This window comes from Phascolarctos cinereus, unplaced genomic scaffold, assembly GCF_003287225.1.
Source record: "Phascolarctos cinereus isolate Bilbo 61053 unplaced genomic scaffold, phaCin_HiC Scaffold_4;HRSCAF=312, whole genome shotgun sequence".
In the NCBI taxonomy this organism is placed as follows: Eukaryota; Metazoa; Chordata; class Mammalia; order Diprotodontia; family Phascolarctidae; genus Phascolarctos; species Phascolarctos cinereus.
This window is the reverse complement of record NW_027555847.1, coordinates 596,566,714-596,638,802: the sequence shown is the minus strand read 5'-3', so window position 1 is coordinate 596,638,802 and position 72,089 is coordinate 596,566,714. Positions and strand designations below refer to the sequence as shown.

At 37.5% G+C, this 72,089-nt stretch overlaps 1 protein-coding gene across 4 annotated transcripts; it reads left to right on the top strand.

The window, feature by feature from the left end:
• Positions 1–15,739: 15,739 nt before the first annotated feature.
• On the top strand, positions 15,740–52,188 carry AZIN1 (antizyme inhibitor 1). 4 transcript variants are annotated; one of them, XM_020969671.2, is made up of 13 exons: positions 15,742–16,474; positions 23,585–23,722; positions 32,006–32,151; positions 36,411–36,609; positions 38,209–38,382; positions 39,196–39,368; positions 41,405–41,539; positions 43,646–43,727; positions 44,546–44,620; positions 46,760–46,919; positions 47,558–47,673; positions 47,920–48,134; positions 49,884–52,188. In XM_020969671.2, the coding sequence occupies exons 4-13, from the start codon at positions 36,508–36,510 to the stop codon at positions 49,996–49,998; spliced, it is 1,347 nt and encodes a 448-aa protein (XP_020825330.1). In that variant the 5' UTR covers positions 15,742–16,474; positions 23,585–23,722; positions 32,006–32,151; positions 36,411–36,507; the 3' UTR covers positions 49,999–52,188. The 4 variants fall into 4 exon arrangements, with proteins under 4 accessions (XP_020825332.1, XP_020825330.1, XP_078009819.1 ...); XM_078153693.1 differs by having other exon boundaries at positions 32,006–32,163; XM_020969673.2 differs by lacking the exon at positions 32,006–32,151 and having other exon boundaries at positions 15,740–16,474; positions 47,561–47,673.
• The last annotated feature ends 19,901 nt before the right edge of the window (positions 52,189–72,089 follow it).

The following is a 72,089-nucleotide window of genomic DNA, read 5'->3' as shown; positions in this document are numbered from 1 at the left end:
TAGACCAACGCATAGAAGGAACTTAATACATGATTGTAGATTGTTTTATTATTTAATGAACCAGATCATCTAGGAACTCCCTCCCAACTCTATGATTCTTTGTGATGCCATATGCAACTATCTCACAGGAAACAGCTAACTGATGAGTATAGACTCAACTGTATTTGTAATTTTGCCAACTCAGGTTACTCATACCCAGATACACATACCTAATGCCAAAAAAGGCAATGTGTTTCAGTAGGAGAGTACTAAGATAACATAATATTATACAGTTCAGGTTTAGGTCACTTCTTTCAATTCTGAATCAAACACTTGTGGTTGGGAAATACTGCATGAAACCACTTTACCTTTCCATAACAATCTACTACCTGTCCTCTAATGAGATCTCTCCTCTTTCTTTTGACATTTATTGTTCATCTGCTGAGAGATAAACACTGTAGAAACATAAGACAAGATCTTTGCTCTCAAGGAATTAACTCCCTCAGCGCTGTGCAACTTAAAACATTTTTCACTAGTGTTGCTGAGTTCTGCCATGCAATCAATGTATTAATGTAAGTTTGTATCTGGAGACATTAAAGCCTCCTTGTTGCTAGCTTCCTAACAAGCCACTTAGTAAAAATAGAAGAAAGGTTAATAAGGTGTATCCTAACTGCTTTAATAGAAATACTATATAGATAGGGAAGCTAGGTGGCACAGTGGACAGAGCATCCCTGGAGTCAGGAGGACCTGAAATCCGACCTCAGACAGTAGCTGTGTGACCCTGGGCAAGTCATTCAACCCTGATTGCCTCCAAAAAGAAAAAAGAAAAACTACTATATTAGGAAGAAGATTAAACTGGTAGCTAAAATAGAGGGACTGCATTAATATGTTATACTCCTAAGGAAAGGGGTAGAAGGCTGGAAGACTTCCTTTAAGTCAGGAAGATCTGGGCTCAATGCTGCCTCTGATATGTATTGACTCTGTGACCCAGGGACAAGTTGCTTAATCGTTCAATGTCCCAGGGAAATAAATATGCAAATTATATATATATTAAATACAAATTACGGAGGAGTTGCTGATTTGTATCAGTGGAGAAAGTGTCCACACTGGGTGATCTTAAAAGGCTTGAAATTATTTGACTAAACTAGGAAATAGAAAATCCTCAACATAAAAATAGTTAACAGCAAGCTCTCACTCCTCACTTCTTTCTCATCCATAAAAATCTAAGCCAATCCCTCCCTTCATTCATTACCTTGATCTTATCCTGTCAGAAGTATGTTAGCAAAAGAAGAATGGCTATCTGGTTAAGTTTAGGGTGGGGGAATTGGAGAAGGATCTGAGGCTCCCTCTCTCCCAATTTTGTTGGTTTATTCATTAGCATTTTAATTCTGGATTCTGTGAGAAAAAAATTGCAAGAGGAGTGGGAGAGGAGACAAGGATCTAAACTGAAAAATAAGGAGAAAGAAATTGTGATGGTGATTTTGAGGGGTTTGAATTTGGGGGAAAAGCCAAAATGAATTGGGGGCAAGAGAGGTTTAGAAGAGAACTTGAAATAAACTGAAAGAGAACAATTTGAATTTAAAGAAGGAAATGAGCTCAATCTGAAGGAAGAAAAGGAATAAAGAATAGAGACCTTAGGGCAGTTAGGTAGTACCATGGATAGAGCACTGGTCCTGGAGTAAGGAGGACCTGAGTTCAAATTCAACCTCAGACACTTACAAGCTATATGATCCTGGGTAAATCACTTAACCCCAGTTGCCTCAAAAAAGAAAAGAATAGAGACCTTAAGGACTCAAAAGCAAGGAAAAGTAGAAAATAGTTGGCTAGGGATGGTAAATTAGAAAATGTGAGGGAATTAAGTAGAGGTTAATGAGAAAAGGGAATAGAAAGAAAGAATAGCTGTAAAGTTGTTGGTAAGACTAAGAAAAGGAAATTGGGTGTGGTTGTCAAGATGTCTGTAGGTGAAGAAAGGCAATAAAGGTCTTCAGAATGAGACAGATATAAATGACTATTAGTAATTTTTTAAAAATGATGTTGGTCACTAATCTGAAAATACGTGTAATAAGAATGTATATGTGTATATATATATAGCCTATATGAGATTGTGCGCTGTCTTGGGGAGGGTGGGGAGGAAGGGGGAGAAAAATTTTAAACTCAAAAGCATATGGAAGTGATTGTTGATAAATCAAAATAAATTAATTTTTAAAAATGATGTTGGGAGTCTCAGTCAGGATGGAGTTCAGAATAAATTTTGCAAGGATTTGAATTGTATGCAATATTCATATTTCTTCCACAGCCAAGTGATTGCTATTTATATTCTAAGTAGGATATTCTCCCTCCTAGAGAGAAAATGATAGGTCTTCAGGAATGTATGTCCACACCCAGATTATCAAAGTCAATGAGAGAAACAAAAACAAACAAGACAAGTAAAAACAATAACGACAATAAAAATATGTAGGGCTAAAAGGGGGGGTGGGGTAGGATTTAATTGAAGTAGCAAAGAGGAAATGTGATCCTTGTCAAGGGGTTAGAGATGGGAGAAATGTCACTCAGAAAAGGAAGGTAAGGGAAACAATGTGTATTTCTTGGAACTAACACACACACACACACACACACACACACACACACACGAGATGACTCCTAAAGAAGAGAGTTCTGTATGCTCTGAGGGGGCGGCAGCAGCTTGTCCTCCAAGGAATGATAAAGTAGGGCTTTATCAGGTAAGAGACCATGCAGTAAGGGTCAGAGAACAAAGAATAGTAGTGATTGATGATTCCCTGCATAGGGGTACAGAAGTAGCTATTTGTAGATTTGATAACAACAATAGAGAGGTCTATAGTCTTCCCAGGGCATGTATCCAAGGTATAACAGAGAGCCTCCCAACACTTGTCAAAACAGATGACTACTTCTTCTTCTGGCGAGTCACATGAGCGCAAATGATAGTTCTGGAAGGTACCTAGAAAATGTTACCAAAAACTATGATGAATCTTGGGCAAAAAACTGAAGGCCATAGGAGATGAGGTTGTGCTTTCTCCACTATGTCCTACTGAAAGCAAGGGATACAGAAAAGAATAATTGATTTGGAAAGTAAACAGCTAGCTGGACTTCAGGAAATGCGATTTGTATTTCTGCCCCAGGGTTTAGAATATAAGCAGTCTAGACTCCTGGTCAAAGAAGGAGAATACCCTACAAAACCTAGGAAGAATATATTCCCCTGCTATCTTGCAAATCTAATCATAAGAGATTTAAAAGTAAAAGGATTGGCAAGGGAAAAACATTCCTTATGCATATCTACCAAGATAAATACCATAATGAGTAGTTTCAGTGTAGGGAGAATAGCAAGGAGATACCCCGAAGTTCACAGGCATCAAACTCCAAGAAAGAAGCTAGTAGCAAAACTAATAACCTCAAATATCAACACATAAATGTCCAGAGTTTAGATAATAACCAAGAGGTATGTTTATCTTTATATATATGATTCAGATTTGGTAGGATAAAACTTAGGACTGGAATATGGCATTGAATTTTTAGAAAGAAACAGGTATTGAGAAGGAGATGAGTAACATCATAAATTAAGAAGGCGAACATATGTGAAGAAATCCAGAAAGTGGAAAGAGGGAGAGAGATTAATAAAGATTAATAAAAGGGGAAAGTAAAGCAGTTCTGGACAGAAAGGACACAGACAAGGAATTTGGGAGAGAGATCCCAAGCCTGGCACAGAGACATTATAAAAGTAGTGAGTAGGAGCTTCAATTATCCATATATTAGTAGGAACGCTCTCTTCAAAAAGCAGAATAGCTATTAACTTCTTGACTTGCCCTAATGAATTTCATCCTTTAGAAGGCAGAAGAACCAAGAAGTGGACATTTTACTCCGTATATGACTATCGATAAGAGGGAGATACTGGCTTCTGGGGTATAAAGGACTGGAACCTTAGGGTGGTGGGACTGCTCCCACCTAGAGTTTGTGATAGAGAATGAATGAATGAACATTTATTAAGCCCCTACTATGTGCCAAATACTATGTTACATACTGGGGATACAAATACAAAAAAGATGTAGTCCCTACCTTCAAGTGACTTACATTTTAATAGGGAAAGATAACACATTAAAAGGAGTAGTAGCCAGAGAATGAAGGAAGTCTTGGCCTGTGTAGTCAGATAAAAGGTGAGTGGAGGCTCAAGGCAACTAATTGGCAGGTTCTTTCTAGAAGTAATGGTACCATTGATTTGATTACTGTGCCCACAGAAAGAGGTAGAAAGTGAGGTGAGAAGGTGATCTATGACAGCATGCAGAAGGCAAAATGGCCTGGGTCAACTGATGTATAGGGGTGAAGGTAAAATCGTGGTCTGGGTCCAGATAGATACAGTGAATTAAAATAACTTATTTAGGGGGGAAAAAATCATGGTTAGAGTACACTCTAGATTTAGGGAAAGTTGATTTCAAAGTGTAGTTGTCTACAAAAAGAACAGATATGATCCCATAACCCAAAATTCTGTAAGAGAAATCAGCCCAGGAGGGATGGAAAACTCAATCGATTCGAATTTTTAAAATATATTTTCAGTAGGTAAAAGCAAGGGCAGGTAACAGAGGACAAGCACAAGAGTGGGCACAGTCAGAAATGCCAAAGCTCAGAATTAGTAAGAAAAATCTAAGAAATCAAGGATAATAAATAATGATGGGAAAGTGGCATAGGGGCTGATGCTGGGCAATTTGGGAGGAAAAAGAAGGATCAAAGAAGCTGTAGGATTGTTGCTTGGAGTAAATGAGATGATGACTGACAACAAAGAAAAGCCAAGGCTGCTTGATTCTTAGTTTAAGATCTAGGCAGGTAGCACAATGAATGCATAGAGCGCTGGACCTAGAATCAGGAAGACTGAGTTCAAATCCAGCCTCAGACACTTATCAGCTGCATCACCCTGGGCAAGTCTCTTAATCTCTGCCTCAATTTTCTTATCTATAAAATGGGGGCAATGGTACCTACCTCCCAGTGTTGTTGTGAGCATAAAATGATATAATATTTGCAAAGCATTTGTAAACCTTGAATCATTATATAAATAGTAGCTACTGATCTTTCACCTTCTGTTTTTGCTACCAAGATGAACGACAACTGTACTGGAAATGGCAGAACAAAAATGGCTAATAGAGAGTCAATACCCCAAATAAGTAAAGAGAAGAGAGCACTCAGCTATCTTTGATAAATTCAAATCACTTGACCCAGATTAAGTATATCCTCAAGTTCTGAAAGAACTGGCAGATATCATTGCTGTGCCACCATCAGTGATATCTGAAAGATTCTGGACAACGGGAGAGATTCTGCAGGGCTGGAGAAGACCAAGTTTTGTCCCAATTTTTAAAAAATCAGAAGAAAGTAGGGTATAGGCCAGTGAGCTTGACTTCAGTTACTAAGAAAATCCTAAAGTAATTCATTAAAGGGATGGTTGATGAACATCTAGAAAAGAAAGCAGTGATCACCAAGAGCCTACATGTCTTCATTAAGTCCTGGTTGTGCCAGACTAACCTTACTTCCATTTCTGAAAGTTACAAAATTGGTAGATGAGGGGAATGTTAAAAAAAAAATTTACCTAGGTCTTAGCTAAGTATTTAGTGAAAAAAAAATCCCATATTATATTAGTGGAGAAGGTAAAGGAATGTGAACTAGATTATAATATATTTTGTATTTTTATATATTTTATTTTCAGTTGTGAATTATCTTCTTCCTTCCCCCCCATCAGAAGGCGAGAAAAAACAAAGTCCATTACAAGTATGTATAGCCAAAGAAGGCAAATTCCTACATCAGTCATGTTAAAAAGAAAGAAAAAGAAGGAAGGAAGGAAGGAAAGGAAAGAAGGAAGAAAGGAAAGAAAGGAAAGTAGGAAGGAAAGAAGGAAGAGCATACTTCAGTCTGAATCTCTAAGCTCTCCATCTGGAGGTGAGTAGCATGTTTCTTCATGAGTTCTTTGGAATTGTGTTTGGTTGTGTGTTGATCAGAGTTCCTAAAGCTTTCAAAGTTGTTTATCTTTATAATATTGTTGTTACTGTATAATTGTCCCCCTTCACTTAACTTTGTTTCAGTTCCTATAAGTCTTCTCAGGTTTCATTCTGAAACCATTCCCTTTATCACTTCTAACAGCACAGTAGTATTCAATCACATTCATATACCATAACTTGTTCAGCAGTTCCCTGATTGATTGATATCTCCTTAGTTTCTAATTCTTTGTCACTATGAAAAGGAGCTGCTATGAATACTTTTGTACATGTGGGTCCTTCTCTTTTTTTGATCTCTTTAGGATACTAGCAGAGATTTAGTAGTGGTATCACAAGGTCAAAAGGTATATGAAGTTTAGTAGCTTCTTGGGGATGGTTCAAAATTGCTTTCCAGAATGACTAGACAAGTTCAAAGTTCTACCAACAGTGGATTAAAGTATCTATTTTTCCACAGTCCCTCTAACATTCATCATTTTACTTTTTTTGTCAGCTTTGCCAATCTAATGTGTGTGAGGAGATACCTCAGAGTTTTAATTTGTGTTTCTATCATTATTAGGGATTTAGAGTATTTTTTCATGATTATTGATAGCTTGGATTCTTCCACTGAAAACTGTCTATTCATATCTTTTGACCAGTTAGCAATTGGGGAATGGTTCTTATTTTTATAAATATGACACAGTTCCCTACATACTTTAGAAATGAGTCCTTTACCAGAGAATTTGCTGTATTTTTCCCAATATCCCGCTCCTCTTCTAATTTTAGCTGCATTAGTTTTGTTTGTGCAAAAACTCTTAAAATTTTATGTAATCAAAATTGCCCATTTTACATACTTTGAACCCTCTCTCTTTCTTGTTTATTCATGAACTCTTTCACTATTCATTGATATGACAGGTAATTTCTCTCATGCTCCTCTAATTTGCTTATGATGTCACCCTTTATATCTATATCACGTGATAACATGGGGTATATGGGGTGTTCAGGTGTTCAACTGTAGCATGCACAGCAGCCACACCCCAGTAAACCATCTCAGCAGATGAGCTAAACCAGGTTAGGGGTAACTTGCAGGCCTCAAGCCTGTTGGTAAGTTAGGGGAGTATCTCCCCAAAGCATGTGAAGACTTTCCCTGGCAGAATGGGCAGATGAGAATAATTTGTTGCAATGACCAGAAGGTGGCTGAAGCAGCCATCAAAGATGCCACAGTCATTCACTCATCCTGGGCCATTGCCAGTCATCTTGACTTTTGTCTTGCTACTGGACTTCGATGACTCAGGAAGAGAGAGTAAGGCTGAGAACTTAGTGCAGCTGTGTCTCACTTAAATCCAATTCACTCCCAAGTCAAGACATCACCCTATGAGGTCTTTGGTCCTCTTCAAACAGGATGAACAACACAATATGTGATAATGTAGTTTTATGGATTCAGAACCGGTTGATTAGCCAGACTCAAAGTAGCTGTTAATGGCTTGATGTCAACCTGGCAGATATCTAGCAGAGTGCCACAGGGATCCATGCTTTACCTCGTATTGCTGAATATTTTTCATCTGTGAATTGGATAAAGGGATAGATGGCATGTTCATTAGATTTTTAGATTATACACTGGATGACAAGAGTCAGAATCCAAAAAGATATTGACAGGCTATGATGTTGGACTGAATCCAATATGATGAAATTCTTTCATTTGAGTTCAAACAGTCAACTTCATAAGCAGAAATTGGAGGAGGTATGGTTTCTGTATTTAAAAAAAAGAGGTAGGGTTCTAGTGGCCAAGATGAGTCAGGAGTATGATGTGGCAACCAAAAAAAACACAACAAAACACTAATTTAATCTTACGCTACATTAAGAGAGATAAAACTTCCAGGAAGAAGGAAGTGTTCATCTGTCTATACTCTGTTCTCATAAAATCACAAGGGGAGTATTGTGTTCAGCTCTGGGAACTGTTCTTTAAGGTCATAGGAGGGCAGCCAGGATGGTGAATGGTTTTGAGCTCATGTCATATAAGGATGCTTGAAGGAGCTGGGGGTATTTATACTGGAGAAAGGAAAAAGGAGATAATATATCTGTCTTTAGTTTTTGAGGGCTTTCCTATGGAAAGAATGTTAGATTTGGATTGCTTGATCTGAGAGGGCAGAAATAGCAGCAATTGGGTAGAAGTTACAAAAAGTGAAATTTAGACTTAACGATAAAAAACAAACTTCCTAATCAGAACTAATGAGAATAGGAAACCTGGAGAGGTGGAGGGTTTTCCCTGACATGGAAGTATATAACAAGGCCTTATTAGGCGTCTGGTGTGCTATAAATCAGTGAGTCTGTCAGTCAATAAACATTTATTAAGTGCCTAGTAAGTGATATCATCTCCCATATGGTTGATCTCCTGGACCTCACCATTGTCTCCAGTAACTCATTTTCTAGCAAGATTGAATCAGCTCTGAAACTCACTCTTCCTCAGTACCCCCTGGCCCTGGGGCCTCTCCCTCACTCTCATTGGAGAGTAAGGAAAATGGACATTGGAGAGCTCCTCCCAGATCCTCCATTTAAGGATGGAAACCAGGGCTGCACCTCATCATCTCCCACCCAGCTGCAGGTCTTTGTTATGTTCTTTCACTCCCAACTGCTTTTCAGATTCTTTTTGTGTGTTGTCTTTCCTTATTGATTGTGAGCTCCTTTAGGGCAGGAACTGTCTTTTGCCTTTCTTTGTATCCCCAATAGGCAGCACGAATTAAAAAATGTTTACTGACTGACTGACTGCCAAGCACTATGATAAGTGCTGGGGATACAAAGAAAAGCAAAGGATTATCCTTGTTTCTCAAGGAAACAAGGGAGAGACAACATGCAAATAATTATGTACAAAGAAGACTGACACAGGATAAATAGGAAATATTCACAGAGGGGAGGAACTGGAGATGTATCTCTCTTTGTCTGGCTTTGACCAGAAAATGGAGAAAGAAGTTTCTAGAAGATATTTTCTAGAAGATATTTATATTAGTACTATTTCAGTAACCCCTAAACCCCAAATTTAAATCATGTACCTTTTAATAAATTTTGTTGTGGAATTTTGTCTTTTGTTTCCTAATTACTATAGAATGTAAATAGAAATTGCTTGGGTCATAAAGAGTTCTGATTAGTAGGAAGCACTCTGCTTATTTGGACTTCTGTAAGCTGGAATGCTTATACATTAATAAATTATCTGGCTCTTTGACTTTGGCTAAAATGTAAAACAAAGTTGTTGTTTTTTCCCCACACTCATTGCAGGTCTTCATGCAAAGGGATAGATAATCACTTGTTATGGTGAGGATTCCTTTTCAGGTGCTAGGTGGCTACTAAGTTCCCTTCCAAGTCAAGTCAACAAGAATTTATTTAGTTTATTATGTGTCAGCAACTGTGCTAAGCACTAGGAATACAAATATGAGCAAAAAAAAAAGACCCTGCCCTCAAAGAACATACATTCTAATGGGGGAACACAACATATAAAAGGGAGCTGAAAGGGAGGAGTGGATTGGGGAGGAGACAGGAGAGGAGTGAAGGAGAGACTATGGCGGACCTAGGCACTTCTAAGTGAAGTTGGAGGAGGAGGAGGAGGAGGCGCGGGGTTGAAAATCTGGGATGAGAAAGCTGCAGGAGTGGAGGCATCTTCCAGGATAAGAAGACTGTGGCTATGATTAATATTTAAAGGAGCTGGTAAATGGATTGAGGGCTGGAATTGGAAGGAAGCGAAGGGAAGGGAAGAGAAGGAAGAAAAGAAAGAGGAAGGAAAGAAGGAAAAGAAAGAGAAAGGAAGGGAGAAAGAAAAGAAAGAAGGAGGGGAGATTATAGAACAAATGTTAAGAGTATGGGTGTCTGAAAGAGAGTTTGTCTTACATGTTTAGAAGTTCATGAGTAGATGTAGAGTAGAAAGAGTGAGTCTGTGTACTGGAGAACAAGGGAGAAGGAGGGAGTTGAGACAGTGAATACTAAGACTAAGGGCAATAATCTGGGTCCTAGTGGCCCCCTTCACAGTATATAAGCTATCAGCGAGGAGAAGTGGTTGCTCAGCTTTGGTCTCATACCACATATTTGAATTGAACACTTTCTCCTCTGCCTATAAACATGATCATACTTCTTTTATTTAAAATAATGCAAAGTGAAAACTGAAAATGTGTTGTGATACTTTATCCATCAAAATTCATTTAAATATATATCATTATTGTGCAAGTATGATTGTTTATTAATGTTCAATCTTGTTTCTAATAAAACATTTAATTAAAAATGACCTGGTACAGTTTCCCCCTAGTCCTACAAATCTTTTGACCTCTGTCAAAAGCATTTAACAGGGATCACCAACTCTTTAATACTCATTCCTCCCTTGGTTTCCATGATGCTGTACTTTTCTGGTTCTTCTCTGATGTCTCTGACTACTTCTTTTCTGACTTAGCCCCTCTTTCTCTTCTTATATCAAGATATTGCCCAAAGCTCTCCTCAGTCCTCTTTTCTTTTCTGTCTTCTTAGATAGTGTCACCAATCCCCTCTCCTTCAAGTGCCAATTCTATTCTGATGAGTTGAATTTCTTTCTCAAAACCTCATGGGGTCTTTCCAGAACTCTAACAGACTTATGGGCATGCAATACCCCATTCATATGTCTGCCACAATCTTGTTGCCTGGGGGTGGGAAGGGGATTTAGGGTTGAGGAGTAGTGATGGGATGTGAGAGGGGATGTACCTGCTACAAGGGGCACAGTCAAGGCTGGAGAAATAAGATCAGGGCAATTACAGTATTAATGATGGGCTTCTCTTTGGCAAAACTTACTCTTCAATCTAGTCACTGAACTCCAAGACAGACTAGCTGAAGCCAGAAGAGATTCGAGGGCCCTGCTAACAACAAGATAGCGAAGAGTGAGTTCCATATACAGAGCTGAGATGAGAATGTTGAATCCACCTGGATCCCAAGTCCATCTCACATGTTATTGGTCATAGGTTGAGAGTTTCTACCTCAGATTCTCATGACTTCCTTTATAGGAAGCATGTATTGAGCATCACATGTCACTCCTTTGCTTGCTCTTAGGGAAGCAGAAATAAGGAACTAAACAAATTTAAACTGCATTTCTTAGAACTCCTAGATTAGATTAATCCTCTCGCTAGGAAATTCTAGAGTCTAAGAGAGCACAGGCTTGTAAGCACTTGGTAAATGCCTTATTATATGAATTGGTTTTTGTTACTGTGCATTGCCAATTGCCTTAATAATTCCTCTAGTAGAAACATATGCTGCCTGTAATACTTAAGTATATTTGTCTATTTCTGTGGAGTATTGTCTCCATTATTCCAAAGACAGTGACTGGGCTAAATGAAATACTACGAGTTCAGGGAGAAGATAGGGTTCACTAATGGGTGGGAGCTTGAGAAATTTGTTAGATGAAATAACAGATTCATGTACCCCTTAATAACAAAGTGATGCTGCCCTACAGAGAGAGGCCAAGTGAGGGACAAAAGGTCTCTGACTTTGAAAAGCATATAGAATGTGACATTACAGTATTCTACACATTTATCCTAAGAGGTCAGCATAAATCACTAGGGTAAGCATAGAACTTATCAGGACCCAGTTTCTTTCATAGGGCAGAATGAGGTGAGTGACTATTAATGCCACCAAATGGTTAAAATCATCTATATCTAGACGTTCATTTAGTACTTCAGACTTACATATTCACAATTTAACTATTCCTTCTCCTAAAATGTTTTCTTTCTCATGACTTCTCTATTTCTGCTAAAAGCATTACCATTGGCCTAGCCATTCCAGATCTTAAACTGTACTATAAAGTGGCAATCATCAAAACTGTCTGGTACTGGCTAAGAAATAGAGTGGTGGATCAGTGGGGTAGATTAGGTACACAAGACACAGTAGTAAATGACCAAAGTAATCTAGTATTTGATAAACCCAAAGACCCCAGCTTCTGAGATAAGAACTCACTATTTGGCAATAACTGCTGGGAAAATTGGAGAACAGGATGGCAGAAACTAGGTATTGACCAACATCTTATATTGCATACTAAGATAAGGTCAAAATGGGTATATGATTTAGATATAAAGGTGAATATCATAAGCAAATTAGGAAAGCAAGGAATAGTTTATCTGTCAGACCTATGAAAACAGGAAGTATTTCTGACCAAACAAGAGACAGAGAGTATTATAAGATATACAATGGATAATTTTTATTATATTAAAAGGTTTTACACAAACAATATCAATGCAACCAAGATTAGAAGAAAAGCAGAAAACTAGGAAACAATTTTTACAGCAAGTGTCTCTTAATAAGGCCTCATTTCTCTCTCTCTCTCTTGCTCTTTTTTTCCTGCTTTTTGGTGAGGCAATCGGGGTTAAGTGACTTGCCCAGGGTCACACAGCTATTAAGTGTCGAGTATCTGAGGCTGTATTTGAACTCAGGTCCTCCTGACTCAAGTTGGAGCTCTATCCACTACACCACCTAGCTTCCTCAAAATGAGCTTTCCTGACTACACGCCTCATTTCTCAAATATATAGAGAACTGAATCAAATTTATAAGAATACAAATCATCACCCAACTGATAAATGGTCAAAGGATATGAAGAAATCAAAGCTATCTTTAGTCATATGAAAAAAAATGTTCCTTATCACTATTGATTAGACAAATACAAATTAAAATAACCTATCAGACTGGTTAATATGGCAGAAAAGGAAAATGATAAATGTTGGAGGAAATGTGGGAAAATTAGTTGAAACACTAATCTATTGTTGATGGAGTTGTGAACTGATCTAACCACTTTGGAGAGCAATTTAAAACTATGCCCAAAGGGCAATCAAACTGTGCCTACCCTTGGATCCAGCAATACCACTACTAGGTCTGTATCCCAAAGAGATCACAAAAAAAGGGAAAAGGACCTATTTGTATAAAAATACTTATAGTGGCTCTTTTCGTGGTGGCAAAAAATTAGAAGTATCAACTGGGGAATGGCTGAACAAGTTGTGGTATACAAGTGTAACGGAATACCATTGTGCTATAAGAAATGATGAACAGGTGGATTTCAGAAATACCTGGAAGGACTTACATGAAGTGATGCAAAACGAAGTGAGCAGAACCAGGAGAACACTGTACACAATAACAACACTGTATAATGATTGCCTATGACTGACTTAGCTCTTCTCAGCAATACAATGATCCAAGACATTCCAAAAGACTCATGATGGAAAATGCTATCAATATCTAGAGAAAGAGCTGATGGAGTCTGAATGCAGATCAAAGCATACTCTTTTCACTTTATTTTTTTTTGTTTTTTTTCCTTTTGTTCTGTTTCTTCTTTCATAAGATAACTAATACGGAAATATGTTTTTCATGATTGCTCATATATAACTTATCAAATTGCTTACTGTTTTAGGTAGTTGGAAGGGGAATTTGAAGTCAAAATTTAAAAAAACTGAATACTAAAAATTGTCTTTACATGTAATTGGAAAAAAATACCATTCGAAGTTTAAAAATAAATAGATAAATAAAAGCATCACCATTCTCTTACTAAGGATTCAGAATCATCTTTGATCCTCCTGCTTTGTCAATGCCCATATGTAACCAAGTTCTAATGGGTCTACCCAGTGGTATCCTGGTAAATGTTTAACAACTGGCTCTCTGGAGAAAAAAGTATGCACAACACATTTTCAAGTTTAATCTGCATTATTAACATTTTCTCCAACATTTTCTTAAGTTTAGACAATCAACAAAACAATAAACCAAGTGGTGATTTGCAGCATTTGCTTATTTCCAAGGTGTAAATGTTTACACTGAAAACTTAACAATTGGTTTTCACCCCTGGTTCTACTTCAGAAACCTGTTTTGAATTGTCCCTTTTTATTCCCAGTTACCAATTTAGACCAGATTTTATTACTATGGTCATAATTTCCTGACTAATCTCCCTGAATCCTTGCAAACCATCTTACTATACATTGCTGCCAAATTAATCTTTCTAATGCACAGCATGGTGCAAATGGATAAAGAGCTGCCCTGGAGTAAGGATGAATTGGGTTCAAATCTTACCTCTTACACAGAGTGACTCTGCTCCTGGGCAAATCACTTAACTTCTTAGGACTCTGCAGAAGGACTGCTGCTGATCAGTCTCGGTCTTCTTTACTAGGGAACTCCCATCAGCAATGAAATCACAGGTCCAGACAAAAATAATGTTTATCTCTAAACATATTATTTATGTTCCTGCTTCACAACACTCAGTGGTTCCCAATCACTTATTGAATAGGTCAAAATTTCTCTCCTGCCAATCAAGTCCCTTCAAAGTATGGCCTCTAAATTACCTTTCCAGCTTTATTATTTACTATTCACCGTCTTGTACCTTATGCTTTAATCAGACTGGAATACATCCACCATTCACTAAACATTGTTTAAGCTGGAAATGACCTTAGAGATTGTTCCAATCGCCTCATTTTACAGAAGATTAACTTTTACTTTATCTTGCCCAGAACCAGGCAGGCAAAACATTTGCCAGCTACTTCCAAACCGTACATTGATCCCATACTCTTCCCTTCTAGCCTCCTTTTTGGTGTGGTCTTCTCCCATTAAAATTTAAGCTCTTTGAGGACAAGAATTGCTTTACTTGATTATATTAGCACCATGGCACATGGTGAGTCTTAATAAAAAAAAATTCATTAATTTAAACTGGGACGGAGAAAAAGAGACTGGTCACTTGGCTAGTTACACGGCAGGACAAAATCTTCTGATTTCGAGCCCACCTCACTTTCTCCTCTGAGAGTCCCCGCCCAAATTTTCCATTTTACTTCTACCATTCCTTCCCCCAATATGGTACAATAGCGGGTATTTGAATTTGAAACCAGAGGACTGGGGATTTCAAATGTCGATTGCTATCATAGTGAGACTGAGGTACAATCTGTCTAACCTTTAGTTTCTTCATCCACAAAATAAGGGAGTTGTACTAGTTAACATCTAAGGTCCCTTCCAGCTCTAAATCTATCCTCCTTCTTACTATTGACGTCTTTCCAGTCCCTCAAAGCCCAGTTCGGATGAAGATTCTTTATGATCAAGCTCCCCATCTTTGCCCCCCCAAGCTATAAGTAATTTTTCTCCTCTGAATGCTTTAGCCATTATACTACATTTTATCCTGTATAATAATCATTTGTGTATATGTCCTATCGTCCCTAACACTGTAAGTTTCTTGAGGTCAGGGACCTTACCTTATTTACTTATGTATTTGCTCCACAGCCAGCCGGCACAATGAATGGCAAAATTATACCAATGAGGAATGTCTGAATATATTAATGTTAGCTATTATTATTAAAAACACTGATGCTTTAATTCACATCGAATCACCCAGCAAACCCATGTAGCCTTTATATCCAGTAATAGAGCTTTATTGTTGCAGCAGAACTCTTTGGCGAGGATACCTTAGCCAACCGAAGATCCATATTAGTTAAGGAGTGGTGAGAAACAGGAAAGACTCATAATCAAGTTTAGGCGTAGCCTAGCAGTTTCCCCACAAAAGAAACAGTGTTGCACTGCAAAAGCTATTGGCTACAGTCCTTATTTTACACTGCGCCCTCAACACGACTTACACGTCAGAGCGCCGGGGTTCCCGCCCCCCGGCGAGGTCCAGGAAAAATTAGAGGGAGACCTCACAAACGCTACGTCGCCCGCCGGGAGGCCAGGCGCCCATCTCACAATGCGGCCGCGGCCCCTCCGACGGCGCCTGCGCGCGCAGAACCGGCCCTTTCTATCAGTTCCTCCTCCTCGGTCCCCTCCCCTCTTTCCTCCTCCACCACCGCCTGCCTCCCTCCCTCCCATGTCCTCACTGCAGTCCCTTCGCCAGCAGGGGAGCTGATCCCTGGTTTCCTGGTGGTGGGGAGGGGGAGGGAGGCTGGCAGGCGGCTAGCCCGCCCGAGGCTGCGAGACCATAGACACCTGCACCGCCTGGTCACGTCGCCCCCCTCCCCTTTCCCAGCCCTTTCCCTTACCCCACGCCGCCTCCTCTCGCTCCTACTCCAGCACCCCTCCCCTTTCCTTTCCTCAGAGGCTTCTCCCCGCCCCACTCGAAGAGTGGCCCGGCCGGCTGTGACGTCGAGAAGCCCCGCCTCCTCCCGCCCCCCTATATAAATACGGGCGCTTCGGGCGCTGCCTTCCCACACTCGTTTGCTCTTCGTCCAGGCTAGCTTTCCCCATCTTTTTGCGTCGTCGCCTTTTTCTTCTTCCTTCCCTCAGTCTCTCCTTTTCTCGCTCTGTTGCTCGTCTCTTTAAGGAACCTGCCTATCATCCTAAATCCCCACCCGCCCCCACCTCGTTTTGGGAGTTTTTTAAATTATTGTTTATTTTTTTCTCTTCGGCCGCCGTCGCCACTGCTGCATAGCTGGTGTCGGTGCCGCGCTTTTCCCCCCCACGTCCTTCCCGCAGCCTATGGCCCAGGCCGCCTCGGGTATTTCTGCTTTAGGTAACCACATCCCTCTTTAAAAATTCCGCCTAAAAAGAGAAGACGCTTTACCCGACTCTTTGGGCCGTTATCTCACGTGAGTACCGACCTCTGAGGGGGCGCGTGGCGGCGGCGCAGCGCGGCATGCGGGGCGGCGCGAGGTGGCCAGCGGGGGCGGCGGGCGGTGCCGGAGGAGAGTTGGGGGCGGGGGGAATGGGAGGCCGGCGGCGGGCAGCTCTGCCCCGGATGCCTAGGCGGCGGGGAGGGGGACCGCGCTCTCCTTACTCCCGGGGGCCTGCCCCGCTGTCCCGGGAGCACCCCGCCGGGCTCGTCGCCTCTAACATGGCGGCCGCGGGTGCGCGGTGGCGGGTGTCTGTGCCACCCGGCAGCTCCGCTCTGGCTGCGGCCAGTGTGGAGGGGACGCGGGCGAGGCCGGAGCTCGAGTTTCTTGCTTCGGACCTCCTTCAGGAACCGGCGTGGCGCCCTCTGCACCGCGCCGGGCCCGGCTCTGCTCCGCCAGCCTCTGCGAGTTGGGGGGGGAACTGTCTCGCCGCCGGGGGTCGTTGTCTCTCCTCCCTCACTCCCCCCAACCCCCAGTCCCTCTCCCGTGGTGCATTGCTATTTCCGGGGAGGGGGCCTCCTGGTTGCTACAACCGAAGGGGTCTGGGCTCATCTCTCCCCGGCGCTGAGCGAAGGAGGGAGGCATCCCTCACTCCCGGGAGGAAGGGCGGAGGTGGGGAAGAGCCGGCGTGGACCAAGGGGGAAAGCGGAGAAATGGACCGCGCCCTCCGGCCGGACCTCTGAGACTTAGGTTGAGGTTGGCTCTCGGAGCCCGATGGAGTGGAGCTGGCCTCCGCGACGGTTGGCGTGGCTGCCTCCGCCGGGGGTTTCGGTTATGAATGGAGCGGGGGCGGGTCCTCACTCCAGGCCTCTGGTGACAGCTTCCCAGAGTTCCCGGGGTGGATCCCAGCTGCGGAGTAGATGTGCCCTCTTAGTTGGGAGAAGGTTGACCGAATTTGGGCCAACGGTGGGTCCTGGCCCCGGAAAGCCCTAGTGTCAGATACCCCTTCTGGAAGCCTCGAGGGCTGCCGCCCCGCCCCCTGCGGCGCTCAGATTGGGCGGAGGCGCTGTCACTCAGCCGAGTCACCTCTTGGAAAGTAAGGATTAGTCACTTCTCTACTCTGCTCTTTTTCTTTTTTGGTGGAGGGAGGGCAGTAGAAATGAAGGGTGTAGATTTGGGTTGATTAATCCTCTCCACTCTGGAAAGTAGCGTATACTCTTTCTGCAAATAAAATTTTTCTTTTGCTTCAAAAATACCTAAGCAGATATAAAGCTTGTTGGTCAGGGAAGCTGGCTATGTCCGTTGCACACTGGTCATGACCCATTGACAGTTGGATTCAGCTGAATCTGCTGCAGGTGGACAATTGAAGGTATTTAAATCAGAATTGCCACTAGTGAGCTCTTCGAGTTAAATGAGAAAATTGAGAACTTTAAGAAAGGGTGGGGGAATGTAGTGGCAGTGAACACCAGGTTTGGTGGTGGTCTGCTTAGATAACTGGTTACAACTGCCCTGGGCACCAGCATCCACCTCACCCCAAGGCGGGTTGCCCGGAAAAGAGAATTCCTGTTCAGGAGAAATGCCTTATTTGAGAGAGACAGCACCCTCTTTGTTGGAGGAGTTAAGGACGCTTTCCATCTTAAATACACAGCTCTTAATGTTCCTTTTCTACAGACTGTTCCCATGTATGTCTTGTGTTTATTCATAGCACTTAAAATTGTGGGTGCTACTTAACATTTATCAGCTTACCTCCACTTCTGTCTCTCCAACCAAGAAAAAAAAAGTGTCCAAAATTTGTTTTTCCAGCTTTACACCCGACCTTTGGGGAAGAACCCAAGAGGAATTTCCTCTCGATACAGCATTGCTGCAGCATTTTTAGCGGTTTTCTCTCTCTTTTTTTTTTTTTGTTTGAATCGACTGTGGGTGGTAATGGGGGGGGAAGGAGGAGGGGTTTGTTCCGGTCTGGACCGCTCCAATCTAGTTCTCTTCTTCCTGTCACTATGTGAACAATGCTGCTGCCTTGGAGAGCTTGGTGCTGCCTGTGCTGTGGTGGCCTCTACACTATCCTTTTTCAATATAAATGGCATCTAACCCCAGGACCTTAAAGCCATTTCCTTGGCAAACTGAAATTCTCTCTTAAATAGGCATAAGTAAGAGGAGACCAAGCCTGTAGTTGATTTTGTGTCTTATTTAAAGGAAATAAAAATGCTGGTAAATGTTGCCTATAACATTCTTTTTCACTTAAGAAGAATAGTGACTTCTGTAAAATCTTAGTATGAAAAGCCTAGTTCTTTGGAAAACTTGTTTTTAGGCGATGGAGAGCAAGTAACTCCAGTTACTGGAAGCAAACAAAGCTCAAGATGTTGACAACAGCATTGTTGCTAGTGTGGAGAACTGTGCTTGTATATACATATTATACAGCCCTTTTCTCAGAGGTAGTAAAATCTGAGTGCTTATGTAGCAGAAGCTTTGTATTTAGGGATGCTGACGGGGCAAGTACGTGGGAGATGGAAACGAGGTGGATGCTTACACAAAGTAAAGGAGTAGGAGTGACTTGGGATTTTTATACTGATGAAGATAATTTGTTTCTAAAGATCAAACACCTCAGATTTTCTGCTAGGTTTAACACGAGATGATTGGTTTATTTTCATTCAAATGCAAAAAATGAATTAGCCTTATGCTGTTAGTTTTTCCTGAGCTAATGGATAAATAGGGACATGAGTAATTTAAAAGTCATATGTGGGTTTGGACATTGTTCCTGCTGAAATAGTGCTTTTGAAGTTTTTGGTATTTTGCTTTAAACAAAAAAGTATCATCAAAGTGTTAAAAATATAGTGAACAAAGTGTTCTCTTATGCCAACCCGGTTATGGTAGGGAAAAGAAATGTAAGCTCAAGTTACAAATATTTAATTATTGATTTGAATATTTGTACTTTGTGCATGCCCCATTAATTAGGATGTTCTCTATGAACTTCTCAAAGGATTAAAAATGGAAGCAGGTAGAAACAATACTATGAATTGAGTTTTAAGAGTTTACAGTTGTGTAACTGACTAGTGACATTCTGATTAGAATATTTTCCCAGTTTTGATATGATGTAATGCAAAATATATTTTATTCCTTAAATTGCTAAGACAACTTAAAAACTAAATATCCCAAGCACTTAAACTATTACATTACAATTAAGTGCTTAATGTTGAGGTTGAATGCCTTATAACACTTTTTTTTATTGTCTAAAGAAATTCTGAAGTAAACAAACAGAAAAGGCTACTTATTTTGTAAAGTAATGCTACTGCATAACAGTGAACAGGACTATACTCCCTTCTAGCAACACTCGAGCAGTGATTTCTGAGTTTTGTTTTTTAATAGATGTTTGTTAGGTCTTCTGAAGAAGTCTAGTAGGAAAGGCATATTGTAAGGAAGTGGGATAAAATTAAGCAGTGCCCTCTCAATGCTGTTAAGTTATTCTCAAAAACTATATTATAAAGATAGGTTAAAGAGAATACCAACAGCTAGATAAGCAAGCAAGTGATTTCCAAAAATTCTTATATTCTGTGGTGTGGTTACTTAGTATTATTGTTGTTAGTTAAGAAAAATAGACTGGGATATGGTTTCAAAATAAAGTGCCTTTGTGAGGCGCTCTCTTTCTACCGTCACTTTAATGCTTGAGAGTGTGACCAATGCTTTAATGAAATGATGAAATCAGCCTTTTCCAATTCACCTTAAATGTATCCCAGTTAAATTGGATGTCGTTTGTTGCCTCATTTCCTGTCTTGGCATATTACTCTAAGTGTAAAATAACTAAAACTCAGAGAGGTTAAGTGATTTTGCCCAGGTCTAAATAGGTGGAGTACCCAGATCTCTTAATCATCAGATCAGTGCTTCCCTCTCTTAAGATCCCATTCTAGGGAAGCCTCTCTTAGTACCCTTTTCTTTTTTCTTGTCCTTTGCGGCATTCTTTGTTTTTGGACAGTACTTAGGAGGTTGATGTGACGTGGAGAGATCTGTGAGAATATAAATTTGAACAGTGCTGATAATTTTTTCCTTTTTCTTTTCCCCTTTCCTGTATCTTAAGAGCAGTGGTATCATACTCGAATAGGAAGGAGAGACACTAATTTGTACATAAAGATCCTGGTGGACTGCATATTGACTTAATTTTAAAATATGATATCGTTTGTATTTGTCTTGTTAAATATTTCTCAATTACATTTTAATCTGATTTGGGCTACACTTAGAAGTATTTTGGGCCAGGGCACAGGTTTAGAGGACTGCTGCCTAACTTACTTTGTGACCTCTGGGTTGCTTTCACGTGGTACTCCATGCTTCTTGATTGTCTGGAATTTGATTTATGAATAACAAAGAACAATGGTTCTTTGTTATTCATACATTTACTTCTAACTCCCTCTTGCACTTAGAAATCCTAGTTAACCGGGGATTTTTATTTTGGGTAAATAGAAGGTTGTCTATTCTTTTCAAACTAAATTGGAGTCACTGGCCTCTCTAGAATATTCAGAGATTGGGGTGAAACTCTTCTGGTAAATTTAAACTATTTTAGAGTAATGGTTATTTATCTAACAGTCCTGAAAATTTCCCCATCTGTTATTCGAGTTCTTTTATAACTGAATGAAACTATCAGTCAGGAAATATGCCATACCTTTTCACTTATAATTTAACATCAGCCTTTTTTTTTTAAACAAAGATGTGCTTTGATCAGGTAAAGTAATAACTACTAATTTATATCAATAATTGCTTAGAACCTTCAGCAATAGATTGTCTTAAGACTTTTATCTAAGCTGTACAACCATCGTCAAGTGTCAATTTCTTTATTTTAAAAATAGGGCCTCTTTATCTTGCATTACAAATTATGGCATAGACTTCCTGCACTATGTAGGACAAGTCCTTTGTTGATTGTTGATACTTATCATAGGGTTGGGCAGCTAGGTGGTCAGGTGTGGGTAGAGCACTGGGCTTGGAATCAGAAAGACAACAGTTCAGCTTAAATCTGACCTCACACAGTTAGTAGCTGTGTGACCCTGGGAAAGTCACTTAACCTTGTTTCTCCATCTGTAAAATGAACTGGAGAAGGAAATGGGAAACCACTGTAGTGTCTTTGCCAAGAAAACTCCAAATGGAGTATGAAGAGTCAGATGACTGGAAAACGATTGAACAGTAAAATCACAGAATTGTTATGAAGATCAAATAAAATGTTTTATTTATTTTTTGTTTTGTTTTATTATTTATTAATTTTTGGGCAATTGGGGTTCAGTGACTTTCTCAGGGTCACACAGCTAGTAAGTATCAAGTGTTTAGTCTGAGACCGGATTTGAACTCAGGTTCTCCTGACTTCAGGGCTGGTGCTCTATCCACTGCCCCAAATAAAATATTTTAAATGGCTGTGAATGTAATATAAAAATACAGGTACCTTAATCAAGCATTTATTAGCGTCTAACGTGTACTAGACCCTAGAGGGCTTTCCCTGTACTCAAGGAGTTTGCTTTAATAGAAGTTAAGTTCTTTAAGGGCAGGAACTATTTTCCGAAAAAAGGAAGTTTTTATATCCATAGCCCCTGCCACAATACTAAACTTGTTAAAAATATGAACTTTACCACAGGCCTACAAGGATTTTAATAAGTCAGTAAACATTAAGTGCCTGCTATGGCTAAGCACTGGACATGCAAAGAAAGGCAAAAATAGATAGTTCTTGTTCTCCAGGAGCTCAGTCTAATGAAAACATCATACAAACAACTATGTACAAACAAGCTACATAGATTTAAAGGGGAATTGGAAAAGCTTCTTGTAGAAGGTGGAATTTTAACTGGGACTTTGAAGGAAGTCAAGGAAGCTGAGATGAGAAGGGAAAGTATTCTAGGCATGAGGAAAAGCCAGTGAAAATGCCTGCAGCTGAGAGATAGCATGTCTTGTTCCTGGAACAACAAGGAGACCAGCATCACTGGATCGGAGTACATGGGGGAGGGAGTTTCAAGTAAGGTGTGACAAGACTGGAAATGTGGGAGGTTCGGGGGAGGGGTGTGAAATTGTGAAGGGTTTTGAAGGAAAAACAGGATTTTTTATTTTATCCTGGAACTTGTAGGGAACCACCAAAGTTGGAGTAGGAGGGGTGAATTTGTTCTGACCTGTGCTTTAAGGAAAATTACTTTGACATCTGAGTGGAGTATGGACTGGAAGGGAGAGACACATAAGGCAGGCAGACCAACTAGCAGTCTATTACATAGTCCAGGTGTAAAGTGATGAAAGCTAGCTTGCATGTAGGTGTTGTGGCAGTGTCAGGAGAGGAGAGATGAGAGCATATATGAGATGTTAAGAAGGTAAAATTAACAGGCCTTCAAAACATAATAGATATGCGGAAGGGGGAAGTGAGAATGAGGAGTCAAAAGATATCACCTTGCAAACCTAGGAGACTGGGAGGATGGTGGTACCTCAAAAGGAATAGAAAAGTTAGGAAAAATAGAGGATTTTGTGGAGGGAGAGGAGAAAATGAGTTTAGTTTGGGACATGCTGAGTTTAAGGTGTCTACAGGACTTCAGGTTGAGATATATACAGTAGCAATACATTGGAGATTCCCCAGAGAGGTTAGGGCGAAATAAGTAGATTTGAGAATCATCAGCGTAGAGATAATCGAATACTTGGGAGCTGATGAGATCACCAAGTGAAATAGCTTAGAAGGAGAAGAGAAGAGAGCCAGACAGTGTCAGAGCCCTGGAGGACACAACTTCTAAGATCTAGCAAAGGAGGCTGAGGAGTGGTCACAAGGTAGGAGAACAAGGTCAGAATGGTGTCCTAAAGAGAAGATATCAAAGAAGGATTGTATTACCACTTGTAGACTAATTGGCTTTTTTTTTTTTTTGCAAATGAATATCTCTCCTATCTGAAAAAGGAAAATTTGGAACACTTACTATGTAATTAATTTTATAGTAATAAACATATTGAAGTTTTCCTGAACATAAATATTAAGTCCCTTCCAGTTCTGAATTGTTTCATCATTTTATGGAAATCATGTGCAATACCACTAACAGAATCTTGTACTAGTTTAGGCTTCATTTCTTGATGTGCATAGTTAAATTTTTTTGTTTCAGAATGACTTATGATTCTTATGGTTGAGTCATTTCTGAATACTTTTATTTTCCTTCTTAGGGCGAACTTTCTGACCAGGTATACAACTATCCAGAGGGCCTAGGAGAAGTGCTTTATAGAGAGCAGTTCGACTTCAACGCTGAGCCACCTTGGGAACCTAGCTGATGATAGGAGGGTTCCATCTCCTAACTTGTCCATGTAAGTGTTCCTAAATCTCACTTGGAAGCTCACTGTCACAACTGGTGTTGTTGGTTGTTTTTTGTTTGTTTGCATTTTAATTAATTTTTTGATGGGTAGAATTGCCATGTTGCTAAGAACTCATCTATAGTTAATTTGGGTTTGCTTAAAGATTTGAACTCTATGGAAATACTGCCTGTGATATTCTAAATATAAAAATAGTATGGTAAAATTAAAATTAGTATTTAAGTATATAGCCTGTAGGTTAATGTTCTCTTGTTGTAATATTGTTATCCTAAATGTCTTAGGCACATTGCTCTTTAAAAAATTTTGTTGGTTTACTAACAGTTACCAGCCCCTTCTGTAGTCTACGTAAAATCTTAAATGTATCACTGAACTAAAGTTATGTTCTATTTTCAGACAGATTATCTGGGAACGTTTAGAAGTTTGTCTACATAAAACCTGATCCATGTCTGAAAGTTGACATTACTGTATTTCAGTATGTGTTAGTTTTGAGGTATAATATTTTATATAACATATATGTATATGTGAGAAATTACTTCATATTCTGGACTTTAATATTGTAGTTTGGGCAAGAGAATTTGATCCCTTTGTATCTCAATTTTAAAAGAGTAGCTTGAGTTTTTCAAATTGGTGTGGCATTTTGTCTTTAAAGCACCTGCATTTTAAGAAACAATGCGTTTCTAATTACTTATTTACCTATGTCTTACTGACAGAATTTGCCAAGGTTGTAGAGGGGTGGGCTTAGGTGTGTTCTGAATTATTTTAAAATTGATTCTCAGACTGGAGGGAGTATTAGTCATTACAGGAAAGATTTTAACAGAAAATCGGGTGGGTATCACTGGGTCTCTTGTGGTGGTAATGGAGTTCTCAGACATCCTAGTTTTGTCTTTATTTGATAGGTTCTGTTCAATTTACTTTGTCCTAAGTATTAAATGCAAATGTGAGCATTTAATTAGCTTGATTTTATGTTAATTCTAAAAGGGGGAGTTTTATAGTTCTTAAGATTAATGAGAAGAAAAGTGGTATTGAACGGTTGTATTGTGATTTGGAAATAGTATAGACAATCAGTTTTCCTTTGTACCATGATATAGCAGAAAGAAAGAGTATCAGGGTAGCTGTGTGAACATAAACAAGTCATTTAAGAGCCTCAGTTTTTTAAATTTTATTTTTATAAAATGGATGGCTTGTACTAGATTCCTTCTCCTAGGTCCCTTAACTCTAAATCACTGGCCTTAAATATCTTCAAACAAATTGGATAAACTTAAAGAGTTTTAAGTTTTTATTAACATAATATATATGTGTTTCCAAAATTTATTTTTATCATAATCATTTTAAATATTCTTTTTTTCATCACTTAAATATTTTACCAATTTTTATTCCCTTAAATACAATTTAGAATGTAGACATTTTACTCCAGTCTTTTTTTTTTTCTTAACATCCATTCTAAGCAGGATTTTCAAAGATGGGAAACAGGGATCTTCAAGAATGGCTTTTTTGGGAACATTTTGGATTTTTTGAAGCCCTATTGTTAAAAGAATATTAGTATTAAAATATGTTGTTAGTATAACAGGAAAGGTCTCCTGGTGTATATAGCTCTTAGACTTGAGTTTCATTGTCGGTTTTGTCATTAGCTGAGCAGCTCTAAAAATGATACTGAACTAAATTTCTAAATTTTAAAATTTATATTCTCTAAATTTTATGATTTTCTGTTATGCTTTTTGTTTATGTAACAAGCAAGGGAGTTTACAGTGACTCAGGTAGGAAATAAGAGAAAGCATGCTTTATGTTCCAGAGAGTATACCTGTTCAAATCCTGGCTTTCTTGGTTTCTTTTTGGTTTCATTTACTTAGCAGTCCTCTGTAGAGACACTCTTAAAGTGAAACCTTACCCCCTCCATATTGGAGTATAGTGAATGTTGTTATGCCTAAAGGTATGTAGAAGTTTAGACAAAACAAAGTCAGTTACTTTTAGGAGAAGAATGCTCCCTTTAAATTTTTTTATAGCACAAAAGGAAGTGATGTGTTGTAAACAAGCTAATATTTACAACCTCTTTCGAATAAAATAATGCTGAGGAATAAGTTCCAACAAATCCTAAATTTGTTGACCAGTGTGGATTTATTTTCATCCATATGCTTAGGTATAATGTGTTGATTTAAACAACATGTTAAATTAAGCTTCATTGCTCTTTTGCTAAAAAGCTATGAGAAGTGGGCTTGGTATCATACTGAAAAACTTGACTGTTCATTGTTTTTTTGTAAGCTACCACACCAAATGGCAGTACAGATTACAGAAATGTTACCACTGCATAGTGATATCAGTATAGTTTTGATGTAGATTCTTGGGATATTATAATCCTGAAAATAATTTTCTGTGAGTACCATTGGGAATATAGAGACTTTGAATCTGAACTTGATTAGCATTAAACATCTTTCTTCAGTTACAGAGGTTGTAGTAAATGGAATGTAACATTTAACAGTTATTGGGCCTTATATGAAGCATTTTGTTATGGTGAAACAATCACTTTGGAGTCAGAGAACCTGGATTCAAATTATATATCTGTCCCACTCCCTATTTAATTCATGTGGTCTCCTCTCATCTATAAGAAGGGTTGAAGTAGGTGCCTTCTAAGATACGTTAGAGCTCTAAATTTATGATCATGTGAGACTTGTTACTACAGATGTCATCCTCACTTACAGATAGAACACTGAAGTTCAGTGATGTTTCAGTGACTGGTTCATGGCCTCAAGGCTTTTAAGTGTCTGAACCGAAATTTGAACCCAGTTCCTTGTAGCTTTCAGGTCTAACTCTCTCGACTGTGCCAGTTTGCCTCTTTAAAACAATAGCCCAAAGCAAAGGTGTTATAGTTGGCAGAGCTTTAGGTGTGACATTTGTCAATGGTTTCAGGAATAGATTGCTTTCCTCTCATGAAATTGGTGGTGGTAGCGGCTGTCTCTATCCTGCTGTCAAAATAATAGGTTCATAAAAGTTTGGAATTGTTCGCATAATAATATTTTTGTCATAATGTTTCCTTTGAACACACACACTTTGGGTTATTACTTGCAACATAGAAAATATTAATATATAAAGATATCGAAAGGTTCCTGAAGTGGGGGAAAGTCATCATAACTAAACCGTTATTTTCTTACTTTCACTTTTTTTGAGAGATACCAAGTGGACAAGTAGATGACATGTTTGTATTTGTTGTCAATTGATAATACACATTTAAGTCCGGAATTTAGGTTAATGACAGAAATTCAGTTTAAACTGTATAGTAGCCTCTGTGTAATTACTTTTTTAAAAGCAATTTCAATAAAGTGAATTTCATGTGCTATCTTAATTTTATACATCCTTTGCAAACTGAGAAAGTATTTTTATATGATATCAATAATGGAGGCTTCAAGTTCTTAAATTAACAAATGGTTGTTCTCACTAGAAAAGTCTTCTGATGTGTTCTGATGGCATGTGCATGATTTTTCCAACCTTTTTTTTTTTTTATAAAAACCATTTTAGTTGTCAGCACATACAAACTGTTGGTGTTACTGAGTGTCTCTTAAAAGCAAAGGACCATTTAAAATGTATACTAATAAGGGGCAGCTAGGTGGCGCAGTGGATAGAGCACCAGCCCTGAAGTCAGGAGGACCTGAGTTCAAGTGTGGCCTCAGGCCAAACACTTGGCACTTACTAGCTGTGTGACCCTGGGCAAGTCACTTAACCCCAATTGCCTAAAAGCAAAAAGAAAAAAATGTATACTAATGAGTGTGTTAATTTGCCCGATTAAATTACCTGTTTTTATGTGGAATAAATTAGTTTTTGAGTAGAGGAAAATAGTGGGAAAATTATCTTAGGTGGAGAAAACTAAAATAAGGGAATATACTTAGTCTAAAGAAGGTGAAAGGTTACATATTTTCAACGTGAACAGTCTTCTGCTTTTTAAAGGCAGTATGAACTATTTAATGAATAATGGTGGAGCTGCCAATTTTTTTCCCCAGCTTTGTTCCTTAGGAGCATAGATTTACAGGTGAAAAGAACCTCCCCATAGACAGGAGAAAATTTGGGCCCAGAGAGGTTAAGTGACAGGGTCACACCGCAGGTAATTGGTCTAAAGTGTAATTTATCTCCAGGTCATCCTGATTCCCAAGTCCAGAATCCACTACACCCCAAAAGCCAAACAACCTCTCATAGTTTGATTTCTTAGTGTGTTGTAGTCCTCCAGACCTTTGTAGGAACAGAAATGGTGCAATGTTAAATTGCCTTTAATCTTGGCACATTTTACTACCTTTTAACAAGGTGATTTATCTTTTTGATAATTTTGGGCAGTGGAAATGTTTCTGGGCTTAGATCAGGAATTGTGTCCTCTTACTTGGAAAAGTTGCTTTATCCCTCTGGGCCATAGGATTATCAAATGCTTGAAAAAAAATGAAATCTTTATGGAGCTTTCATGTGACACTAAACTTGCTCACAGTTAAAAGGGTAAGAGAACACTTTTTGGAACAGTTGGAAGGGCAAGTGCCCTGAGCTTGCATAATTTTAATGCTCTTTAGCGTTCCTCCCTCCCTTTCCTCTACAATAACACTTTTTAAAAAGTGTATTTTTCCTAGGTTCCAAGGTGTTTTTGAGCTAAAATTCTATAAGGGCCACCCTTCAATCAGCTCTAGGCGGGCCACTCGGAGAGCTTTATATTAGTGACAGCTTTCCCCTCCATCTACCACCATCCCAGAAATTCTTAGGGGTCCCAGACACTCTTGTCAATCAGTTCAAACCTTGAGGCAACAAATCCATGTATACAGAGGCCAGTTGTCACAAACTATTTATAAAGTCAAGGAGAGAAGAAGTTTGCCTATTTTTGTTTCTTATCTGGCTCCCCATTTTCTTTTTTACTCTCCTTTTTTTCTCCTTCTCTGTCATCTTAGCCACTACTTATTGTATCTAAACATAAGGCTTTGATTACTTGATTAGTATTTATGCCATATGAACAATTAGCTTGTGTGAATTTGGACAAGTTATTTAACTTTAAAAGATTTCAGTTTCCTCACCTGGAGGCAGAATTGTATCATAGTTCTTACAGATCTGAAATTCTTTGAGACCATCCTATAAATTATTCTTCCTTTTTGTGACATTTGTGACATTCCATTTATAACATTAAGTCATACTCTCTGGGAATATAAATACCTACCCTAATAGAATTACTGAAGCTACATTGACTTTTGAGTAATTAATTGTTTCAGGATAGGCAGCATTGTGTAGAAGGCCTGGCCATGGAGTTAGGAAGACTGAAGTTCAAGTCCCATATTTGATATATGGTGGCTGTGTGACCCTAGTCAAGTTATTTAACTTTTTAGGACCTCTGGAAATTGCCTGGCAGAATAGTTACTGTTCTGCAATGATAAGAGGGAGTAGTTTCTTCTTCTTGGAGGATGTGAGGCATGGTTACAGTGGAAGGAACGCTGGATTGGAACTAGAAGACAATTGGAATTATATCCCAATTCTGACACCTAATTACCTTTGTGACCTTAGGCAAATCACTTGATCTCTAGGCCTCAGTTTCCTTACCAGTAATATTGAAGGAAAGGGGGCATAGACCCAAGATTATAGTTAAGGTTTCTTCCAGCTTCAGATTTCTTATCCTATGTGAGTTCTTTATAGTAATGAAATTTCACAAACCTAATTAAAAAAATACTTTATCTGTTTGAAGATTTGCTCAATTTTGTGTGTATTATAAATCTTAAATCTCAACCTGGCTTCTTCCCTTCATATAGCTTATTTTTTGGGGATGCTTTCTGTACTGTTGTTGTGTGTATGGCTAGAGAATGGAAAACTAGTGTTCAATATTTAATTAAACTGACAGTGTGGTATAGTGAAATCAGTTTTAAACACCAAATGAAAAATAGGTATTTGCATGTATAAAGGAGAAAGATTGTACTTGAAACTGCAAACCTAGTAGAGTGTTTAGTGAAATCAGTCAACAAACATTATGCAGGGAATTCTTCTGGGTGCTGAGGATATAAAGACAAAAAATAAAGCCGACACTGTCCTTGTAATTCATATTTCTTTGGAGAACACAGCAAAAATATACACAATATGTATAAAATTTGTTAGGTCTTGTGAATTAGTGCTTTTAACCCTATGGCTCCTAGAATTTGTACCTTTAGTTCCCTCCTTTTTGTTCTTTCCTGTACAACTTGGATCCTCTCTGGGTGCATAACATGCAGAAATGTTAGATTTGCTCTTTGTACTCTAAGCAAAGTAATTATTCTCTAGAAACAGATTAACATACCCACAATATCTATTAACCCTTTCAAACTTAACTTCTCTAGTACTTCTCTTTTTCTAGTGTCTTAAATTTGCTGCTATATTCTCCCTTCCCTATCATCCCTAAAACTACCCCAACAGTTAGAAAAATGAGTTGACAAAGATGTGTCCAAAAACCAGATGGTTTATTTTATCTGTGAGATTGTTCCCTTTCTTGGGAATGGGGTGGGTGCAAAGAGTTAATTGTTTCCATATTTTGTATTGGAATTTCTTGTTTAGTCTATATTCTATCTTGTAATTATGAACCTCAATACTTCACATGTGCTTCACATGTCAAGATTTGAATTGAAGAGTAGTCCAGTCAGTCTTGCTTGTATAAAAAAGACAGTGAGGCTATCCAAGACTTTGTTTTGCCTACGTATCTGTCTTGCAAAAGAGGTGCAAACCATCACCAACTCTTTGTCCTTAGGTTCAGATGCTCCACCTGGAAAAAAATAGATATTTTATACCCCAAAATGGGAATTAGGAAATGAGTTAACAGAAAGATTTACATTATGAACCATAGTTTAAAACAATCTCAAAAGTTGTTCAGCTTCACCTTGAAATCACATGATAGCAAATGATTAGTATTGTTAATTATTATTAATTATTAGTATGATTAATGCACATGAAAACTTGCTTTCCTCTTGGTATACATAATAGATCCAGTGCTAAAAACAAATAACATCATTTTTTTGAGTTTATGGAACTCATACTTCAAGACTAAGTATTAAGCAAAAGAATTAGTTAATTTTTCTCATTAAAGGAGAATTTCCCTAGTTAATCATGGATTTGATAAAGGAGAGAGGCTGAATAAAGTACAGTTCCATCCAACTATGTTAAAGGACTTGCATAGGTTTGTCTTTTATTTCAAATTTGCATGGCATTTCCATTGGAGTCTTTTATTATTAGTATTAAAACATGGTTTAAAATATTTACCACATTTTACATAAATAACATGTGACCACTTCAGGCAATTCTTATTTGCACCAGTTGGGAAGACTTGGCTGTAATTTATTAAACTTAAGATAGTATATTTATTTTCTTAAAGATTTAGATGTGGAATGAAAGGACAATTAATAATTATCTTTCAGCATTAATACATACCTTTATTAATTAACTCCAACGACTTGAATTTCGACATTCCACTTGTTAAGTAGGTATCATATTACCTCCTTCTATTTATTGTACTTATGCCAGCTACTCCAGTTTCATCTATTCTTCCTTTTTTACATTTTCCTTGACCTACATTTACACTATACTGGTGGCCTTCCTTTAACTTCATAGAGAGATAATGGGTCCAATTTTTTTACCCTCTCTTCCAGAATTGAATAAATCAGGAAATACCACATCCTTTAGCATTAACTGTATCTTTCCTCTCTGGTTAGAGAAGAGTTTTTGTTTGCTGTCACACTTTTGCTTCCTGTCCTTATCACCTCCACTCTTCTTCCTTCTCCCTCCCCCCTAAAAAACAATGCTAAAAAATGCTGCTAGATAAGATTAAGTAAAAAGATTTTCCTTGATACTGAATAGCAAGTCTTATGTGCTATAGGCATAGTGAGGATTCAGTTTTCTGCTATCACCTCCTAGATCACTTGTGTTTACCATTTGTATTAATGAAATTTTATAGGGATTTAATTTCCTCCACCCTGTTTATAGAACTGTGCAGTAGTTTTCTCAGTTATTAAGGTAAACTGAATGGTAAGTAATGTTCTCCATTTTATAAATGAGGAAGTTATAATATAGGTGTGACATTCACAGGATGCTGTCACAGAGGAAATATTTCTGATTCAAATTTAGTCAGCTCTGGATAGAGTGAGTGGTAAGTTATAAAATGAGTATTGGAAAGAAGTCAAACCTGTCAAGGGTAGACTTGCCCTTAGACAATTAACAAGGTAACACTGTGGTTGATCGTGTTAAGGTTCGGTTTCCTGCTTAGGTATCTCTGGAACAGTACTCCCAACCTTTCAGCTCTCCCTGTTCTACTTCCAGGGAGGTCTCCACTTCAGAAACCCAAGACCCATATTCATCCAGCTTGGTGTCAAGTGGGCTGTTGCTGCCAGAATTATCTTGTGATTATTTGAGAGATGTATCAGTTTCTTCTGAAGTACAATCAACTGTAGAAGCCTTTGTAGCAGGTGTGTAACAAGGCAAGTGCTCAGCTGCTGCAGTCACTACTTCTTGGAGCTGCCTTCTTGATTACATGAGGATTCAGCCTCATGAATGGTTCCATGGAGCAGTGCTTGGTTCTTTGGAGCCTTTTTTCTTCGGCAGCCACTGATGGAAATCCTACTCAGTAAAACCTGATATCTACAATCACCAATATGAAGGCACCAGGAAGTACTGAGAAATGAAAGTTATAAACTGTTCCTTACAGCTGTGAAACCCAAATGGAAGTTACTTTTTTAAATATTACAGCTGTTATTATTGCACATGACTGGTACAAGCAAGCTGAGTGTTCATATTGCTAAGCAAACGTTTCCCTCAACATTTATTTGTTTGCACAAATTTTGGATTGTAGAGTGACAAAATTATCAGGTCTTTGTTCAAAATTGACTTGTCATGTTCTAAAGTGTTTTAGTAAAGGGAACTTAAATGAAAGATCCACTCTTCAGTGAGGCACAGTTACTTAAAGCTTCTTCTGCCACTCTTGTCACGTTCTGATGTCAGCTAGTGCCAGAATGTACCAGCATACAGCTAATTGTTTATGCTGGAGAGCCTGTGGAACATTATTGGTCCATCTCGGTCTTAATAGGCTTGGTAACTATTGTGGTGCCTATGGAAAGGTACTTTTGGCCTTCTTCCATTCTAAAACTGTTACTTGATGCTAGCCATGAGTGAGTTCAAGAGCTCTGGGTAAAAGTAAAGGAAAAGAAAATGTCTGGAACTAATTCCTAAAGGAGCTCTTAAAATAGTTTTTGGACTGTAGTAGTGTTGCTGGGTCCCTGGAACATCCCACAAATCTACTAAGACTGGCTCTTTTGCTTAGCCTTTCTTCATAAAGTACTTTAAAATATGATGGTAAAATTTAGTTTGAACAAAGACTTGTTAAAGACATAAAAACAAATTTGATCTGTGACTCCAATGTAATACTTTTAGTTGTTTTCTAAAATTAGAATTTCAGGTCCCTTTTTTGTGTGTGTGTGTGACAACAGAGAGGAACTATGAAGTGTAGTTTTGCCAGCATACTCTGAGTAGGTTTAGGAAGAGTTGGGAAGGATTTAAAGTTTTTTTTACCATGATAGCTAACAGATTTATATATTGCAGATAGGTCAAACTGACCATTTCCCTTAGTAAAGAATCTAGAAATTATCAAGCTTTCAGAGTTAAATGGCTTTGCTTAGTAGTTAGCAACACAATAACAGGCATTTTTAGTATAACAGTAAAATCAAGAAATTGACCCTAAGAAAAGACTTGATGTCTGGTAAGTGCTGTGGGCCAAACTAGTGTATATATAGGCATATGGCCATTTAGTACATCTGAATTTACAGAACAAGTGTCAGGTCAGGTGAAAAAATCCTTTTGTGGCATTTTAATTAAGTAAGCCTATAAAAACACCTAAGTACATTTTTCTTTTTTAGGTTCCTTTCTCCTAGTGCTTTCCTTTTTTTAATTGATAGAAGTTATAGAAGTCATTTATTGTATGTCATTTGGAGCTTTCCTTATATATTGTGTTTTATCTTCTATAGTATGAAAAGCCACTTTGTAACAATTTCCAAAGGTGCCTATAATTTCTATTAGAGTTGGTTTTAAAACAGTCAATAATTGGGTAACTGAGTATTATTTGGAATAGTACGGTATAAGTGAATGCAAGCCCACTAAATAAAGTTCTGGGATAAACAGTTTGATTCCTATTCACTGTAATCATACAAGCTCTGGAAAAAAAAGTTTTCCAAAGAATGTAGGAGTTGAGCATGGATTTGAAGGCTATTGATTAAATAGTCCCAGTAGGTTTTACTCAAAGTGTACCATGTTGGTGGAAAAATACTTCTCGTACAATATAGATAAATATAGAAAGTGATCAGTCCCACTTTTACCTTTAGAAAGCCAGAACTGCTCTCTTACAGGAAAGTTACCAGTAATGGTCCAAATAGACAATCTTAATTGAAATGAAAATAAGGCTTCTATGCAGTTTGGTCTCCAGGTAAACACTGAATTGCATTTCCTTGCATATTTATTAGCTTTATAAAGCACCAGATAGTTTTGCTTCCAGTATTCTACAATATTAACAGAAGTGAACTTACAGTGAAGAATTTAAATGCTTTTCTAAAAGCTAATCTCTGTTAATTGAACAAAGAGACTTGTTCCTTACGCAAGTGCCCCAGCTTCAGAGATTTGTATTGTTTTGGCTTGATTATAGTTGGAGATCTTGTTTGCCCATTGGTTAATGGCATTTCTACCAGCCTGAGGAATTATTTCAGAATCGTAAATCAGCCTCTAGTTTAAGATCATTGTCTAAAGTAAGATTATAACTGTAGACACTTACAAACTGCATGGTTTATGAGCTCTGTTCAGAAAAAAGGGTAATTTTTGAATTTTAAGTATCTTTGTGTTGTCAGTGTCTTAGCATTCATATCTTTAGACTTTGGAAATTAGTGTTTCTATATTCCATGAAACTGGTGAACTTTTAGAGAATTTTAGATTATCAGTGACTTGAATTTTGTGGAGTTTTAAGGTTTTAAAATTATGATTTCTGAGTGAAACCTAGGAGTTGTTGTATATAATGTAAACCTCTTTTCCTGGAAGCCATTACCTAATGCTGTAGATATCTTACTAAACCCCATCATGTAGGTTAAGAGAGGAATTTTAGGGACACAACATGGGGGGGGTAGGGTTAGGGTTATGTTAGACGTGTTAGAGCACTGGGTTTAGTTAAAATTTCTCTGCTCCTTAATTACCAGAGGCAAGTAAGTTAAATTGTCTGGTCCCTCTTAACATGTTATAGTTATTTCTTGGCAGTCCTGTAGAAAAAAAATCATTTCTCACCTTGTGTTTATATATCCATGCTAATGAAAAAGAACATGGTGTTATTAATGATGACCTGAGCACTAATGCCCTGCTCAGCAGTAATGTATAATGCTTCACCTCTGGGCCTGTTTCCTCATATATAAAATGAGGGATTTGGACTTAATTTCTAAGATCTTTTCCAGTGCAAATGCTCTGTAACCCTATCTGTGTAAAACTAGTCTTTGTGATATAAAGAAAAGACAAGCTGCTAAAGTACTATCACTTTGTTCCATATTATAATATTAATATTTGTTAACTGTCATAGCCCTAACCATTAAATTTCAATAAAGAAGAAAGAACTGCGTTGTGCTGTTCTAAGGAAGAATGGGGTCTTCCCAGGAGTAGGACTCAAATTAAGGAAGCCAAAAGTAAACTTAAATTCTTGGGAACCACATAGGTGGTAAATGCAGGCTACTGATAGCCCAGGCGTGATGCACTGTTGTGGTTCTGGCTCTCTTGGGAGCTTGTCCTTACGCCTTTGTCTTGAACTTTTCCTTAATTCTGACTTTAATTTCATTTTTCTGAAATTTGTTCTCTTTTTTCTTTTTTAAAATTTTGCTCAGCAAGGTTGTACCAAAGGTCTTGAGGAGATTAGTGTTGTGACCAATGCTAGGTTGCCAGTTTCATTTAAGGGGATTGACCTTTTTTTTTTCTTTTTTTAAATTGGGGATACTTAATCTCTCTGCCTAGAAAAGTAAAGATTTTAAATAGTACCAAAGCTATAGATTGAATGCCAGTACTATCACCATGGTTTCAGGAGGCTTTTGTACTTTCACCCCCACCTCTTACCCCCATGGTATCAAAAAACTTCGTAATGGGTTGTACAGAATAGTGTATTCAGAGATAAGTCATTGTCTGCTGACCAGGGATTAGATAGTTGAGATGTAAGTGAAGTGAACTGCTAAAATTTTTAAACCTTTAAAGCCCTTTAAAGAAATTGATTTGATCTGGATTTATCTCAAAAATGAGACTTGCAATTACTAAAATGTGTCTGTCTAGTGGAGGGAGTCAGGGGAGAAGCATGGATAATTCAGACTGGGTAAGTTCTCTGAATAGTCTAGGATTGACTAAAAGTAATGTAAGTGGTAGTTTTTCATAATTGTGTGCCCAAATATTGGTGAGGCTATATTTAAAGAAATGACCCCAGACATATTTCTAAGCAAACAATTTAGTTCAGGTTTATGTTTTCCTTTGAAATGGGTTTGTTACAAATGCCAGTGTGTATGTAGTATATATAAAATCATAGTGGACCCTGCCAAATGAACCACTTTAACAGTCTTTCTGCATAGAATGTTGCCAAATTTTAACATATACTGTAACTGAATTAATGTAATCCTTGAAAAATGATTTCAGTTGTTAACAAAGTGCATATGATCTTTTATTTTGACAGTTTGTTGCATATTCTAAGGACCCAAACGTAAGGCTTGGTGGCCCATCTCCTTGTTTTTCCTGGTTTATGACTTTCGGCTTTGTGGAATACGGCTGAGATGAAAGGATTTATTGAAGATGCAAACTACTCTGTTGGCTTGTTGGATGAAGGAACACATCTTGGAAATGTTATTGATAACTATGTCTATGAACATACTCTAGTAAGTAAATATCTTAGGGTCTCCTGATACGTTTTTTAGGGTTATCTCAACTTGTATGTTGAGTCTTTCTTGTGCTGAAGGGATTCAGAGCGGTCACCATGATAACCTTTCTCAAGATCATTCCCATTATCTGTAATATTCTCTAATCATAGTCCTACCCTACACCTCCAGAGAGGGAGGGGAGACAGCCTCTTTTGTGGGTTATTATAGTTTCACAGCATTTTGTTTCCTTTTTATTATTAATTTCATTTACTTAGGACTGTATTTGGTTTTCATGGTTCTGCTTATTTCACTTTCCATCGGTTCATGTGTCTTCAGTGCTTCTGTATTCATCTGTCAGTATGTGCCATAACCTATGTAGACGTCTATGATGTCTACTTTGTTTCCAGATCTTTGCTGCTACAGAAGGTGCTGCTCTAAATATTTTGGTGACTTTTTGTGATGTATTCATAAATCCATGGTGGCTTTGCATGATGCTGTTTGCTCACAAACCATCTTTTTAATGATAGGCTATAGAAAAATTTCCAGAAATTTTAGACTTACTGGCTTGTCTGTCTCTTGACAGTACTTATCTCCTGTTTTCAGTGATTTTCTGGAGATTATAGATAGGAACTCAACTCTACAAATGGCTATGGTGTCCTGAGAGTTTGACCAAGATGGTGAATTTGAGAACACTATAGGCAGTTTGGAGGCATTTTGGCTCTTAAAATGCTTTTGTTAAGTATTTCTTTGTCTGAAGATCATTTCTTGGTAGGAAAAATTAAGACACATGGGAAATTTTAGCTCTTCCTTTTTCATAGTCTGTCACCAGTATTTCTTCTACTCCACCCAGCCCAAGTATTGATCCTTTACCTTGAATTTTTTTTTCTCTCTGTACATATCCTAGAGGAAAAATCATATACCTTTTCTTGTTATGAATACTAGCAACAAACTTCATTTCATCCTGAATTTTTCAGTCATTCATGCTACCTTTTTGTATTCATCTTCAATTAACTGCCCTTTCAAGCTTCTGTCTTTTGTTCTTGTCTTTTAAAAAAGATACAGATTATTAGTTTACTTTGCACTTGGATCTTTTTAAACTGCTTTCCTTTTTCTTTGTTGTAATCAGTTTTTGTTTGGGATTGGAATTTGAGTTTTCAGAACATCTAATTTTTTTCCTTCAGTTTCATCTGTAGACTCTTAGATCATGGGCAGATTGTATCTGTGCTTTTTTCCATTTCCAAAATTTCTTCCCCCAAAGCCTAAAATATATTCAGATGATGCCAGACATTCCCCTCTAGTAAATGTAATTTATTGCTATTTCTGACTTTGTTGCTAGAGGCTGTTCTAAGAGTAGCTGTGAAGACCTCTGTAAATGTATGTCATACAAGGGTCTGGAATTGTCTGTTTCCTTCTATAACTTTTAAGATATTTGAAACATCTTTATTTTAAATTTGCAGAGATACATGACAAGTATTTTTTTAAAGTCAAACTGTTGTTAAGACAGACGTGTTTTTAAAGTGACAGTTGATCTAGAAATAAAGAAATTCAAGGGCTGGAACATAATAGTTTGGAAGTGAATAACTTTTTCCAGTTTCTTGATCTTTAATTCTTTCATAGACAGGAAAAAACGCATTTTTTGTTGGAGATCTTGGAAAAATTGTGAAGAAGCACAGTCAGTGGCAGAATGTTGTGGCTCAAATAAAGCCATTCTACACAGTAAAATGCAATTCGGCTCCTGCTGTTCTAGAGATTCTAGCAGCTCTTGGAACTGGATTTGCATGTTCCAGCAAAGTAAGTGGATTTTTAGGGTTTTGGGTTTTTTTGTTTTGTTTTGGGGTTTTTTGTTTTATGCTTTTTCATTAGACCAAAGCAGTCCTGTGCTCTATCAGTAAGAGGTGTGTGTGTGTGTGTGTGTGTGTCTGGAGATAATTGAAATTTCAAGATGTATCATGAAATTAATGTAGTTTTTTAATCAGTCTTAAGTAAGAATTGGAAGGTGCTTTTTTAAAAAAAAAACACCTAGCTTTTGGAAATTTAATTTAAATGAATTAGTCTCATTCTGGAATTTGTAATTGCTTCAAAAGAATTAGTAAGCCTTCACTATAAAAATCTGATGCAGGTATTAGATGAGTTTTTCAGATTCTCTGCACAATTGAGGTGTAGATTCCTTCCTATCTTTTTCTGTTACCTTGATCTTGCTCAGAAATTTTCCCCCCTCATTTCTATGGCAATCAGTTCAAATTCATTTCTCAGGCTGATTAAACAAAAAATAAAAGTTGTATTGTGTGTATTGTTTTAGTGCTTTGACAAAACATCATGTAATATCCTAGGCTTTACTATATGCAGAGTAATAAAAAAAAATTTTAAGTCCAGGATTATGACATTGGACATATTTTGTTTGCTTAAATTACTTGAAAATGATTTGCCATGAACAATCTAAAATTTTAGCTACTCTGCCTCTATGTAATTGAAAATTTTACCATAATCCTTTAAAATTAACCAGAAGAGTGAGTGAGAGACCCTGTGTGTGTATGTGCATACGCTCACATGCTTGGACTAATATTTTAATTAATCTACTTTTCATGTGTTTTTCCTTTCTTTCAGAACGAAATGGCATTGGTGCAAGAGTTGGGTGTTTCTCCTGAAAACATCATTGATATAAGTCCGTGTAAGCAATCTTCTCAGATAAAGTATGCAGCGAAAACTGGGGTTAACGTCATGTCATGTGACAATGAAATTGAATTGAAGAAAATTGCACGTAATCATCCAAATGCTAAGTAAGTGCAAAATTATACATTCTTGGGTTTTTCTAATTTCTGTAGGGCTCTTTATTTTTAGCTGAGTGGCCTACTACCTTGGAAGAAGGAAAATAAAATAGGGCACCCAGCCTGTGTTAAAACTTCATTTAAAATTCCAATAATGGACAGTGCTAATAAGTATTTTCATTATATTTTCCCATGTTAGATTCACTTGCAGTTTCTGTGATAATACTGTACTACTCTTCATTTGAGGAAGAATTGCTTCATTTCAAGGAAATTTTGTGAAGTGACCCTTTTATTTTTTTAACCCCCATTCCCCTCATTCCCCTCTCCTTTGGCCTTATAAACAAAATTAGTGGATCCATTTATGCTTGTAAATTATAGAGCTGGTTTACTGCTTTTGGAGTCCAAAAGATTTAAGTTTCCCTCTTCTAGACTAAAAATATGAATTTCAGATAAAAATGAGTAAAACACTGATCTTACTAGGATCTCTACCTTTACAGCCTCCAAGAAGGAATTTTAGCCTCTATATTAGGTTGGTGGTAGTGTTTTGTTTACTTTATCTCTCAAGCCTTTTTATAAATGGGATAGGTGTGTGCTACCCAGCTAAACTGGTAACAAAGTTCTTTTGAAGCAATTTACTTTTGTCTGAAGACTGGGTGGATAGATTTTTAGGGACATGGTAGGGTGTAGAGGAGTACTACACAGTTGAGAATAAATATTGCTGGAATAAAAACTCTAGCTACATTAAGGATTTCATTTCAATTTTTGAAAGACCTTGGTTTTTAACTTAATTATTAAAAATATAGTATATATGTGCCTTATTTTACGTAATAGCCTTACGTAATAGCAAAAAAAAAAGTTGTATGACTCAGATTAGAGGAAGAGAAGGGGGTGGTAAGTGGATTTTTTTAGTTCACTGGTTTAAAAATATTTTATATTGAAAATAATCTTTGTTAAGTAAGATCAATTAAAGCAAATTTAATGAGTCAGGGCAAATTACACTCACACACATCTCAGTAGTATAAGGATGTTGCACTCTGTAAATATTGAGTTGAGCACGGATAAGGGACCTTATGCCTGTCTTCTCTCAGGTGATGAGCCTGATGGAATATAGGTAAGTTGCTTCTCCTTGTTGGCAAATTATAGTAGAGTGGCTTTTTCACATTTTCCTTAACTTGTGTTTACTTTGATTCTCTGTTATTTATGTATATCTCTTCATATTCTCAGGCCCAAACTAAATGGTGCGTTTTTAAGATAGATGGGGTGGTTTATTTTGTTTTGTTTTAATGCAACTGGAATGATGGGCTTCCTATCCTACTTGCTTTCTGAGCATCTAGTATTATTAATCTTTCTGAAATTTCTCATCTAGGAAAGCTTTTTTTCCTCCCTTTAGTCATATTTAAAATTTTTATAGCTTGTCATTTGTTTGCTGTTTCTAGTGTATTTTTATTACAAAAATCAATGGAAAATTAACTAGTTTTTAAAACTTATTAACTTTTTATTGAGGTTGTAATCAAGTTTAGAAGCAAATAAACTACACTCATTAGATGTTTACAGTTTTAAGTAATAATTTAAAGGTTAGGCCTACATAGGCCAAAATACTAAGATTAAAGGTTCTGAACTAGCCTAGTATTATTTTTTCCCTTTTGAAAGGATGTTTTTCGAAGGCCTGATGTTTTTATTGAAAAATGCTATTTCTATCATTACCCAGTCTTTTTAAAATAGCCAGGTGAATTTATGGACTGACGCACTTCATTTGAAAGTAACGTCGTCTTTCATTACAGAACCCAACTGACTCTTGGTGCTACAACAGAGTCTTAAACTTGCTGAATTTCCATATTCCCATCCTTGTTAGCTCCATGTTTTAGGCCCTAATTGCTAGTTTTTTCTCTATACAGGATTGTTTTTCATTAGGTTCACTTGACTCACGACGATGGATTGGGAGAGAGCACTGGAAACATAATCAACACACTTCTGACAATCTTCAGGCTTCACATGTGCTGATGATGATGTAAACCAACTGTGCCCCAATCATCTTCCCCTTCTCTTAGGCTCTTACTACACATTGCAACAGAAGATATTAGTGGAGATGAAGAGAGTAACATGAAGTTTGGCACCACACTGAAGAATTGTAGGCACCTCTTGGAATGTGCTAAGGAACTTGACGTCCAAATTGTTGGTGTTAAGTAAGTCTTATAAAAATTATGTTGTTATTAATCAGTATAACTTTGCTGATTCTCAGGAGTTTCCAAATTATAATTAATATAATAAATGAATATTTATTATATCTTTATCATCTCTTTGAGATTTTATACCTACCTTTTTTTCTGAATTTCGGATAAGTCTTTGTTGCCTCTGAAAATTTACATTATTTCTTTGAAGATTGAAATCTTTGTTTATCTTTAGGGATCATGTTAGTAGGAGCAACAGTAAGAAAGATTAGGCACTGATCTTATTTGTTAGGCGAAGTAATTATAGTTTGTAGTATTTTGTGAATAACTAGAAACTATTATGGAATTTTTGGAATAGGTCTGTTGTTGAGGTTTCTGGTTTGAGAGCACTTCTTCTATTGTCCCTATTTCACTGTTAGCATTGAAAACAACGAATTGGTTCCCCCAAGCTTGGAAGCTGGGCAAAGATTATGTATGAATAAAAAGAACAAATGCACTCTTGATTTTTCTGGGCCATAAAATTACCCCATTTGAAAAACACTAATATAGTGAATAATCCCGAAATGGGTTTAAAATGATTTTGTCACTAAGAATATATAGAAAAGTGCAATGCTGGTCTGGGGGAGGGTGTCATATAAGATATACCAAGTTATTTTATTTTTTTAAGATTGATATTAAACCTGTATTTGGAAACATTCTTAAAATATTTCTTGGTTAAACTGGGAAATTACTTCATCATACCTCATTGGCTGTCTTTTCATTATGAGTGAATTTCTAAGAAAAATAGGAATGGAAATTTCATGTTTTTTCTTACTGATGAATACTCCTAAGAAAGTAACTTAATTAATGTGATGTTTATATTTAAACTTGATTCTTACGGCCAGTACTGAAAGAAGGAAGTTGTTTTTAGATTAACTACAATACCATCCAGATCTTACGATGGAACAATTTTTTTTTAATTCTAGCATAATTTTTTTCCATTTCTCGTTACCCATCCAATTTTTGTTTGCTCTGACCCATTAGAGTTCGGTAAGGGAACATAATAGAACTGACGTGTCTGGCATATGATCTAACTTGTCAGACAAGGAAGCTAAGGCCTGGAAAAGTTAAGTGCTGTATTAGATGGCTCACACAACTGTACTGACAGAGACTTGATTTTGTACTTTTATCAGCATTTTGTAGGCAAGACAATGTGATGACTCAGGGGAAAGGAAACTGGATTTAAGTTCAGATTCAGGGTCAACCTGGCCCATCCAGATGTAGCTTCATAATTCAGCTCTACTGCATTACTATCTGTGTGACCTTGGGTCAGTCACAAGCTTTTTTGAGTATGTGTTTCTTTATCTGATGATTTCTGAGGTCTCTTCCAACTTTAGATCCATTATCCTATAACTACATTCATGTTCAAAGCTTGTTTGTTTTAAAAGAACAATCCAAAGATAATCTTTTTTAAAATTACCTTTTTAAGACCTGGACATGTTGAGAGTTACTGAATTAGCACGTTATGGAAGTATTCCACATAGCATTGTCTTGAACATTTTTTGATAAAACTTCTATGAAACATTGAAACCGTAACATTTCGTACTGTTCCTTGAACCGTCATTATATCATTAGTCAGTGACCTATCTCAGAGTTAACATTTGAGGCCTAGCATCATTAATGCCAGAGTCGATCTTTTTATACTCTTACCATATTGATGCACGTGAACTTTTTTCTCCTATGGAGTTAACCATCCCATATAACTTTGTTTTGCTTAATATGTTCTTTGTTGAATTACTTGTGTTTGGCTGAATATGTGTATGCATACTCAGATGCTTAATTTGTCTGGGGGTAATAGCCTACAAAGGAACAATTATATGGCTTTCTGTTAAATTTTGTTTGCAGTAGGATAGTTGATTCGCAAGTGTTTTATAAACACTCGATTATTGCTTATAACAATTGGTTTCAATACCTTTGATTGCAATTTATTGCTTGTGTCAAATTTGAAGTATGCTGTCATGGATAGACTTGTGTATTAGGGAGAATTATACTGTTGAGTAGTGAGGTGAGTTAGAGGGGTATAACAAACCTTTAAATGTGACAGTTACTTAAAAAAAATTTATGCTGTTTTTAATCTTTCAGGTTTCATGTTTCAAGCTCTTGCAAAGAACCTCAAGTGTATATTCATGCTTTATCTGATGCTCGATGTGTGTTTGACATGGCTGTAAGTTCTTATAGTTTTACTATACTGGAAGCTTTATCGAAAGTATTATTTTTGGACTGAAGTTCAAAATGTTAATCTCCTTGTATTGCTCTTATTTAACTCCTAAAATGACACACACTTTAAATTTTTCATAAGGTAAATATTCTGTGTGTCTCAGGGTTTTTTTTAAAGTGTTACAAAAATCAGTTCTTTATTAATAGAGGGGAGCAGTGGGTTATCTGCTGTTAAATATTCTTTTTGCCTGTAGAATTATGAAGATACCAAGCACATCATTGTGCTTGTTTACATGTACATATAAGATGAAAGACAATGTCCAGGATGACATGTATATAGCAGGGCTTCTTAAACTTTTCAGTTGTGACCCTTTCAGCGCTTCTTAAACTGTGGGTTGCAACCCCCCAGTTTAAGAAGTGCTGGCTTATTAAAAATTTACTAAGAATTAGGAAATAAAATTTGTTGCTTTAGTTTTCTCTATTAGTGGAAATAATTAAAGAGGTGATAGTATTCTATAAGTAAAAGGATAATTATCATTTAAGATTATAGTTCATTGGGTTTAGAATCAAATATTTGAGATCTTAAGGGTCTAAAGTGTCGTCTTGCAGATGGAGGAACTGAACCCTAGAGAGGTTAAAAGTCACATAGGTAAGTAGCAGATAGGGTATGAACCAGGTCCTTTGATTTAAAATACAGTGTTCTTTCCATGGTGCCATATTGCTTATCTTGTTATATTTAGGCTGAATTCCAAATTGGAATTTTTCTTAAGATAGATTTAAGTCTGCATTTTGTAGACCTTTGTAAATGTATTCATTGTCCTTTAGGGAGAATTTGGCTTTAAGATGACCATATTGGACATTGGCGGAGGCTTCACGGGTAGTGAATTTCAGTTGCAAGAGGTAAAGTTGCAGTGATTCATAAATTTCATTTAATATGTGTAGATCATTTGCTCCTGTCGAACATTTTAAGAATATGCGCAGAGCTGATTTTTATACAGGCTGTCAGTGGTTATAGTTCAGGTGGACAGTGTATCTACTACCTGTAGAAAGAATTCTAAGAATTAAGCAGTTCCCCAAGAGTCTCATCTGGTTAACCAACTTAGGCTTATTTAGTCTTTTATATTCAAAAGAACCAAGTATCTCTTTGTTCTTTTCCACTCTGCAGTTCACCTTGTCTTGAACCAGTTACTGTTTCCAAAATGGATAGAAGTTCTTTTAACTGTTGACCACCTTGTAAAAGATTTGATGGCGCTTTAACAAATTGACTACAAAACCTTGATAACTTCTTGTTCCTATAAAATATCTGAACTCCATATTGGATACAATTTAGCCATATTCCCAGTCTTTCTCAGTTCCTTGTTCTCTCTTAAGCCACATACACAGTCAGTTGTCTGATCTTGTCTATATCCACAATATCTTCTATTTATCCCCCTCCCTCTTTTCATAAAGCAGTGACACACACACACACACCCTTTTGGGTCCCTTGTTGCCTGTCTCTTTGATTATTGCAATACTCTTTTGATTAGTCTCCCTGCCTTAAATCTCTCCAGTCTATCTTTCATATAGCTGCCAAAATGATTTGCCCTTTATAGTCTGTCCCCGTTCTTTCTTTTTAGCTTTTGTTGTCGTTTAGTCATTTCAATCATGTTGGGCTCTTGGTGATCCCATTGGGAGTTTTCTTTGCAGAGATACTGGAGTGGTTTGCCATTTCCTTCTTCAGCTCATTTACAGATAAGGAACTGAGACAAACAGGGTATACGGTTAAGTTAACTTGTGCAGTCTTACACAGCTAGAACTCAGGAAGATGAATCTTCTTGACTTAAGAAGGCCTGGCACTATCCACTGTGCCACCTCGCTGCCCCTTTGTGGCTTTATTATGCATTGTTCCCATTGCACTCTACAGTCCAGATAGTCTGGCCTTCTTTCTGGTCCTTAGACTCAAAACCTTCTTTCCAATGACTTTGTGTTGGCTGTTCTCTGCACCTTAAATGCATTCGCTTTTCACCTCTGCCTCTTAATCTGTTAGTTTTTTTAAAACTTCCCTCAAGCACTGTCTCTGTGAAACCTTTGTTGATTCTCTCCACCACTGCTTCCAAAAATTATTTTGTATTTGTTGGGTATACACTTAGCATTTACATGTTGTGTCTCCTGATGGAAACTCCTCAAGGACAAAGACTAAACTTTATTTTTGTCTTGCTATCTGTATCAGCTAGCACAATACCCTTTGATATGTGGTCCCTGCTCTAATGCTATTGATAGTAGGTTACATCAGAAGGGGATTTTGAATGCAGCCCTTCAAACCCTAGCACTCTTTCTTCTCAGGCATAATTGTTCATTGATTAGCTAACAAAAATGAACCTGCAAAACTGAATATACTTAGAAAAAAAGCAAAAGAGCAACTGATTTCTGACCCCTCCTACAGATTATTTTGTTTTCCACATTCTCTTTCCTTGGTGATCATCAGCTCCCATGGTTTTGATAAATCTAGCCCCTTAATCTCATTCCTGAGTCTTATCTTACCAACTGTGATTATTTGTCAGTGGATTTCTGACAGTAGTTAATGGTTCTTCTAGGTTGTAATCTGCAGTCACTGGTAGATGGATGTAGGAAAACTTTCAACTCTAATTTGTTGTCACTGTAAACTGAATAGAAAATTTCGTCTTCAAACAGATTTTCTGTTTTCCCTTATTTAAAATTTGATTGCCATTGCCATTAGCATAATAACTATGCTAAGAACTATAGATTGTGATTCTTAAATTTTAGAGCAATCACTGTGGTGCCTTTCTTCAATAATAGTGCATGCACATTATAATTCCTTAAAATATTTTATTGTCTCTTATGATGTTTGTATGACTTGAAAATGAGGATAGGTCCCTAAAAAAGTAAGTTATGATTGGCTAAGCAATCCATTTTGCTGAAGATGAGAACTAAATGGGGTTTTAAACTGTGATTTTGGGGACTGATTTAGGCTAAATAAACTAAGTGATAAAGGAATTGTTTACTTACACTTAACTGTCTGGGACTTTATAATTCCCATAGGTTAATCATGTCATCAGCCCATTGTTGGATGTCTACTTTCCTGAAGGATCTGGCATTAAGGTCATTTCAGAACCTGGAAGCTACTATGTATCTTCTGCATTCACTTTAGCAGTTAATATCATTGCAAAGAAAGTTGTTGAAAATGATGTTTCCTCTGGAGGTAATAATTTTGAAAAATTTGAAGTAAAACATAAATTTGTTTTCTTTCTTTGGGGGAAATAATCTCAGTTCATTGCGTGGGGTTAACTTCCCCCTGTACATTGATCCAATATTATGTTAAAGAGAGCCAAAAAATAATAGTACCTTATTGTCCTAATGTTACACCATTCAATACACCAAAAAGCACTTGGCAGTTTGTCTGATATGTTGAGCATACTTGTCCTGTCACCTTTACAGATTTAAAAACAACAAAAAATTAGTGCTATAAATTCTTTATTTCCTTGCCATAAAATGCTTATGTGTTCCATAGATAAGGTTCTTTGTCTTTGCTTCTAATTGCAGTCAAGAGAGCCACTTGAAAGAGAATATTCTGCTGCAGGAAAGCTAGTTTCAGTGTTTCTCACTTTAAAAAAAAAGTGCATTGTATGATTGTGAGGACCCAAAAGCTATTTTTAGCAGTTTGTGATCAGTTAGATGCTGTCAACAATTTTGATAGACATTATTATGAGTTGTTTGAGTGCTTTTTTTTTCCTTTCCACTCATCTTTTTGGTGAAGTGAGATAAAACTTTCTGGTTCCACTAATTGTGTTCTCTATATCATTGTACTAAAATTCAGATCACCTTAACCTTTTCTTTCAGTAGGAAAAACCGGGAGTAATGAGCCAGCCTTTATGTATTACATGAATGATGGTGTTTATGGTTCTTTTGCAAGTAAATTGTCTGAGAACTTGAATACTATCCCAGAGGTTCACAAGGTAAGAGTAAGTCATTTAACAAATACCTATTATTAGATGCACATAAAAATATTGGGTGGTGTTTTACACTTGAGGGATAAAGAGAGGAGGAGGATACCAAGAAGAAAGAGATATCTGTGCCCTTAAAAATCTTTTTCTGGCTATGTCTTGGGGATTGGAGGGGAGAGAAGGATAGTGGGAGATTGGCAGAAATTTTAGTATTTTCTGATGAAGTACTTAAAACATGAAACTTTTTTTTTCATGTAGAAATACAAGAAAGATGCGCCTCTGTTTACAAGCAGCCTTTGGGGTCCATCCTGTGATGAGCTTGATCAAATTACGGAAAACTGTCTTCTTCCTGAGCTGAATGTGGGAGATTGGCTGATTTTTGATAATATGGGAGCAGATACTCTCCATGAACCATCTGCTTTTAATGATTTTCAGAGGCCAACTGTTTATTACATGATGTCATTCAGTGATTGGTAAGATGTGTTGTTGTTGTGGTTGTTTTAAGCTGGGTGGGAGATTTGGAGTTTCATTTGGTGACAATTTTAATTGTCTATTTATCTGTCACTATATCTCTTCTGCCTTTTGTGGCTAAATTCTTTTAGAAGGCCATCTCATAGATGTCTCCATTTCCTTCCCTTTCATTCTTAACTCTTCACAGTCTGGCTTCCAACTTCATCCTCTGACTAAAACTGCCATCAAGTTACAATTTCTTTATCCTTCTTGACCTCTCTGCAGCCTTTAACAAGGTCAGTCACCCTGTTCTCCTTGATACTCTCCTCTCTCTAGGTTTTCATGACATTCCTCTCCTGGATCTCTTATGTATCTGCTCCTCAGTTGCCCTTGCTAGATCCAGATCACCCCCACTAACCAGGAGTGCCCAATAGGATTCTATCCTGGGTTCTCTTCTGTATTCTTTCATTTGATGATCTCATCAGCTCCCATGGATTTAATTAACTCTGTGCTAATAATTCTCACCTATCCAGCTCCAGACTCTTTGCTGACCTCCAATTTCACATAGCCAGCTGCCTTTCAGACATCTTGAACTGGACATCCAGTAGATATCTTAAACTCATCATGTCCAAAATTGAACTCACTGTCTTTTCCCCTAGACCCTCTCCTATTTCAAACTTACCCTTTTACTGTCAAGAGTACCATCGCTGCTTTGCAGCCTAGGCACTGTCATTCCTCATTCAATCTCTTGTCAAGACCTGTCAATTTTACCTTCATAATATCTATTGCATATGCTCCTTTGTCTCCACTGCCAGAGGCCCCTCATCACCTCATGCCTGGACTAGATGGTTGGTCTGCTTGCCATGTCCCCTATTCCAGTCCATCCTCCATTCAGCCACCAGCCACCTTTTTCCTAAAGCATAGATCTAACCTGACACCACCCTCAACCCCTCCAGTGAATCCCTATCACTTGCTGCCCAGGATCAAATACAAAATGATCTCTTCAGTTTACAAAGCTCTTCATAACCTCTCCTTCCTTTCCCTTTTCAGTCTTCTTATGCCATCTTCCTGTTCCTCTATTTTCCATATATTCTTCAGTCTGATGTCAGGCTTCCTTTCTGTTCTTTGAATGAGATGCTTCATCTGTCAGCTGTGGGCCTTTTTCATTGGCTGTCTACCATGTCTGGAATGCTCTGCTTCCTGGCTTCTCTGGCTTCTTACAAGTCCCAGCTAAAATCCCACCTTCTACAGAAAGCTTTTCTCAATCCTTCTTAATTCTAGTACCTTCCCTCTGTTAATTATTTCCTATTTATCTTGTAAATAGCGTAGTCATATATAGTTGTTTCCTTGTCTCTCCTATGAGATTGTGACCTCGTTGGGAGCAAGTACTCTTTTGCCTTTCTTTTGTCTTTCCTTAGTGCTTAGCCCAGTGCCTGGTACTTTGTGCTTTTTTTGACTGACTAGTATGATAATGTTTTCTTCATACCAGCACTGAGGTTAAGTGGTATAAGAGGCAGCATCAGAATCAGAAAAACTTGAGTTCAGGTTACCTGCTGGGCAAATGGGACCTTGGCCCAAGCCATTTAGTGTCTTTCCAGTACACTACATATAGTCATTTCATAGTTGTTGGGGTGGTGTTTTTTGTTTTATTTTTTCAGTTAAACATTTATTAAACACTGATACAACTACCATAATGTCATCTTTAAATAATTTGTGCCAAGTGATGATTTCAGCAAAAGTTAATTTCACCTATTTTCTTTTCAATAATATAGGTATGAGATGCAAGATGCTGGATTTACTTCAGACACAATGATGAAGAACTACTTCTTTGTGCCTTCTTGCATTCAGCTGAGCCAAGACGACAGCAGCTTTTCCACTGAAGCTTAAAACAGGCATTAACGCTTCCTTTTAGACCTGAAGTTGCAAGTTAAGCTTGTCTGGTCAACATTCCAGTGTGGAAGAAAAATTGAACAATCTTAACCATTCACTCTCCAAAACTTGAAAGAAATTAGTAATAATAGCTAATTGGGACCAGGCAAAACCAGCTTACAACTAAAATTCTTTGGGGTGAGGTGGGAATTAGATAATGTGTCCAGATTTAAACTTACCAGTTGTCCAACCCCTAAGCGTTTAAAATAAAATATGCAACAAAATGGATGACTTAGTGGAGATGGAAGCCCATCACTTGGGTTCCCCATTATAAACCGTTTACATACAAGTACACAGTTTTTATACTAAGGATTCCTGTTAGAAAGTCTTGTAAAGTTATTGTCTTTCTCCTAGATATATCAAATGTCAAGTGGAAGACCGGTGTGACTTCATTTAGATATGTTTAGTGTATTTAGAATGTGTAAATTTGTGCTTTGAACTGTAGTTTAATAAATGTAAAATTGCATCATAGTATTTGTTGTATTTGACCTGACGTAACTCTTGTATGATTGCAATAAAATTTTGTGTAGATTTTACTGTTTTTTCAGGCTAAAACTTTGGGAAAGGGGCTAGTTAGCAAAGGTAGTTTTGAAATAGATGTGTATATGACTGTTTTGAAAGTTATTTTTCTTTAGCCCATTATTTCAAGTTTAGTTTGGCAGTACTTATAATTTTTTTTCAATTATTTAAGTTTTCAATAATTTAAGTAAAATAAGTTTGATAAATCATTGTGAATTTCAGATTCTTTACTGGAAAGTTGACATGTAGTTTGTAATGTTTATTAAACATAGTATGTTTCTTTAACAATTCTAACACCAAAAATGTTAAACCTGCAAGCCCAACAGTAATAAATACACATCTGTATATAGATACAATGCATGTAGTACCTTAGACATACAAGTTTATTGGCTGAAATGGTAATTTATACTAAATAACAGAGTGGGGGGGGAATAAATTGCAAATAGTTATGCATATCAGTAAAAAGAAGGGCTATATCCATCTTGAAAAACCTTGATGCTCTTTTGCACTGGATATTTAAATTTTTAATTGCAGGAAAGCACACTATTAAGTTTTGCAACTGCAGTAATGATTAGAAAAAAAATTTAAGCCGTTCCCTTAATTCTTTGTTACTTTGAGTTCAGTTAGCATTATTTTAATTCTTGTACTAATTTGGTTGGGGTTTTTTGTTTATCTTTGGCCTGACAATGTTTAGTCAGGATTTGCCATGTTCACTGCTAATGTTATTAATAATTTTAGCTTTCAGGATTGAAATAGCAATGAAACACAAGGATCGTTGTTCCTAACTTAGCTTTTGCTCAGGTGTGGAATTTCTGCCTCCCAAGTGGAAATATAACTTCACATTGGTGCCAATTGACAGAAAATCCTAACCTGTGTACTTACGAGTTAGGAATATAATACAAAGCTGGTTTTTACACATGTGCTTCAAAGCAGAAAGAAATTGATCATGATTCTCTCGAAATTTAAACCTTTGAAACCAATAGGGTGCACTCATTGCTTGATACTTTGTGATTTAATGAATGCCTATTTGAACTTAATATTGGGGCTACTATTTAGGATCCTAGCATGCTGGTGTGTCATCTTAATTGTATTTATGGGGGTGGCCAAGACTAAATGTAGAGTTTTATGCAAAATTCTAAACTTACCATGCAATATCCTTGGAACTCAGAGAGATGGAGGAATTGCTTCCCTACCTCCTTTATGTGTCATGCTTGTTTGTGGCCCAGGAATGCCAAACTTTTGCAGCTTCGAGCTTATTGATCACTTAGGATAGCTTCTTAAGTTTCACAGCATATCAGTTTTGCTGTGAATTCTGTAGAAGATTTGTTTTATGTGAAAATGAAAACAGCTCAGAGCTGTATTCCTTTGTAAACGATATGGTAGTAACTTCGGAGATGTCTGTATTGTATTTGAAGACTGTTTGCCATAAAAATTGAAGTTTTGAACCTATGTATTTCAATTTGATATGCTAAAAACACTGAATTAATGTTACTCTCCTTTCTGTTTACAATATTGTAATCTCAATCCAGAATTTAACTGAATATAAAGACATGATTTCTATATAGTAAATTGAATTGTAAAGGTAACCTGTGTGATTCTAAATACACACTCTAAAGTTTTTTTCATTCACCTTTTAATCCTAATGGCTTTTAATGTGAAGTTGAAGTTTTAATTAGTATGTTAACTTCTAAGCATTCTTCCAGAATGTTTTCTTATGGTACAATTAACATTTGCATTAGATTGTTATTTAAAGAGCTATGACAAGTTTAAACTGGCAAAGTACTTAAGATAAAAAAATAATGAATGTTTTGAAAATATCAAATAAAATCCTGCGTGCAATAATGTAAAGATTTCCTAGGGCCACATAAGTTGTCACCACATGCATATTAAGGGAGAAATGTTAGCATTTTCTTATTTATTCCCAACACTTGCTTTATGCTAGTGTTGCAATACAGGATTAATAGTAGATTTATATAGTGTTTTAATACCTATAAAACTGAAAATCCAAGAGTAAAAATTGACACTTGTTGAGTATACAAGTTATGTGTTAAAGGCATTAAATCATTTTCTTTTGGTAAAATTTAATACGATTTTCCCCGTGACATTATTAGAAGCATATAGAAGTCTAGCTAAAAGACAGTATTTTGAGACTTCAGAAGTGAATCATAGTATACTTATTGTTGCTACAAATTCATTGGAAAAGTTTCATTTCCATAATCTGGGCAGGGTATTTTTTTCTCTGTACTGCCAAACTCTTAAGGCCTTCACATGAGCACTTGGGATGCTCATTTAAAGCATGTTTAATAGTTTGGTCAGTAAGGACACTGCAAAGAATCTCAGACCCTTTCTAGTCCAGCCCAAGAATTCCTTCTACAACATGCTGATAGAGTTGTTGCCCAGCTTCTAACCTTTTTTCAGTATAAATTTCATTACATTTAATACTACTTCTGTTATTCTTTCCTTGTTATAGTGGTGTTGTTCCTTTGTTTTCTTGCTTTTGACCATTCATTTGCCTTTGGTCCTTAAAACATGGCATGTTTTTTGAGGTTCTATCCCTAAGCCCTCTTGACTCATTCTTTTCCACTCATGAATTCAATTGTCACTGATTCCAAATTTGCATATTCAGCCCTATTAATTTGATCTTCAGTCCTGAATTTCTGCTTCCTGACCATTTCCACTTGGAATATTCTGCTAGAATCTCAAACAGTATATCCAAAATTAACTCCATGCAAACCACTATGCAAAACTGTCCTTCCTTGCTTCTGGGGTAAAATACAAACTGCCATTCCTGGCATATAAGTGCTGCCGCAGTATGGCTCTAACCATATGTAATGAATATTACTTTCAGAGAAATTTCTCTCATCCCTTAAATATGTGCCCTTTTCATTTTGGCCTATCAGAATCACTGTCTTCTTTTCAGATGCCTTTCATTCACACTTTTCTGATTGATCTGTGCTCCTGACTCCCAAGTTAATTCCTCAACTAGTCCTCGAATTTTTCATTTGTCCTGTTACTCCTTACCATATCTGTGCGTCTGTTTTCCCTATCCCAGCTTAGTAGTGTATTCCTTGAAATCAAGAAAAATGGGTCTTTTTTTTTCTTGTCTGCCTGGTAAATATTTTGGGAGAAGTCTTAGGTAACTAAGGAGGGTGGAGTTGATAGATAACCTATAACCTATGCAAGCTTCATTTAGGGGGTATCACTAATGGTAGTTTTGCTCATAGTTGTAGATTGTTCTGCAATATAAAATGCCCTATAATTCACTACTGGACACAGGAAGCATTTGTCACAGTCTTTTGAGGACTTAGGTAGCTTAGCTTTGAGTTTAGGGTCTTTTTTTTTTTTAAACGAGTGAATAGGAAGATCTCAACTGAGTTTCTAGAGGTGGTTGAAAAGGTTTCTTTACCTACCCTTTGGGTGTTTTACTGCACTTGGCAGCTTTACAACACTTTGCAGCAGTAAGAAGTTTGTATATTTGTATATCCCACTTTAATCTCAAGCCTGAAAAAATGGTGATCTACCCTTACTTGGTAGTATTTTTAGTTTGGAAGGGAGAGATATGAAAAGTTGTGAGTTTAGAATTTGTTATAGAGAGATTGAAGGGGAGGTAACTTGCCATGGTGGGTAGGTCTGGGTCTAAGTCTCACTTGTGATGTGAGAACTGGTAACCAAGAGCAACTAGTAGTAGCCCAAGCAACTCGAATTGGAGATCTACTTAGGGGGAGGCAATGTTTGTATTCCTCCAATATTGAAGGCAATGGCACAAATGAGAATTATGGGAAAGGTCATTTTTTTAATGGGGGGGTAGTTGAACCAAGAGTATTGGTGCAATAGAAAGTTCACTGAACTTGAAGTTGTAGGAACTGAGTTTGAATCCTGATTCTGTACGTTACCATCAAGTCACTTATGTGGGCCTCAGTTTCTTTATTTGCAGTATAAGGGATTCTCTCTTTTAGCTCTAGCTTTAGGATTCTGAGTTTGCACAAGATTTTTAAGTTATCTTAGAAAAAGACTTAAGTAGTCATCTGAAATGAGTAAGCTTCATATGTAAATGTTTCACAAAGTACCTGACTACCAAAAAAGCTATGTGAAAACGCAGTATCCCATTAAAATTAGTCTTAACAGCCTTTTAGAATATTGATGAGAAAGAAGGCATTTTCAAGAATGAGAAATAAGGGTTTTTCTGACTGGAGAAAAAAAATTCAATCTATACTCCTAAGATTTGGAAGAGGGGTCTCCTCAGAGATAGTTTAGTCTAAATTCATATTTGAAACATGAGAATCCTCTACAGTAATATCCATGGCTAATCATTTCAATTCAAAGACCTCCAGTGGTGAGGAATCCATCTTTTAAGGCAGCCCATTCCACTAAAAACACCTGTTTTTAGGATCTTTTTCCTGAATATTAAGCTGAAGTTTGCCTCTGCAGTTTATTTGGTCCTAGTGTTGTATTCAAGGTGAAAGCTAAAAATAAGTAATTCTTACATGTGAGAAACTTTAAAATACTTGAATGCTATTGGTGTTCCACCTGAGTCTTGTAGGCTAAATGGCCATGTTCTTTTTCATTTTATTTTGGTTGATCCTCATGATATTTTGGGAAATTTCGATGTGTGGTGGAAAGAACACTGCATTTTTGTTTTGTTTTAACCACTTTTTCTCCCCACTCCCCAAATGAAAAAGAATTAGAAACAATGTAACAAATTTACATACATAACCAAGCAAAATAAAACTCCCATGTTCATGTCACAAAAATGTGTTATTTTGCATTTGAATCCATTTCCAGTCTAGTAGGAGGTGATAGCGTAGATCTCAGTCCTGGATTCATGATTGGTCATTATACTGGATCTTTCAAAGTTGTTTGTCTTTGTAGTGTTATTGAATACATTGTTTGGTTCTGCTCACTTAACATTAGTTCATACACATTTCCAGACTTCTTTTGAAGGCTTTTATTTTTATATGGCTCAATAACAGGTTTGTTTAGCCATTCTCCAGTTGGTGAATAATCCCTTAGTTTCCAGTTGTTTGCTACATGATAACAACTTCTGTACATATATTACTATTAGTGCATTAGCATTCCTCTTCTTGCTGTCCTCTTAACGTTTGCCATTTTTTAAAATTTGTTATCTTTACCCATCTGTTGGGTATAAGATGGAACCTCTGAGTTGTTTTAGTTTGCATTTCTCAATGATAAAGAGTGTTTTTTAAAATATAGTTGATAGTTTGGCTAATTTCCTTTAAGTACTACTAATTCCTAGCCTTTGACTGTTTAGCAATTAGGCAGTGGTTCTTGTAAATCTGGATCATCTTACCTAGTTTAGAGAAGCTTTAGAGGGTGTCTTTTTTGATTTTGTGTAATTAAACTTGTCCATTCTATTACCTGTGACCCTTTCTATCCTTTGTTGGTCATAAACTCTTCCTCTATCCAAAGATTTGAAAGGAAGTATCTTACTCTAATTTCTTTCTGATGTGACTGGCCTTACAGAGCTAGATCACCTAACTCTTTAGAGTTTATTGTGGTTTGTTGTGAGAACTTAGTTTTTCTTTGAGATCAATATATTTTCTTTAATTATTGCATTTTGCTTCTCTTCAGACTAGTCAGAAATATCCTGCTGGGCTTCCATGTTCCCTTGAGAATCTAAAAGATCCTGTGCCCTTCAGGTGTTGGTTCATTTTCCTTTGTCCTGCAATATTCATAGATGTTTGGATTCATTTAACTTAGCTGAAGGCCATGTTCCTTTCTGTTATTATCTTCCTTGTTAGTTGTATCTATCTGTGTTCAAGGTCTTTCATTGAATTTTCTTTTTAAGATCTTTGGTGATTTCATTCCTTTTCCACTTTCACTCTCTGACTTTCCTCTTGATGGTGGTTTTCTCAGACCTTAGAGCTGGCTCACCTTTCTTTCACCTTCCTCACCCTCACCCCATGCTGGGAAATTCACACTTCACCAGCCTCAGTTTCTGTTCCAAGTGATTTCTGGGGAAACAGAACTGGCCACAGCTAGATGCCAGTCCCCTTAAGTCATCTAGGTGGTACATTGGACAATGGCACTGGTTCTATGATCAGGAAGACCTGAGTTCAAATACAGCCTCAAACACTTAATAGATGTATGGCCCTGGCCAAGTCATATAACCTATTTGCCTCAGTTTCCTCAGCTGTAAAATGATAATGCTAATAGCACCTACCTCCCAGGGTTATAGTAAAGGGCTTAAACATGGTCCCTCCCACATCGTAGGTTCTTAAGGCATGTTTCCTTACTTGAGGTCTAGTGGAATGCTACATATATGCTGTTGCACTCCGTTCTCTGAGCTTCATCATAGCACAGAAATTTCTTCCTTACACAGAATTCTAATTCTGAAGTGGTTTTAGTCTTCCATCTTGCTAATCCTGTATCCCAGGTAATTTTTGTCATAGTCCTTAGCCTAATTGCTGGGGTCTTTGGATTTATCAAACTTTGGGCTATTAGGTTCATTTACTTCTTTGTTACGGACTTAATTTTTTTTCCGTTGATCAATTTTTTTAAACCAGTAGCAAATCTCAACTTGGCTTTTAATCCCAATTTAAGGGTTTGACCTTGGGCAAGTAAATAACTTAACCTCATATCTGCAAAAGAATGAGTTTGGACCAAATGATGTCTTAAGGCCTAGACCAGACTCTTAATTTTATTACCCTTCTGTTCAACTTCTCCAAGAAGGATGAGTTATAAATCTGGGGTTCATGGATTTGCAAGCAGTCCATGGATTCTACGTTCAGGGGTTCTATGAGCTTGGATGAGGAAAAAGCAGTTTTTTTCTATACAATTGATTTTCTTTGTAATACTATGCATTTTTTAAATTTGGTATTTTTTTTGTTTTTGGTGAGGCAATAGGGGTTAGGTGACTTGCCCAGGGTCACACAGCTAGTAACTGTCAAATGTCTGAGGCCGAATTTGAACTCGGGTCCTCCTGACTCCAAGGCTGTGCAGTTCTATCCACTGCACCACCTGGCTGCCCCTGATATTATAAATTTTACATATTTACAAACATTTTGAGTAGGATCTACAGGAAGAAAGGAATTAAGACTGTTTATTAAGCACCTATTATGTGCGGTGCCAGGCATTGTGCTAGTTATTTTACAAATGGCTCATTTAACCACTTTAGGAAGTATAATCTATTATCTATCCCCATTTTATGGTTTAAGCTGAAACAGGGTCACACAGTATGAGTTCAGATTTGAATTCAGTTCATATGCTTCACCAAATTGCTAAACAGATTTGTGTCATGACATAAACAAAGTTAAGAATTGCCCAAGTTTCAGCTTGTCCGTGTTATTTCTGACTAAAGCAAACTACTATAGGACAGTTAACTTTATTCTGGACCATATATTTCCATTAATACATCATACCCTTGACATAATTTAATTTGCTGTCTCCAAGTCACTTTTTAAATACAAATTATTGCCTTAGCTTCACTATCCAAACTATACGTAAAGCAGTTAGTTTTTCTTTTAAATACAAGACTGATACTTTTGCATTTATACTCCAGTGGATCTGAGATCCTAAAAATACAGGTATTTCAACAGATCACAGCTGTTTGTTGTTTTTTTTAAAAAATTTTATCTTTTTTACAAAACAAGGGTACAGTGGAGCATATGGGTTGTTTATCAATCTCGTTATGGGACCAGACCATGTTTTTCAATCGGATGTTATTAAATTTTTTTACTCTAGTTCTTCATACTTTTTTCATGCTCACATCTTCCATGTGCCTCTTGCCCTTCATGTGATCTTCAGCTTTCATTGTTTGGATACCGTATTGTTGCAGAATTCAGAATTCAGTCAAGCATTTATGTGATGGGCACTGTCTTAAGCTGCCCTAGCATTTCAAAGAAAACACAAAAACAATCTGTGCCCTCAGGGAGCACACGTTCTAAAGCTGTGACATGTACATAGATATATACTAGATACAAAGTAACTTTAGAGGGCAAAGCACTAGCAAGTTGGACAACCTAGAAAAAAATGATCTACAAAAGGTGGTCATTTGGGCAAAGTATTGAAGTAAGCCAGAGTTTCTACGGAAGAACATTCCAGGGAGCTGGACAGTCAGTGCAAAGAGGACAAATTAGTCTGGGCTATAGAATACTTGGAGGGATATTGTGTAAGGGGTCTGAAAAGATAGGGGCCAGGTTATGAAGAGCTTTAAATATGAAAGTTTATCAGTTTATATTTAATCCTAGAGGTAATAGCTGCTGAAGTTTATGGAGTTCAAGGGTCACATGGGCCAATGTGTTCTTTAGGAAAATCACTTTGGTCAATGGAAGAGAGATTAGTGTGGGGAGAAAAGTAAAGATCAAATAAGAAGAGGTTATGGTCAGAATTAGGATGATGAGTGGGAAGAGGATGGATCTGAGAGACGGAAGGGGGGAATGAATTGGCAACTGATACGGAGTGAGAGGAGTTGGCAACGCTGAGATTTTGAACCTGAGTGCCTGATAATGGTGGTGCCCACAACTGTAATAGGGAATTTTGAAAGATGGGTGGCACATAGTAGGTGATTAATATATGTTTACTGACTGACTAGCTATCTGAAGATCTAGCGCTGACTGGATCCAGATTTTGATTGAGGAGTGGGTACCTAATGGTAGCCATCTGTAAGGTGGGGGGGAAGGGAGGGAAGAAAAAAAAGGAAATTTACACAATAACTTTCTTATGTATTTAAAAGGAATAGCAAGTTGTACATAATAAATTTTGCAGTTTCATGTGCAGTCATCTTTTATTATACTATGGGAAATGCTTGTTCTATAAATTAAATTTTAAATTGTTTAAATAGATACAAAATTTTTTTAAAAGATGAGTTGGCGCCAAAGTAAGAGAGCCAAGAAAGTAGTGTCTGAAAAACCCAATAAGAAGAGAGTATCCAGGGAGAAAAAAAAAGTGGTTAATAGTTTTAAATTTGGTAGGGAAACCATGAAGGATGAGTACTAAGAAAATGCCGTTGAATTTGTCAACTAAGATCACTGGAAGTCATATTGGAAAGAATTTAGAGAGAAGAGGAAGGGGAGGCATTGCATGTAGATAACTTTTTCCAGTTTAGCTGAGAAAGGAAGAAGAGCTAATGGGGATGGTAGGATTTAATGAGAGTATCTTCAGAATGGAGGCAGTTAGTCTTAGGCATATTTGTAGACAGTAGGGAAGGAACCTCTAGAAAGAGATGGAGATTGAAGATTAGAGAGAAGAGGATATATGATGATGAGAATAATCTATTCAAGATGGGAGGGGATGAGATCAAGGGTCAGCCTTGGCAAGAAGGGCCATCTCTTCACAGTGACTGAAAAGATCTGTAAACATTTTTATAATACATTTAATCATGAAAGACAGTAGCTTTGATCTTAACGTCTCAGTCCTGAACGTACTTTGAGGGAGGTGGAAATCAAGACCTCAAGGTATGAGTTGTCTTCACCTGAGAGTTTTGTTTTGGGGAATGAGGGTGCTGTAGAAGCTTGGTGAGAGAAGTGGAAAAGCCCCTGTGGTGGGTGGGATAGAGAACTGATTAGGGAGCAGGATTGCTTTGCTTCAGTGAGGGCCCAGTTGAGATTAGACAATATAAATTTGTAGCGTACATAATCCCAGCATGGTTTTGTGACTTCCTCTACCTTTGTAGGAGAAAAGGAGGCAGATGATAAAAATTATGCTGTGTTGGTGTTTGGAAAAGAGTGAGTGATGATAAGGACACAGAAGCAAGGGTTCAAGAATAGGAGATGTGGTCATGTTGAAATGGTTTACCAAGGCATCCTGACTGGGAAGGGTTGAGCATGTAGCCAGAGGTGATGGCAAGAAGCTCGGAGTCATTAAAAGAGCTTTGTAATTCCCCAGAAATAAGCCAGTCCATTCTCTTTCTTGCCCAGCTCATTGTCCAATGTGTAGTACTATTCCAGGATGCATCCATGCGCACACACACACACACGAGCACATATTCCTGTTCCCCTTAATATTAAGAATTATAATAATCAAATAAGATGATGTCTTCTATGTCTTTTAAACAATCATATAATTTCAATATATGTATATAAGGCATTTCATATGAGGTTTTTATAAAATAAAATCCTTTTTTATACCCAAGAAAGAGTTTCAAGCTGGAAGGAAAACAACAAACAGAAAACATCTATAAAAAATTACATAGCAAACTTTTCATCATCGAGGACAGTAGAACTACTACATTTGGAATAACATCACAGTCTGGCATATGCTTCTTGAGGAAGTGAAAATAGGATGGAAAAAAAGATGGGGAAAAGCAACTAGACTAGAAAAAAGTATATACTGTGCTGAAGGCAATACAGTTATGAAGGCATTAAGGGATTGAGACTCAAGGTATCTATCTGAAGGAGGGGAAGATAGCAAAATCATGACAACGAACCTTATTAACCAGAAAAAGCAAAGGCAATAACCATCAACTCATGTGTCTACTTTTTCAGTTATTTCAAAATTTCATGTGAATAATCTATACACCTCAAGAATATCCTTGATGAAGTTATTAGAAGGAAACAGCAAGACTTGTTTTTGTTTTTGTTTGGTTTGGTGACGCAATTGGGGTTAAGTGACTTGCCCAGGGTCACACAGCTAATATCAAGTATCTGAGGCTGGATTTGAACTCAGGTCCTCTTGACTCCAGGGCCAGTGTTTAACAGTAAGACTTTTGCATGTAACATTTCATAGTAGATCATATCTTTGATATCACAAAATTGACTGAGATATTTAGATACCACTTTGCTCATTCTTTGATTTTTTTTTTATCAGACCCATGATTTCAATAGTGTAGGGGCATTCCCTCTTCTAACACAGGCTAGCACCTTCTCTTTAATTTACTCTCTTAGAAAGTTGCTTGAGGGACTGAAAAGCTGTGACTTGCTCAGTGCCGCAGTGTTAACATTTGTCACAGGGAAGACTTGAACCTAGATCTTTCAGACTGTGAACCTAGCTGTCTATCTACTATGCTACACTGCCTATGTTAAACTTTATCATATTAGATTTAATCCATTATACCAGGCTGTCAAGGTTTTTTTTTTTTTAATCCTCCCCCCACCCTCCACCCCCCCACACTGAATGCTTTGGTTTTCTTAACCAGGCTTATTTTCATTATCAGGTCCAAGGACAAAAGTCCTTTTTCATTTGTTTATTCATTTGGTTATTCAATCCATTCTGAATTTACCTACTTTCATCCAATCCAAATTTCTCCATCCAAGAATAGCATGAGAGGCCTTTAATCCTTGCTGAAATACAAGTATGTCTATGGCTTTCTCCTTATCTACTAATCATGTCACTGTCAAAGGATATGATGTCACTCTGGCATTACTTATTTATGGTTTTAGCTTAATTTTATTCATATCTTTTATTTTTGTATTTTCATTTCCAGATAGGTTCTATTCCCTCCCTTACCTATTGAACTACCTCTCATAAAAAAGATTTTTAAAAGAGAGGAAAAGCATTCAAAAATCCAATCAACATATCATGTCTCTCTCTCTCTCTGTCTCTCTCATGTTATATACACATACATACATAAACACACATACAAAGAAATGAGGGAGCTGCTTTTTCTTAATTTTTCTCTTGGGCCAAGTTTGATGATTATAATTACACTATTCAGTTTGGGTTTTTGTTGCTGTTTTTGTCATAGTACTCATTGTATGCATTTTCCTTGTTCTGTGTATTTCTTTATCAATTCCTCTTCTTTTCCACTTCTCTCCTCAAGCTTCCACTGCACACCATTCCCCCAAAGTCATCCCATGTTTCTCTGAATTCCTCACATTATTTCTTATAATAGGAATATTCTATTACATTCATGTACCACAGTTTGTTTGCTGGCATGATTTTTTAATTATGCTGGCTGATAGAATGGCTGATGCCATTCCCTTTCTAAGTCCCCCCAGACCACCTTTTTAATGACCTTTAATTTTACTGGGTAAAGAGCCCACTGTTCTATAGTTAAAGGTTCCAGCTTGCCCTTTCTGAAAGTTGGCACAATGTTTGTCTTCCTCTAGTCCTAGCATCTCTTTCACTCTCCAAGATTCCTCAAAAATTACTGATCAATTTTGCATTGATATGCACAAGTTATTTTTAAAAAATATGCTGGGATATAATTCATTATTGTTAGGTGACTTGTGTTCGTCAAATTAACCTATTATTTTCTCACCATTTCTTTGCTTATCTTGAGTTTCAGTTCACTTCCCTATTTTTGTTCTATCCTTCCCGTTCTTGAGAGCCTCCCATTCTTCTTTAACTTACACTCCTTTTAGAGTTGTAGATAATGGGAATCATACCCATAAATTCCTTGAAATCTTCCCTTCTAAAGCTTTAGGCCCATGTTGTTGTTGTTGTTCAGTTGTTTCAGTGCTGTCTGACTTTTTAAGACCCCGTTTGGGGTATTCTTGGCAAAATACTAAAAAGGTTTACCATTTCCTTCTCTAGCTTATTTTACAGATGAAAAAACTGAGTCAAGCAGGGTTAAGTGACTTGCTCAGGGCAGAGCTAGTAAATATCTTAGGCCAGATTTGAACTTTAGTCTTCTTGACACCAGTCTTGGTGCTCTGTTTACTAGGCTTCACCACCTCGCTGCCCTTGAGGCCACATTATTCTTAGCCTAAAACTGGTGTGCCTCTTCTTAAGTGGGAGTTTTCTTCCCTACACTAATGAGATCAGAGGCCTAACCAACTTTTCCTCCCAGATCCCAAGCCTATTTACATAGTGCCTTAGGGTTTACAAAGAACTTTCCCCATACCAACATTGCAAATGAAACAAAAAATGTTCATATTTTAGGATGAAATTATCAGGAAGACAAGTAAAGAGTTTCTCAGTTGCTCTCCTTGTCACCAGGAGAGACCTCCCATAAGCGTCAAAGAGTTAAAATCTCCCTTCAACTTTATCTTTGTGCTAATATCATGATTTACATAAAAAACTTATCCTACAAGTCCTCTTTCTGGTCTGGCAGTCTATAGTATAATCTCCCTGTCCCCCAGGCCTTGGAGGATAATCTCCTTTTTGTCTCTCCCTCTTCATATCCTCACCCACGTACTGAGCTATGCAGCTTAACTCAGGTTCATAGATTTCCACATAGTACTGTACCTTTTTCATATATACTATCTCTCCCATTATCCTTTTTATCTAATTTGTTCCTTTTGAACAAGGTATATCTCACACAAGGTTATATACATCTTCTTGCAAACTTTAAAGCCCTATAAATGCCAGTTTTATTGTCATATTCCAGCAAAAAGTTCCATGTCACTATGTCTCAGGACTCCTCTCAGGTCATATTTAATTTCTTGCAGTAAGATTGTTAGCTCACTTTATTTGTCCCACAGGCATATAGACATCAGCATACTTAGAAAATAAAACTTCATAACAAGTTGGGCAATGTTTGATACTTTTTTTTAAAGCTTAATAAGATATTTTTCAATTCCACAGCATTTTATTAAGCACCTCTTTTGTGCTGGGCACTTAGGAGAAGAAAGACAAAAACAAAGCAATTTTTGCCCTCAAGGAACTTACTTTCTACTGGCAAACATTGTTACATATTTTTACCATTCTTCTTCCTTTTTCCCCCTTTTGTCTCTTTTCCTTAATAGTATTTATATTGAAATGTATCATTTATTATTGCATTTATTAATGACGGTAATTCCTTGTTCTTAATTTTAATATTTAAAAAGTTATTTTAATTTGTGACCCTGAATAAAAAATATTCCCTGTTCTTTAACTCAATCTATTTCAAACAAATAAAATATTCTTAAACATTCTCAGAGAAAATGATTTTGATACTTGTAGCCTGTCATAAAAATTCATGAGTGGGTATTTTATTATTTTCTTTTTAATCTCTGATTTAACACCCTTCTCCATTGCAATCTGTGTATTCCTCGATTAAATATTTGAAAAAAAATAGAGCAAATGAGAGCAGTTTCAACAATCTGGGAAAGAAGGAGACCAAACATCACAATAGCAATTATACTGCTCTAAGGGAATTAGCAAAAGTAAATAGCATGTGTATAGAGCATATTGATAGAGGGAAGAGCTCTAGACAGGCTCATGAAGAAAGCAAGATTTTACATCTCAAGCATAGATTTGAGGTTATGTAGGCAGTTCAAGATTGTACAAATTGATTAAGAGGGTTGCCTCTGTATAATCCAAGATAATTTAAAAATCTTTGTAATTTCATTTTGATACATTGTATTCTTTCCCCATTAGATTTGCCTTCCGTGTTTTACACTAGGTTTACCATTAGAATTATTGTAATTTCGAGGTCCTTGACCTCCAAATCCAGAGACAGTTCCTCAACTTCCCTAGAAATCAAGAGGCAGGAATAATGCTAAAGACAGAGGGTCTTAAAATGTCATAGATAAACCCAAGGTGGTGCCAATAGAATGTGGCAGAGCTGAGATGTACACTCAGGTTTTCTTCCTATTAGCCCCAGGTCAGGGAAAAACCAAATATTATTTCTGGAAAGAACATTGGCTATTAACCCTTTATATAGATGGGGATTCCCAGGCCCAGAAGGAGAAATGTCTGATTAAGTAATTCTTGGTCAAGCCTGTCCAAGCCACCAAGTTCTCCTGACTCCTCCTCTGCTTTCAGTTCAGCAGACCTAGGCATTCAGGTCCTTCAGCAAACACCACTGCTGCCATTGCATCCATGGGCTCAAGCTTAGGTCAGAACTGGAGCGGAGACGAGCAATTCTCTATTTTGTTCTCTCAGTTTCATCTAGAATAAGGGAATTCTAGTGAGCAAGCTGTATCCCCAGAAGAAACCAACCCTGAGAGGGCAGTTATTTTGTTGCTTGGCTCTGCAGATCCACGTACAAAGGAAAAGAAGATCCTTCCTGTCAAAGGCTTACATTTGGCATATATTACATATTTTCACTTTAAGCAATACTTAGAGACTTAGAGGATGGCTGAGACTATATAACGTCAAAGCTAAAAGCATCCTCAGAGAAGTTTTTTTTTAGAAGAACCCTCTAGATTGTGAGCTCCTTGAGGACAAATACTGTCTTTTCATTCATTGTATCCCAGTTTTTAGCACAGTGCTTGGCAAATAGTAGGAACTTAATAAATGCTTATTAGTTTGGGTTGAAAAAAAAACTTATTGTAATTTGCATTCTCCTAGGTCATTACTACTTATGAGAAAAAGAGACCACCTGGTAAAAATATTGAGCAGTAGTAGGAAGCTAACCGGGGATTAAAAAATTGCCAAAAATAACCAAGTGTTGATGGCAGAAAGGCCCTGAAGAAGGGGCAAAGATTAAAGATAATGATGCTCATCTTAGATGACAAAGGAGATAATACCTGACATTTATATGGTCCCTTAAAGTTTGCAAAGCATTTTACATATATTGTCTCACAGGTATAGAAAGAGCAGATGGAAAATGGAACACCCTATTCTCCACCAGGTCTCCTAAAACAGACACCTTGTTGGTGCCCCAGTTATCTGAAATTAATTTGCATTTACTTATCTAGGTACATATTGCATATCCAGAGTAGAATATAAATTCCTTGAGGACCAGAACGGGCTCAGTTTCAGCCCCAACTCCTGCCAAACACTGTACCAGTCACACTGATTTTGGCCCAGATTTATGATTTCATCAATGAAGGAAAAATGTTCCATTAATGTGAGTCAGCAACTTCCTCTGCAACTCATGGATACTAAGAGATTAAGTGATGTGCCAAGTGTCACACAGTCAGTCTATGTCAGAAACAGGACTTGAACCCAGGTTTTTGCATGCTGCCTCTCCTAGGAAGCATATAGTGTTTGTTTGTTTGTTTTAGGGAATTGGGGTTAAGTGACTTGCCCAGGGTCACACAGCTAGTGTCAAGTGTTTTGTATGATGCTGGATTTGAACTCAGGTCCTCCTGATTTCAGGGCCGGTGTATCCACTGCACACCTAGCTGCCCCAGCATATAGTGTTACTGAGTACATAATGTGTGCCTAATGAATACTTGTTGAATTGAATTGAAAGGATTAGTCCATCTAAAAGACAAAGGTAATCTTCTTTCCCAATGGGATACTCCATTGCATTTCTTCCCCATTATTATAATTAGAGGAAAGGAAGAAAGCATTTATTAAGTGCCTACTATGTGCCACACTCTATGTTAATGTTAAGTGATTTACAAATATCACGTTTGATCCTCACAGCATTCTTACTTTCAATTTTATTCATCTCTTCTTTGATTTTCAGGATTTCCAATTTAGTGTTGAACTGAAGATTTTAAATTTGCTCTTTTTCTAGGGTTTTTTTTAACTTTAGTTACATGCCCACTTCCTCCATCCACGCTTTCTCTATTTTATTGATTTAAGCATTTAGAGATATAAATTTTCCCTTAAGTACTGTTTTGGCTGCATCCCATAAATGTAGATATGTCCTCTCATTGCTGTCATTCTCTTTAATGGAGTCCATGCTAAATGACAGTCCCCTTGACTCTTGCTTTTTTAAAAATTCATATTTCATTAGGCACTAAATGCCTAATATGAACCCAGTAAGTACAGTAGGAAGGAAGCACTCTAGCTGAAGGGTCGTAATTGACATTTTCTGTATTTAAGGAGCTTACAGATTGATTGGGGAGGTGCTTCCAGCCTGTTTGATCTTAAAGCAAATCATTACACCTTCTTAGACTCAGTTTCCTCATCTATAAAAAAGAGGAAGTTGGAATAGATGACCTCTGAGGTTTCTTCTAGCTCTAGACCTGAGATTCCAGGATATACTTACATGCATATTATATATACATTTGTTGTGGTGGTGGTTTATTTTTAGTCATGTCCAACTCTTTGTGAGACCCATTTGGGGTTTTCTTGGTAAAGACACTGGAGTAATTTGCCATTTCCTTCTTCAGCTCATTTTATAGATGAGGAAACTGAGGCAAACAGGGTTAAATGACTTGCCCAGGGTCAACCAGCTAGTAAGTGTCTGAGATCAGATTAGAACTCGGAATGATGAGTCTTCCTGACTTCAGGTCTGGTACTCTGGTCACTGTAACACCTAGCTGCCACTATACGTACATGCAAAAATATATAACCCTTGGGTTGAAAAATGTCTATGATACAAAGAGCCTGAATTATTTCTAGGAATGGGGCAGGAGATGGGAATTGTACTTTTTTTTTTGTCTTTTTGGTGAGGCAATCAGGGTTAAGTGACTTGCCCAGGTCATATAGCTAGTAAGTATCAAGTGTCTGAGGCTGGATTTGAACTCAGGTCCTCCTGACTCCAAGGCTGGAGCTCTATCCACTGTGCCACCTAGCTGCCCTGAATTGTACTTTTCATAAGAAGTTTTCTGTTAACTATTGTCCTATTTGTCTTCTGCCCTTTGTAGCTAAAATCCTCAAAAAGGCCATCTAGTTACCTCCATTTTCTGCCATCTAGTTACCTCCATTTTCTCTCCTCTCACACTCTCCTTAACCCCTTATAATCTGTTCTGATTTTACCATTCCACCAAAACTTTTCTCTCCAAAGTTACTAATGATCTTTTAGTTGCCAAATTCAATGGACTTTCCTCAATCATTCACCTTGATCTCTCTGCAGTTTTAAAAATATTAATCACTCTTTTTACCTGTATACTCTCTTCTCTCTAGGTTTTTGGGACACCACTCTCTCCTGGTTTTCCTCCTACCTATCTAACTGATCCTTTTCTGTCTCCTTTACTGGCTCCTCCTCTAGATCATGCCCTCTAGCAAGAGGTTGTGTCCTGGGCCCTTTTCTCTTTTCCCTCCATGTGCTTGGTGCTCTCATCAGCTCCCATGGATTTAATTACCATCTCTATGCTGATGATTCTCAAATCTACATTTTCTGACTAAGTCTTTCTGCTAACCTCCAAACTCACATCTCCAACTGCTTTCCAGATATCTGGAACTGGTTGTACAATAGACATCTTAAAATTAATATGTCCCAAACAGAACTCATTATCTTTCCCCCTTAAACCTTCCCCTCCTACTACTTTCCCTGTTACTGTTGAGAGCAACACCATCCTCCCAGTCCCTCAGGATTTCAACCTAGGAGTCATCCTGAATTCCTCACTATGTTTCACCCTCTCCCCCAAATTCAAATTGTTATGATAACCTGCTGATTTTACCTTTGCAACATCTCTTGAATATACTCCGGTCCACCCTCTTTTTCTTCTCTGACACTGCCTCCACTCTAATGCAGGCCCTCATCCCTTTGATTAGTGTAATAGTCTGCTGGTAGGTTTACCTGCCTCAACTCTCTCCCCACTCCAACCCATCCTCCATTCAGCTGCTAAAGAGATTTTCTCAAAATTCAGGTCCAATCATATCTGCCCCCCACCCCCAAATGGCTTCTCATTACCTTCAAGAACAAATACAAAATGCTCTGTTTGGCATTCAAAGACCTTCATAACCTAGACTCCTCCAACCTTTCCAATCTTCTTATATATCACTGAAACATAGTCTTCAATCAAACGATACTGTCCTCAGGGCTGTTCCATAAAGACATTCCATGTCTCGATTCTGGGTAATTTCTCTAGCTTTCCTCTCTCCTCTCTGATTGTTTACCTCCCTAACTTCTTTTGAGACCTAACTAAAATCCTACCTTCTACAGGAAGTCTTCCTTTTTAATTCTAGCACTCTCCCTCTCTTAATTATTTCCTATTTAGCCTGTATATAGCTTGCTTTGTATGTATTTGTTTACATGTTGTCTCCTGCATTAGCCTGTAAGCTCCTTGGGGTCTGGGACTATCTTTTGCCTCTTGCTGTATATCAGCCTGGCATACAGGACATGCTTAAATATGTTTGTTGATTAAGTCTCTATTACACATAATGGAGTATATGGGTGTTTAGGGAAAACTAGTATCTCTGGCGCAAGGGCTGCTAAGCCCTTTTCAAGGATGCTTTCCACCTTCGGTGCCCACCTACTAACCCAGTTCTCACCTGTGGCTCCAAGAAGCTGTAGCATGTGCAGCAGCCACACCCTGGTAAACTGTTTAGGCAGACAGGCTAAACCAGGTTGAGGGGCCTCAAACCCATCAGTGAGTTCAAATATCCTAAGCATGTGAAGACTTCTCTCCCAGAAGAGTAGATAGATGAGAACAACTTGTTCCAATGGCCATGCAGGCCACTGAGGCAGGCTGTGGAACACTTAGAGCTTGAAGACATCAAGGTCATCTGCTGTATCCCAAGCCATCCCTAATCCTCTTGATTTTTGTCTTACTGATGGATTCTGATGACTCTGAAAGAGAGAGTAGAACTTGGCAGCCAACTGGTGTCTAAGCAGCCTTTTTGAAGGACCACACTGCTTACCTCTTGGCATGAGGAAGAGCCTAGGAAAGGTGCCCTAAAATTGTCTGCTTAACCCACCCCTGGTCTGCTCACTATGGCAGATGAAGATCCCACCCTGTGGTTGAAACAAAAAAATGCACAGACTTCTGCAAAGATGGTCCCGCTCACCATCAGTACATGGAATGTTTGCATGCTTATGGACAACATAAAATCCAGTAGACCTGAAAGACAAACAGCTCTTGTTGCAAGAGCAAGTATTGCATCTAAATAGCAGCCCTGAGTGAAATAAGGGTGGCAAATGAAGGCCAACTTACTAAAGTTAAAGCCGGATACATATTTTTCTGGAGTGACCACAGTGATGGGGAGTGCTCTGAAGCTGGTGTAGGTTTTGCAATAAGAAACTAATCTACTCAACAAGTTTGTATGCCTCCCAAAAGGTGTAAATGATTAAGCTCATGGTTAAGTGATTGCCATTTGCAAGAAAGAGCCATGCATCTTCACCAGTGTGTATACTCCTACCATGACAAATTCTGATGAGATCAGAGAAAATTTTATGAAGACCTGAAGACCCTTATTATCAATGTACTGAAAGAGGACAAGTTCATAATTCTAAGTGATTTTAATGCCAGAGTAGGTACAGACTTAAAGACATGACAGGTAGAAATGGAGTCAGAAACAGCAACAGCAATGATTACTTACTACTAAAGACTTGTGTGTCTCACGATCTTCTCATCCCCAACACTGTCTTCCATTTACCTAAATGCAAAAACTTCATGGCTGCACCCTCGGAGCAAACATCATCATTTAATGGACCATGACATCGTAAGGAGAAGAGATGTGAGGTACTGAAGGTGTAGCACAGAGTGCTGGACCAATCATAGTCTTATCCTCTCCAAGCTAAACATTCACATTCAACAGAAAGTGAGAACCCAAAGCAAGGCAACTACCAGAAGATTTAATGTCAACATTACTTCTTCCTGCAGGAATAGTTTATTGTTAACTCAGATGGAAAGCCAAGCCAAAACATGATTGGCAACAGTGGAGTAGAAAAGGAATGGGTAGCTTTCAGGGATTTGGTGCACCAGCATTTCATTTACTTATCTGGGCCAAAACACTTGCAGACATTAAGATTGGTTTGTGAAAAATGATGGAGAGATTCAGAAGCTGCTAAATGAAAAAACAGCTCCATTGGACTTACCAGCAGGATAGTTCGTGCATCTCTAAGAAGGAAGCATTTAACTCTACCAAAAGTAAAGTGGAAGTAAAGCTTAGAGAGATACAGTTTGGCTCAGTAAGAAGGCAGACGAAATCCAGTTTTATGTTGATAGTAACCATCCAAAGAACTTTTATGATGCCCTAAAGGCCATTTATGGGCCAAAGGCCTATGGTACATCTCAACTATTCAGTGCTGATGGAGCCACATTGATTGGTGACAAGGACATGACCCTAGAGAGATGGGCTGAACACTTCCATAATGTTCTGAACAGACCATCATCAATAGCCACTGACCATTTACCTCAGGTTGAATTCAATCTCTCTATAATTGAACTTCCAACTGAAGAAAAGGTTTTGAATGCAGGTAGCTTCTTTTGTGTGGCAAAGCACCTGGTGCTGATTCTATTTCAGCTGAGATTTACAAGACTTGGGGGGGTGGGGTGGTTCTATTGCTCATACAAAAGCTGACTGAAATCTTCTGGGTTATATGGCAAGAGGAGGTTATCCCCTAGGAGATCAGTGATGGCAAGATGCTTGCCAGAGTCCTCCTTAACAAGTTGATATTTCACATGGAAGATGGTCATCTACCCAAGAGCCAGTGTGGCTTCAGAAAGGGCTGAGGAATGGTTGTTATGGTATTTGCTGCCTGACAACTCTGGGAGAGATGCCAGGAGAAGAATAGAGATCTATAGACAACATTCATCTATCTGACCAAGGCCTTTGATACTGTCAGTCAGGAGGACTTCTGGAAGATGATGGCAAAATTTGATTGCCCTGGAGAAGTTCATCAGTATTGTATGCCAGTTCCATGATAGCATGCTTGCATGGGTTCTGGATGATGCTCTTGCACTTTCCCAGTCACCCATGGAGTGAAGCAGGGCTGTGTGCTTCATCCCATCATTTTTAGCATGATATTTTCAGTGATGTTGTCAGACACCTTCAACAAGGATGAAAATGGCTCAAGGTCAGCAACTGCACTAACAGTAAATTATTTAACTTGAGAAGGCTATGAGCCAAGAATAAAGTGGAAGGAGAGTTGGTGCTCAACTTTTTGTTTGCGGATGATTGTGCACACAATGCATCCT

What these genes read in the sequence shown, in the direction of transcription:
- AZIN1 (XM_020969664.2), top strand. Translation starts at nt 36,508, where the DNA reads ATGAAAGGATTTATTGAAGATGCAAACTACTCTGTTGGCTTGTTGGAT. An exon ending in GTGAATTTCAGTTGCAAGAG is followed by an intron (nt 44,621 to 46,759) that starts GTAAAGTTGCAG and finishes TAATTCCCATAG; the next exon opens with GTTAATCATGTCATCAGCCC. An exon ending in AAATGATGTTTCCTCTGGAG is followed by an intron (nt 46,920 to 47,557) that starts GTAATAATTTTG and finishes CTTTTCTTTCAG; the next exon opens with TAGGAAAAACCGGGAGTAAT.